The 72,089-nt window shown below is 34.8% G+C and overlaps 2 protein-coding genes across 4 annotated transcripts; one reads left to right on the top strand and one right to left on the bottom strand.

The window, feature by feature from the left end:
- The first annotated feature begins 37,638 nt into the window (after nucleotides 1-37,638).
- LOC132266896 (uncharacterized) lies at nucleotides 37,639-52,199 on the top strand. Of its 3 annotated transcripts, none has more exons than XM_059767907.1 (14): nucleotides 37,639-37,905; nucleotides 38,073-38,230; nucleotides 38,364-38,453; nucleotides 39,601-39,666; nucleotides 40,638-40,703; nucleotides 40,831-40,916; nucleotides 41,026-41,071; nucleotides 41,247-41,301; nucleotides 49,156-49,232; nucleotides 49,484-49,622; nucleotides 49,706-49,833; nucleotides 49,910-50,014; nucleotides 51,578-51,727; nucleotides 51,833-52,199. In XM_059767907.1, the coding sequence occupies exons 2-14, from the start codon at nucleotides 38,210-38,212 to the stop codon at nucleotides 51,893-51,895; spliced, it is 1,092 nt and encodes a 363-aa protein (XP_059623890.1). In that variant the 5' UTR covers nucleotides 37,639-37,905; nucleotides 38,073-38,209; the 3' UTR covers nucleotides 51,896-52,199. The 3 variants fall into 3 exon arrangements, with proteins under 3 accessions (XP_059623890.1, XP_059623892.1, XP_059623891.1); XM_059767909.1 differs by having other exon boundaries at nucleotides 38,052-38,230; XM_059767908.1 differs by having other exon boundaries at nucleotides 37,639-37,918.
- An 8,313-nt stretch (nucleotides 52,200-60,512) lies between these two features.
- On the bottom strand, nucleotides 60,513-65,799 carry LOC132266895 (uncharacterized). The gene is made up of 5 exons (XM_059767906.1): nucleotides 64,953-65,799; nucleotides 63,723-64,038; nucleotides 61,924-62,005; nucleotides 61,433-61,678; nucleotides 60,513-60,908 (listed from the first exon to the last, which is right to left on the bottom strand). Exons 1-4 carry the CDS (start codon nucleotides 65,521-65,523, stop codon nucleotides 61,472-61,474), a joined length of 1,176 nt encoding a protein of 391 aa, XP_059623889.1. The 5' UTR covers nucleotides 65,524-65,799; the 3' UTR covers nucleotides 60,513-60,908; nucleotides 61,433-61,471.
- Between the last annotated feature and the right edge of the window lie 6,290 nt (nucleotides 65,800-72,089).

Genomic DNA, 72,089 nt, shown 5'->3' with positions numbered 1-72,089 from the left:
CTGCACTCCGGAACCAACCACAGGTTCAGCAGGCACCTGTACCAGCACCAGTGGTTCAGACGGATTCTTGGGGAAAGGCTAGGAGCGCTTTCACAAAGGGGAGTCCACCTGTGTTCTTAGGCTCAACCGATGCGAGAGCAGCTCACCAGTGGAAACAGGACATTGAGCGTCATCTTCGTTTGGTTCAGTGCACGGAGGTTCAGAAGCAGATGCTTGCTACTTTCAAGTTAGTTGGGGATGCACTACAGTGGTGGGAGTCAGTTACCACCTCAGATGAGAGGATGACATTGTCTTATGATGAGTTCAGTGCTCACTTTGATGAGAAATATTTTCCCTATGCAGTCAGGGCAGCTATGAAGACCGAGTTTCTAAGTCTGCAGCAGGGAAACATGACAGTGGCAGAGTATGAGCAGCAGTTCACACGCTTGTCTCTCTTTGCACCGGAGGAGGTGGATACAAAGGAAAAGAAGCGCAACAGTTTTGTCAAAGGACTGATGTGGTCTATCAAGAGAGCTATTACAGGTAGTCCAGCCTATACAACCTATGCTCAGGTGGTAGACGCCGCTCTACAACAGTATCAGTTGACTGTGGACATCAGACAGGCTCGTGGTGAGAAGCGGGGAGATAAAGACTCTACTAATCAGTCAGCTGAAAAGGGGAATGGCAATGGTCACCGGCAGAATGACAAAGGCAAGTTCCAAGGGCAACAGCCTTGGAAGAAGCACAAGGGTGGTTCAGATGCTCATCGGAATGGGGCACCCATTCAGAGGCAACAGAATGGGGGACCACAGGCAGGACAGGGTCAGCCACAGGCTAACCGATAGAGGAGGCCATTTGGTACTTTCCAGGGTAGTTGTTACACTTGTAGAGAGTATGGTCATACCACTAGGCAGTGTCCTAAAGCAGGACAGGGACAGGGACAGAGACAGTATGTGCAGCAGGGACAGAGGGGGCCAGTGCCTCTACCAGCTCCACAGGTTCCACGGATTCAGGGACAGACACATCTGGCTTTACCGGCACCGCCGCAAACTCAGGGACAGGCACCACAGCAGTTGCATTATGGCAGGGTGTATAACCCCAAGCCACAGGATGTTCAGGCACCTCAGACTATTGAGGGTAAGTTTCCTATTCATGGTTTACATGGACGTGTTTTATTTGATACGGGTGCTACACACTCATTTGTAGCTAGGACTTTTGTTGCTTTATCTGGGATGAGGACGAGGGTATGCACTAGACCTCAGGGTATTTCTACACCATTGGGTGATACAGCTATTATACATGAGAGTGATGGGCCTGTGACACTAGATATTGGCAGACTCAGATTTCTAGCCAATCTATTGGTCCTGGACATGCACACTTATGACGTAATACTTGGGATGGATTGGTTGTCTCACCACCATGCCCAAGTTGATTGTTTTGATAGATCTATTATTTTTACCATACCTGGTCAGGATATGTACGTAGTAGCTATGCCACGTTCTAAAGGAGGCGGTAGCACCTATTTGTTCCATGTGGAGGAGGAAAAGGATGAGGGGATTACTGTGTCATTAGATAACATACCAATTGTACAGGATTTCCCGGATGTATTTCAGGAGATTCCAGGGTTGCCACCTAGTCGCGAGATCGATTTTGTGATAGACTTAGCTCCAGGCACTGCGCCTATTGCTAGGGCACCCTATAGGATGGCACCGGTGGAGATGAGAGAGCTGAGGGATCAGATTCAGCAGTTACTCAGCCAGGGTTTTATTCGTAGGAGTACATCACCTTGGGGAGCACCAGTTCTGTTTGTGAAGAAGAAGGATGGTTCGCTTCGTCTGTGTATAGATTACAGGGAGTTGAATAAGGTTACGATTCGTAACAAATATCCTTTGCCCAGGATTGATGACTTGTTTGATCAGTTAAGGGGAGCCACATATTTCTCCAAGATTGATCTGCGTTCTGGGTATCATCAGCTGAGGGTTAGGGAGCAGGATGTTCCTAAGACAGCGTTTCTCACGAGATATGGTTCTTATGAGTTTCGTGTTATGCCGTTTGGGACGACTAATGCACCTGCAGTGTTCATGGACTTAATGAATAGAGTCTTCCGGGCTTATTTGGATCAATTTGTTATTGTCTTTATTGATGACATCTTGATCTATTCTCGGTCGGAGGACGATCATGCTAGACATCTTCGCATAGTCTTGCAGACGCTTCGTGAACACCAGTTGTATGCCAAGTTCGAGAAGTGTGAATTTTGGCAGCGGGAGGTGAAATTTCTGGGTCACGTGGTGTCAGAAAAGGGGATCGCAGTGGATCCGGCCAAGGTTTCGGCGGTGGTTGAGTGGGGACAGCCTACATCACCTACAGAGATTCGGAGTTTTCTCGGTCTGGCAGGATATAACAGGAGATTCATCCAGGGGTTCTCCAAGATAGCAGGACCACTCACTCATCTGACCAAGAAGGGTGTACAGTTCGTGTGGGATGAGCACTGTCAGCGGGCTTTTGATGAGCTGAAAAGGAAGTTGACTTCTGCACCGGTTCTGGCTACTCCGCAAAGCGGGATAGAGTATCTTGTTTACACGGATGCATCGTTGCATGGTCTTGGATGTGTATTGATGCAGGAGGAGCGACCAATTTCTTATGGATCTCGGAAACTTAAGCCTCATGAGCTTAATTATCCGACACATGATTTGGAATTGGCAGCAGTGGTCTTTGCCTTGCGTATTTGGAGGCATTATCTGTTGGGTGAGTCTTTCAGATTATTCAGTGATCACAAGAGTCTGCAGTACTTGTTCACTCAGCGGGAGCTGAATATGAGACAGCGCAGATGGTTGGAGTTTGTAAAAGACTATCATTTCTCTATACAGTACCATCCAGGGAAAGCGAATGTGGTGGCGGATGCACTCAGTCGCCGACCCGTTGGTAGTCTTTCTGCTCTATTCACTACTGAGTGGAATGCTTTGAAGAATATAGATGAGTTGTCAGATGTTTTTATGGCTTACATGGTGGTTACACCTTCCATCATTCGCAAGATTTTACAAACACAACTCACTGATCAGCAATGTGTCGACAAGGTCACAGAGATAGCTTCCGGAGAGGTTCCATTCTACCATGTTGGGGCTGATGGAGGTTTAAGGTACAAGAGACGGTTAGTGGTACCTTCTGCTGATAATTTGAGGAAGGATGTGATGACTGAGACTCATCACTCTGAGTTCTCTGTTCATCCAGGAGGCGATAAGATGTATCAAGATATGAAGCGGCAATTTTGGTGGGCATGTATGAAGAGGGACATTGCTCTTTTTGTTTCTCAGTGTAGTACTTGTCAGATGGTTAAGATTGATCATCAAAGGCCGCCAGGAGCTCTACAGTCACTACCAATTCCGGAGTGGAAATGGGAGAGCATATCTATGGATTTTGTGGAAGGGTTGCCAAATTCTTTCAAGGGGCATAATTCCATATGGGTCATTGTGGATAGGTTGACCAAGTCAGCTCATTTCTTGCCTATTTGCACTGACTACACTTCGGAGCAGTTGGCGAGGCTTTACATTTCAGAGATTGTGAAGCTACATGGCATTCCATTGTCTATTATATCGGACAGGGATTCGAGCTTTGTATCTGGATTTTGGAAGAGTTTTCAGCAGGCTTTAGGTACGGAGTTACACCTTAGTACTGCTTATCATCCTCAGACTGACGGATAGACTGAGAGGGTGAATCAGATTATGGAAGATATGCTTCGGTCGTGTGTTCTGGATTTCAAGGGCCACTGGGAGGAATATTTGCCACTTGTGGAGTTTGCTTATAACAATAGTTTCCAGAAGACTATTGGGATGGCACCTTTTGAGGCGTTATACGGTCGACCGTGTCGATCACCTGTTTGTTGGATGGAGGTTGGAGAGAATCGATTCTTAGGTCCTGAGTTCATCAAGGATACCTCTGAAAAGATTGCTCTTATTCGAGATCGCATGCGTACTGCCCAAAGTAGGCAGAAGAGCTATGCTGATCGTCGCACTCGTGCTTTGGAGTTTCAGGTTGGGGATCAGGTTCTTCTTAAAGTATCTCCTATGAAGGGTGTTATGCGTTTTGGGAAGAAAGGGAAGTTGTCTCCGCGGTTTGTCGGTCCATTCATGATTACGGATCGCGTTGGAGCTGTCGCTTATCGGTTGGCACTTCCAGATACTTTGGATCGCGTTCACAACGTGTTTCATGTTTCCATGTTGCGGAAATTTCTGCGAGATGAGGATCGATATCAGCATATCGATGTTGGGGAAATTGAGTTGCAACCAGATGCAACTTATTTAGAGCCACCGTGTCGTATTGTCGACCGACGAGATCAGATTCTTCGTAATAAGGTTATTCCTTTGGTTCGTGTTCAGTGGAGTCATCACAATGAGGCTGAGTCTACTTGGGAACGGGAAGATGTCATTCGCTCGCAGTTTCCTGAAATTTTGGAAGAAGGTAAGAGCGAATTCCGAGGACGGAATTCCTTTTGTTAGGGGGGAAGAATGTAATACCCCTAATTTTTAAAATGATAGTCTCGGTAATTTGTTTAATTGTTTTCTGTTCATTAATTATTTTTGGTTCATTAATTGTTTTGAATTATATTTTAATTGACTTTTTAATGATTTGATTTAGTTGACTTATTTGTGTTATTTGAGTTAATGAGTTAGTTTATTTGTTTTCTTTGGGTTAATTAATTATTTGAATTATTTACAGTAATTGTGATTATTTAAGTTAATTGTTTTAATTATTTATTTGGCTTTAATTCTCTGTAAATTGTATGTTATTTTCTGTGTTACGGTTAACTTGGAATTTTTATTTGTTTCTTTAATTGAATTAGTAGTTAACTTGGAATTTTTATTGTTGACTTAGTAATTACATGTTTTAATTTGTGACTAGGTATAAAAGTGTGGTTAGGGTTTTAGTTCTGTTTAGGTTTAGGTTTATTTAAGGAGCCGACAAGGTTTATAACCTAGGTTGTGTTTATGGGCCTCGTTTCAGACTTTAGGTATAATTGGACTTAGGGTTTTGGTCGCCTATAAATACATAAGATAAGTCTGCTTAGGGAACAAAATAATACACCCAAAACACGTCTGTGGAATTAGAAACGAGGAACAGAGGAGGTTGCAGTAGGAGTCGCCGGAGATTGTAGAAGACAACGTAGTGAATTAAACAAAAATCTCAAAAGGCAAGTTCTAACCTTACTCTCTCCCTTACACTCGTGTTCTTTGCATACTCAATGGTTCCAGGATGAATTACATGTTTAAAAATAAAAGACGTTGTCTGTGTCATGCCTAGAGTGTAACTGAAACTGATTTTGGTTTAAAACTTGTAAACTGTTTAACTTTGAACTGTCTTATTTAATTCATGGTTTAATCCATATTAGTAGCATAATAAGGACTGAGTTAAGGACTGGAATCTTCTAGGATTAAGTGAAACTCTCTGTAAACCTCTACTGTGAAGTGTCGGAGGCGTAAACGGCGACCGGAGAGGAGAACACGAAGAAGAGGAGGGGGAGAGCCGGCTCCTATTGGATTGGAGCCGGCTCCCCTTGGACTGGAGGCGGCTCCAATGGTCTAGGAGCCGGCTCCAGGGCCATTGGAGGCGGCTCCAATATTCTGGAGCCGGCTCCAGGTTGTTTATGCGTGAGTTTTGATTCTGTGGGTTGTTTTTCCAAATTTTTTTCAGTGATTAGGCTTCCTACTGATTGTTTTAATGTGTTTATTGGTGAATGAATACTGTAATGGGTGATTTAGGAGTGGTCTAGGGTAAACATAAATATGCAAAGACCAGATTAACATAAAATTGGACACAAAGCGTTAACCATTAGGATTACATGGAGTTAATTACGAAGGTCTTGTAGACTGTGTAGATTTGGAGTTTCTAATTTCTTAATTATATTAGAAATTTTCTGTGAGAGCTTGTCCACTCGAATTATATGTTCATGGAAATAGAAACTATGCTAAAAATTTATATTTCACTGAGAATTAGTTGGTGATTAAATTTAACGGTTAGTGCGGCAAGTTGTTGGACAGGAAACTATAAGTATAATAGATTATTTATATTTATTCTGCATGCTATAGATGTGAGTGGAAAAATATCTATTTAGGCTCTGTTAATTCTATGGAAACTGGGAATAGGTCATCATTATAAATAAAGCCCTGTATGATCAAATTATGGATTCTGAATTGGCTTGCTTAAGCATGTTTGTTAATCTGTTCTAACATGTTTAGTTTGGAACTGTTGGTATTGACATTTATATGGTCATTATTTTGTCAACTGTGAATGTAAATAAGCAGGTTGGTTATCTATGTCAATATGCATAATAAGGAGTAGTTGACATTGATATTTATATTTTCAATGTGAATCAATTATTGGTATTTTTAAGAATGGTTGCTAATGCATTCTCTTGTGTTTAGTATGGAATTGTTGATATTGCTATTATAATTATCGATGCTATATCAACTATTGGACGGATTGGATTGTATGTACCGGTATGGGACAGTGACATACTGGGTTTGGATTAGCTCAAATTGCTAAGTTCTACCTATTTTGGAGTAAGGGCACGGGTTATAAACTACAATCCTCCTTATATATATAAGTCGGTACGGTTGACTACGCCGAGTGACTTACTGGATTTCTGGTGGATGGATAGAAACGGAGTTTAGATATATTTTTATGTTACCGTGTCATGAGCTTGAGTCTCAGTGTCGACGGTTAGGGTGCGTATATGCAGTTGGATGTGTAGCTGACTGTGAAGGTTGAGGTATACCCTGTTTAGGTTTAGGTACTCATACCCACTCAGGTGCGTATTGTGTGATGCCTTCTATCCAGGTTGAGACCCCCTTCATGGCCTAGCGAGAGTCCAGTAGTGTGGATATATTTATGTATGGATTATTAGTTATTGTTGAACTATTTAGTATGTACATGCGTATCGAGTCTCTGCTTGGATTGTAGTAGGTTAGAACTTGTTCGTGGGCCTGACCCACTCCTATTTTTCAGGTGTACGTCAGTTCCAGGCTTGAGCTTGTTCGTGCAGAACAGAGACGATCTTCCATTCTACCGAAGATGTAGGGTTTCTTTCCAGATCTTGGATTTGGGTTTTATCTTTTATTTTACTTTCATTTAGTGTGAGACTTTTATTAGGGGTCCACTAGAGATGGATTCCCGAGTTGTTCAAATTATGGATATTTGGTTTATCAAATTTAAGTATTTAATTATTTAAGGATTATCTTTTAGTTTCTTTTCAGCTTTAAACTTTCATTTCTTAATTCATTTTGTATTCTGTGTTCGCTATAAAATATTAATTGTTTGATACTCCCTCGGGTTTGGGCCTGGGCCTGATCAACCCGTGTCTCGGATCCGAGGGGTATCACAACCATGGTGTAAGAGCACATAGTGAGTGGAGGATTTCTATTTCCTCCACTCATACTTAACCACATTATTTCAATCTCTTCCTTACAAGAAAACCCTAGCCTCTATGGATGGAGCTTGAAGCCTTAGGCATTGACCTTGATCTTTGAGGCCCTTCCACTTACTTTAGATCATAAAGCTTGGAATACTTTTTATTCCCCTCATCCTCCTCTTCAAAACCCTTGAAGGATCTAGCCTAACTCCAAGTTTTGCTTTGGTATCTAGAGATTCAATTCTCTAGTGAGGTATTGATCAATTATTTTGAAGTATTTTTATGTCATTATTGAGTGTTTTACATGCATGGAAGAGAAGTACTTGTATTTTGCCTTTAAACTATTTTAACTTTAAATTAATCCTATCAAATTAAATATAGAATATGAAAATATACTCAATTAGCTTTCATTTAGTTTTGGTTTCATGTAATTTGGATTCAAAATAAATTAGTTATGAATTTTTGAAGTTGCAAGTTAGTTGTTGGAAATTTGAAGCTTTTCCTTTTTGGTTAGGAAATGAATTTTTATATGGAGTTGTGGTGCTTCAATTACCTTGAACTTTTTACTAGAACTTCCCCCATGGGTTTTACACTACTCAAAATTTTTTCACGATTTTAGAGCATTTCTAAATTTTTTTAAAAATCCAAAACTATCTGCTATCCATGTTTTTATTGCAACTGAAAAACATATTTTTAGATGATTTATTTCACTGACCTTTTGACATTGGATCATGGCTTAAATTTCCAGTTTTACACTCTCATATGTTTACTTCCAAAATAAATTAGGTTTGCCCAATTTGGATGTTAAATGAATTTTTCATGAATTTTCAAAGTTGGAAGTTACAGGCTGAAAATGTGTTTTCTGGGCAGAATTTGTTTCAAAGTTGTGAGTCAAAACTATTTCAATTGGGAAAATATTTTGTTAAACTAAATTGATATTATCAAATTACAGTGTTTAAGTTTTCATTGGGCTTTGGATTCATTCAATTTGGGTTAGAATTAAATTTTTTATGAATTTTACAATTTGGAGGTAGCAAGCTGAAAAATCTGTTTTGCGGACCGAAAATTTGGGGCGATTTCATTTCGATGGTAATTGGGATTTTCATTCCAATTAAGGTAGGAAATGTTTTAGGATTATTTGTGTATTGTATTGTGTATTTGCCATGATTATACAACGTATATGTATACCTTGTATCAAATCTAGAAAGTTAGTAATTTTTATTTCTTTGTATAAAATTTAAAATTTTTTATGATGTATAACTTTGATTTGAATTATAACATGCTAGGAAATTATGCTTAAATATGTTGGTTAACATATATTAAATTTGGACCATTTGATTAACAATTACAACTTTTATTTAATATTTATCTTTAGTGAAAGTTTAATTCACATGGTTGTATCAAGTATTAAATCAAGTTGTAATGTGGTATTTAAATAGGCCTTGGCATGTTCTCTATCATAGATTAAATTGAGGGCATTTGGAATTGTTTAAAAATCTAGAGGAAATTAATTAAGTAGCTTGATTAATTTTGTTTTAAGTATTTAATCACTTAACTTGTCAATTGATGTTATATATATGAAGACCGTGACATGTCTTTCAATATATATTAAATTGAGGTTATTTGGATTAACTTGGAATTTAGAGAATTTAACAATTTATGTTTAATTAAATTCTACTTTATTACTCCATGGATTTAATTGCATTTTGGAAGTTGTTTCTATATTTAAATCATGGATTTGGATTTGATGTATGTTCACTTGATTACTTTTGAGTATTGGATAACATAGTTGTTACTTTTTTATTCATGAGAATATGTTTTTCCTTATTGAATATATTGTTGCTATGTGTAAGGAATTGCACACTTTGTATTTGACATCTTACATGCCACAGTAGTTGTGAATTTTAAGCATGTATTGTATAAGTTTCCAAAATTTGGATTGTGCTTGGTAAATAGTTGATATCTTGTATATACATGTTGATATATATACGTTATTGCACAGTTTGTTGATTTTGAAAACTTGGGAATGTCATTGTTTAGCTACGGCTAGGACTTGGTTCTAGTACGGGGGATTGTCCCTCTATATAGTCTAGTGCTCACATAGGGAGGTTACCCATGGGCTAGTAACCCTAAAGTAACTATGTTGTTGATCTGATCCAGCGTGACGTCCGAGTATCCACTTTGTTTGATTTCGTATTTCATTTCAAGTTGATAACTAGATGATATCGTAACTTGTTGTTCCTTATTTGATTTCCTATTTTGAGCTTAAGATGTAGCATTGTGAAAGCATGCTTCATGCGTTGTATTGGAACTTCTATTGTTGGTTAAATTGTATCGATATCATAATTTGTGTTTTGATGTTCAAATGTAGTTTAGGAATGACCTTATAGATTCATTTTGAACATAGACATTAGGTGGCATGACCCACACTTGTTGATTTCGTATTTTGGATTTCAAGTTGAAGACTTTGAGAATATATATCTTGTTGCCTTGTATAACATGTTTCCATGTTGTTTGAATTGCATGAACAATGTAATTATGATAGAAATGATCTAGGTAGCTTAGGATGCTCCCTGGGTCTCATCTTGACATAAACGTAGGTGGCATGAGCCCCTTTAACATGTTTCACCATAAGGTGATAAAATTGTAAAATGCTAGCTCGATGCATGCTCATCTCCTACGAGTAGCTTTATGTTACTCACCCCTACGATACTAGGGCATATTTCAGGTACAGGACTCAGGATTTGAAGATTCCATTGCTCCTTGAATGGCTTACAGTTTCTAAGTTTCTATTTTGTGCAAGTGTTAGCATAAGATGCCTCTTTGTAGCCTTATTTGTTTAAACTTGTATTCGTTGATTCGTATATGTAAAGTGTACGTAAGTGCACTCTTTTCAATGTATTTAACATATATGAGATGAGGCCGGAGGCAATGACATATATCTCATTTTCTATGCACTTTTGTTTTCAAAGTTTATTATGAAAATATTGGAAAATGTTAAGTCATTGCTTCATAACTTTCGCATCGGGTGTTGGAATTCCATATCTTTTCTGCCCGGACTCAGAATCAGACGATTCTTGAGTCGAATTTTGTTCATTTTTCGTTGTCCTTCCAATGGTGTGCACGGTGGCACCCTTTCAGTGAGAAATGACCATTTTGCCCTTAGTTCATCTCTTTTCGGGTTAGGCATTCTTGCTTCATTTGCTTGGCTCATTTGAGTTCCGTGGCTTCATGGAGAGTCATTTTTGGACCTTAAGGATGACGTACATCTCTTGAGGTCATTTGGCTTCTTTCGCTTTCGCATCTCGGGTCCGTTATCGGGTCAACTTCCGGTTCATCACTGAAGCACCAGGTTAAGAAATCCGGGTCGTTACAAGAGGGAATTGGGGGCAAAGTGTGGAGGGAAAAATCCCCCTCCAATAAAAGTCGTCCACGTGGCTATAATGGAAGCTTTATTTTTATTTTCTTAATGGGTTGCGAGAGCCCAGCCCTGTTCAAACCCGGATAAAGACGTCAACAGCCCAGGGTTACTAATACTGAACTTTCGGCCCATTGGCGGAGTCATTTGGACCAAGCTACATTCAGCCCAACTTCATTTAAAGACGGGACCAGTCCTGCTAGACAAAGGATTCAACAAAGAAGGAAAATTTTATGCAAGGAAAGTTTGGCATTAAAAGAATTATAAAAAGGAATTAACTCTATTTGTAAAGAATGTTGTATGTGAAATAAATTGGAGGACAAGTAAGGCAAGTCCTACCATAATTCCACCACCTTTTTGTATATAAATAGAGGCCTAGACCTCTAATAAAATCCATCGAGCAATATACACTTTTCTCTGAATAATTATTATTATTTGTTATTTTCTTTGAGTGAGTTGTATTTTTCTTTTAACTATTTGTAGTTGATTGAAATTTTGTACCTACAATATTATTTTCTTTCTTTTTGGATTTGCCAAAAACGAGTAACATGATGAAAATTGATTAATTTATTTTTTTAAATTATATTTTAACTATATATATATATAATGACATATATATATATATATATACACACACACACACACATACATGTACATTGATTAAGTGAGGAGAGAAAAAAATTGAAATAAAAAAATTATACGTATATGATGTTAGTTATTTACATATATATATCTATATATGTATTACATACTATATATGTACATGTACATCAATTAAGTGAGGAGAGAAAAAAAAAATAGAAAAAAAAACTAAATAAATAGGAATTGAACGTGAATCCATATATAGCGCGCGTATATATGGTTAAAATATAATATAAAAAAAAGTAAATAAAATAATTTGTTCCCATAATATTATTTGTTTTGACAATCTAAAAAGAAAGAAAATAATATATTCAATTTTTTTTTTGGCAATCTAGAATGTTATTTATATAAGGAATAAAACTGACAAGAGGGATAAGAAAAGGTTAAAGGGCAATTTTGTCTTTAAATCTTATATTTTAATTTCCATAAAAGTGGGAACATTTCATAAATGAACGTGTAATTATAGAAATTGTGACCAATAAGAAGTGCGACTATGGAAGGACAGTCGCAAGCGCGACTATAATTAGTACTCCTCCATCAATAATAGATCACATAATTAAAGTAAAAAATCTTTAATATCAAGTTACATAACACATATCACCTCATTAACAAACCGAACATGAAATTCAAGAAGTGGAGGTCGAATTGGAATATCTATGGCATGTCGAGTAGGCAAGTCTGTCTCATAATGGTTTAGTCGGGTACTCGATCAACATTTTTTTTTTTTTTCCTTAGGAGTCAGTGGTTGGAAGGGGAAGGGAAAGATGGATGGTTCGAATGCTACCACTCAGACCAAATTGTGAGGTGGCTCGCCAATCACCTAAGCTACAAGGCACATCCCTGGTACTCAACATTGAGAATGACCATTTTGACTCTTTTAGACCTTATTCCCATCTTAGCAAGCTTTTGCTTTATAATTATTTGATAAATTTTCATCTTTTATATATTTATTACCTACTTATATATAATTCGGCTTAAGAAGACCTGATATGACATGCGTGAAGAATTTTTTTTTTTTTTTTTTTTACAAGACAAGAAGTGTTAGAAGTTATATTAATAGATGTAGAGAGAGGAAACATGACACACGTGTGAAGAATGGACGCTTCAGTTTATAATTATTTCATATTATTATGATTATTTTATCAAATACAACAAAATAGACTTTTCTCCATATTTAATTAAAATTTTATACTACTATGAAACTACAAGCTATATTTAATTAAAATTTTATATTATTATAATTAGTTCATCAACTATAAATACAACATATTTAATTAAATGAGTTTAATAAGTTTATAAAGGAATTGACGGATTAACAAACCAACACGCCATATTGTGTTGTCAATTTGTGTACAGTCTCATTTATTTGTTTTGGATCAAATACCAATATGAAATGATTTACTCTGCTAGATACTTCCAACTTTTGTGTCTTCTTATTTGTCCCGACTTTTGTAGAAGTGAAAAAACCGACTTTTGTAGAAGTGAAACAACATGTAGACCCTTGCAAGTGCTTGCTTTTCTATTGCCTCCAATATTAATTGTTTGTTGTCATATCTAATATAACTACATAATTTGTTGATCTGTGACAAATTTTCTATACACAAACTCGGCTAAAAAGACAACACTAATGCAGTACCCTTTATGGTGATATGTTTGATGATGGGAATTGCATGGGGAGCTTGATAAATATAGTAACTATTGAACACCTTTGTATTTGTTACATTACTCTAATGCAAGATTATTAGTGTCCGTATTTATTTGAACTTTCGGAATAAAAAACATGACTTTCATTATTGTTGTGTCCTCAATGGTAACTTACCCTCACATATGGACACACTTTCAACCGTATGGACAATTCACTTCACATATGGACACATTTTCAACATATTGCTGGTTTTCATATAAATTGATTGGTGTGTTACACTGAAAATCATCTGAGGACACATTCTTGTCCAGGCTTGGAAGGAATTCCTTGAGCCTTTAAGGGAAAACTGTTGCTTCACAAACTCTCGTAGGGGTGATTAGAGAATCTATTAAAATTAGGAAAATGATAAGTTATCCAAGAGACAAGCATATTTGATTTTTTTATGTGAGTGAAAAATGATATAATTATAATGTCATTAAATATGATGACATCATAATGACATCATCTTTCACTCACATGCATGTAAGATGTGTATTCGATTTTGGAACTCTCTATCACAACTCCTAGAATTATACATGCTAGTTTCAATCCAACTCATAGCTCCTCATGGGGAGGATTTGAAGAACCTAATAAAAAATCAAAATCCAACCGGTTAACATGATATTCTAAAAAGTATGGTTTACCAAACTGGGCGATGATTTTTGATACTTCGTACCGGCCTTTTTCCGAACCAGACCAAATTCTGTTGTGGGATTCTTTTGTCATTTCTAATCCAACAAGTCATCTAACTAAGATTTTATTGCTTAAAATCTTAACCGAGACAATTAGTGTCCCATGTATAAGATTTGGGGTGTTGGAAACGGGGGCATTAAAAACATAAACTTTGGATGAGATTTGAAATAGATTCCGCTACTAATTTTTTACGGATCTCTAGACAAGCACGTTTCTCTCCGCAAGGAGATGAACGTGGTATATTTACTTTCTGAAATCCGTTTCTGGATGAATGAGAAATTAGCTCCAAAGTGTAGTGTTTTGATAAGCCTAAATAGGTATGCAAAATGTGGGAAGTGTTTGTCCCACATGGAAAAAATGTTGAAACAAATTGAAATTTAAATAAGCTGAGTTTAGGATTTGAGCTTGGGCTTAGGCCTAATTGTAAAGTCCAGATTATTCTTTTTTGGAATTTTAGATTGGGCCTAATTTTGGGCTGGGCTTATTTAAATGGGTTTTACAAATGAGTAGGTTTTTTTGGGTGGTTGGTTTTTTGAATTAAAAAAACTACTTTTTAGTTTTTCTAAAAGGTTACACCTTTTAAATTAAAAAAATCATATTTTAGTTTTTCTAAAGGGTTACACCTTTTAAATTAAAAAACCACTTTTTAGTTTTTTCAAAAGGTTACACCTTTTTTCGAACCATCATGACCCATGGTTGCACCCATTCGAAAAGACACATTGCAACCTATTGGAATGGATGTGTCTATTGGTGAACAGACACAATGTGAACCATTGCAACCTATTGGAATGGATGTGTCTATTGGTGAACAGACACCATGTGAACCATTGCAACCTATTGGAATGGATGTGTCTAGTGGTGAATAGACACCATGTGAACCATTGCAACCTATTGTAATGGTTGTGTCCAATGATGAAGAGACGCACCCAATCAGAAAAGGCATTTCTGTTTCTATAAATACCCCCCTTTGGATCATTTGCAAGTTATTCATTTTCATTTTCTTCTATCTCCCTCTCTAGACTAGAACCCAACCCAAGTGGGTTCAAACCTTAGGTTAAGTGGTTCGAGCCACTTCGATCCTAATCCAATTTCATCGAGCTATATTAAGATTGGTCCGAACCATTTGGTTCGGATTACACCCAATTTAGCATTTATATAGTATATAGATGCATTTTTTAGTCAAAGAGAGTATTACACGGAGGAGGTTCGCCGTATTCACGAGTTTGTAGTGCTGCTACTGGTGGATGTAGACCGTTGTATCCTGGGAGATAGACGCCACTGAGTCCGTTAGCACCATAGCGGGGCGAATCTGTCTTAAGGACATAGTATCCAATACTAGCCTCGGTCCAGGTTCATTCCTTGCATATTATTATTATTTTATTGCTTTATTTTGTATATTTAATTAAATATAGAGTTGCATATTTAATTAATGATTTATTAGCATATTGTTAATTATCTCATGACATATTAGTATAAAGGTTGTTATATCTTAAAAGTCACATTAAGCATATATTTTACCAACATGGGGTTCATTTTAAACCAAACTTACGTTTATTTGCAATTAGGCTAACATATATTGTAACGACCCACTCCACCACATGGTATGATATTATCCGCTTTGAGCCTGAGCTCGCACGGTTTTGTTTTTGGGTTTCACCCCAAAAGGCCTCATACCAATTGGAGGTGACACACTTATATATAAGTACTTCACCTTTCCTCTACCCAGGCGATGTGGGACTGTGCAGCCGCAGCTCGCCAGTGTGGTAGCTTGACAGTGTCTCTCGCACCCGCCCACAGGGTCATCACAATCCACCCCCCTTGGAGGCCCGACGTCCCCGTCGGCACACTTCCGACTGGGTCAAGCTCTGATACCATTTGTAACGACCCACTCCACCACATGGTATGATATTATCCGCTTTGAGCCTGAACCCGCACGGTTTTGCTCTTGGACTTCACCCCAAAAGGCCTCATACCAATTGGAGGTGACACACTTACATATAAGCACTTCACCTTTCCTCTACCCAGACGATATAGGACTGTGCAGCCGTAGCTCACCAGTATGGTAGCCTGACAGTGTCTCTCGCATCTGCCCACGGCACACCCGCCCACAGGATCATCACATATATCCTCAGCCAAATGTGTCGTCTTAAAGTTTTATGTTCTTTGGGCTTATGCTTTTGGAATGATTATCCAATTTCTACTATTCACTTTAATCTTAAGAATCAACCTCGCAGAGTATAATCATGAAAAACAATATTTCAACATAAATAATTTGCTCTTTATAATTTGGGTTTGGAAAAGACCATTCAATTTGTATTATTTTAACTTTAGTTTTAAGATTACAATAGTGGAAAGCAATATTTGAAGATCAATTGTAAGAAAATTTGCAATGCCGGTGAAACTAACCCAAAATTTTTCATTATACAACACAATTATACGGTGTGTATTCCATTCATAAACCATTTTTTTACACTTATTCAATGTGAGAGTATCACAAGTTTTAAGTTAAACTTTTGATTTCAACTTATATTTCTCGAGTGTTCATTTATTTAGTACTTAAATATATTATAATTCATTAATTTCGTAAAATATATATTTAAAACGATGATTTGAAAATTATAAATAGGTCATTACTTGCATTAAGTGGTCTTTAAAAATTCAATAAAATCATCCAAATTCACAAAAAATCCATCCTTATTAGATTATTTTATAAAAAAAAATTGTGTATCAGTGCATTTGAGACACTATATGTGAGATATAAAAAAAAATAAAAATAAAAATAAAAAATAAATAAATAAATTTCACCATTGCAATAACCGATTCAATTACATAACGTCAATACAGACCTGATTCCAATACACCGTAACTACGACCGCGTCTGCGACCAATGTTGCAACTACTAACCTTGAAAGGAGTATAATACAATATAATCTGCAAGTTGCTTGTCCTAACTAATCATATGTAAGTGGATATAAATAAAAGAAAGGGATTATGAGCTTCAGATTAAACTATTTAAAGTTTCTATAAATTAAGTTTGAATATCATCACATGAAATTAAGTTAACCTTGTTTCTTGTGCAATGTTTATCATATATACTAACATTTAGACTTTCTGTTTTATGCGCCAGCTCCATGAATGAATGCATTTTTGTTAGCACTGGGTTGAGATTGCATTTACCCTCTTCTTCTTTTTCTTTTTTCTTTTTTCTGCATCCATTTCTCATTTTAAGACTAAAAAAAAACGATGCTTATCATGAAACAGATTGACCTTGCCTAAAAGTATGATTTGTTTTGTCTCTAATGTTCCGTTTAGACTGTTTAGTTGGAGGGATGAAAAAATTGATGAAAGGAAGACGAGGAAGGGATTGATGAGGTATTCATAGGAAGGGAATATGTCTCTTTAACTTTTGATTTGGTCGAATGAAATGGATAGTAGAAATAAGGGTAAAGTGCAAAAAGCTTCCTGTACTATCGATATAGAGCAAAAAAGTCCATGTATAGTAGAAAACCCCCTATACTATCGATTTGGTGCAAATAACCCCCTTGAGACTGAAAATGACTGTAATACCCTTTTATCAATTAATATGTTAAAATGTAGGCCATATAAAATGACTGTTTTGTCCATTTTTAGCATCTCATCTTTCTCCTCTCTTCTTCCTCTTAGTTCTCTCTCTCCTCTCCACCTCATCTTCTCCACCCATCGCTGGGTTTGTGAGCTTCAGTTTTGGTTGTCGATGGAGTACGTCAAAACTTCTATAGTGTTGGTCACCGTCGCGGTTCATCACATCTTGTAGCGACGTCGCCAGACTGAAATGAAGCTTTGCTAAACTTGTGACACTGCAGTGGAGTCACCAGTCCAGAACTGGAGGTGCAAGAGAAACCAGCTGTGGAGAAAAAATTGGCGACGGAAGAGACGCCTCGGCCGGCGGTGTTGGACTGCCAGACAAGGCTGCCGGAGCCATTGACGAGGTGGAGGTTGTCGTCAGAGCAGAACTGAAGAGAGGCAAAGGAGTCCAATGTTAACAACACTGGTGTTCTAGATGGGGATACCGCTGTAGGTGATGGCGGCGAAGTAGGTGGGGCCCTCGAAGATGAAGCCGAGAGAGAATGTATCGCTTGGTGAGCACCAAAAAAACGTCGCTAAAGCAGGAGCACGGGGCGCGTGAAGGTAGAGTTATATCTACTCGCAGGAGCATCTAACATGTGAAGCGCGAGTTAGATGATACCGTGACTGGACGGTGATGAAAGAGTGACTGGCAACGAACAAGGATCAAAATCGTTGCTACAGACGGTGGTTCGAAGTGGTGGTGATGGCGGCGAGCTCCACGATGGCGTGGTGAGCTTAGAAGATGGTGGAACAGAGGAATTGCATGGTCAACATATGGTGGTTACTGTGACAGAGAAATGGGTCTTTGTTCATTTCCGGTGAAGGGGGGCTGTTACGGATGGTTTTAATGATGTCGATGAATGAGCGGAAGGCAGGGGTGGTGATAGGCGGCTGGGATTGGCCGGTGTTCACCAACTCCTTCACGAAATCGTCGCAAGTTGCAGACGAGTTTCCGGTGATCACCACCTGCCGCCGGTGCTTACCACCATCTTGTGTGACCCAGCCGGAAAACCATCCTCTTTTCACGTTCTGTCTTACTCGGATTCATGTAGTGGCATGTGATAAGCGCCGAATATTGTATATTCAAGCGCCCTAAATTGCATTAGTTAAGTCCATCGTTTGATTATTTAAGTAGAATATCTTCATTTGTGTGTATGTATATATTTTCAGGTCCATTTGCAAAAAAAGGAGCAAAATCAAGGCTTTGTGGAGTTTTGGCCATCAAAAGGCACAAGGCTGAATTTCTGGCAGCAGTGGAACCTGACTTTTGTCGCCATTTTCGACCTAGAAAACTCAAGAACTGGACTTCCATCATAACATGAAAGATTTAGAGCTCTGAATTATCTTTCTAAATCTTCAAACGGTTTGTCATTCGGAGCTCGGAGCAGAGAGTTATAGCCTTGTTACCAGAGGTGCGCAGAACTGTCTGGCAGCAATGAAATTCTGCCTTGATCTTCATTTTCGACCAACCATCCTTGAGAATTGGATTTCCACCAAAACATGAAGTATTTAAAACTCTGAATTAGCTCTCCAAATCTTCAAACAGTTTGTCATTTGGAGTTCGGAGCGCAAAGTTATGGCCATTTCATCAAAGTAGGTCCGGGCGGAGCAAGGCAAGAATGGAGCATTCTGCTCCAATTTCGAGTGCTCGAGCCCTTATTTCGAGTGCTCGAAATTAGGGCAGAATTGCATCCAGAAATGGCCCATTTTTAGCCACTTGCATCTTGGGTTCCTCAATTCTAATTTCCCTCTTTAATGGTTGGTTGGAGATGTTGGTTGGTGGGGGTTTTTAGAGCCTTATCTATATGAGAGAAGAGAGCAAGGAGATAGAGTTCTTCAAGCTTGAAGAAGGGAGCACGAAAATGGAGGAGGTCCTCAAGCTTCTTCCTTCTTCCATTGCTCCTATGGGTAACTAAATCTTCTCTAGGGAGGTGATGAAGCCCCTCCCTTGTAAGCATGTTCTAGTGTAGATTTTACTTTTGGGATTTCAATGTATTATTGTTGGTGATTTTATGATCTAGAGCATCATATGTGTTGTAATGAATTCTAATGTCTATACATGATTATTTTGAGCTATTCATCTTGTCTTAGATGGTTTTTCTTCCTAATCATATTGCTTGCATTTCCATAGTGACAATGGAAGTTAGATCATAGAATGGTTTTAATGGCATGGAGTTTGAGAACTTTGATAAATCATTGTTTAGGATGCCCTTTGATGGTTTATACTTGATTCTTAACTTTGTGTACTCTCATCATTTAATTAAGGGCTTGATAATTTTTGGCTTAGAGAGCATGTTGAAGACTACACCCTAGTTTAGGTAGTTCAAGCATGTGAATCTTTGATGGATTATTCTTGTTTTTGATTTAATGAACCTCTTGAGGATAGTATAGCAACCAAGGGTTGTTATGTGTCATGACCATCATTTATGTTGATTTTCCCAATTTAATCTCAATCTAGAATGTGTATAGGGTTGGAGCGGATTCATTTCCCTAGTTTTTCTCTACTTGTATTTCATCTCTTTTTAATTCTTGCAAGTTTCTAATTTGTGCAATTTCAATATTCTTAGCTTAAGTGACAAAAACCTTTATAAACCCTTCATCATTCTAGAAAGATTCTAGACACTAAGGTTACCGTAAAACTAGCGCAGTCCCAGTGGTTCGACTTACCCGACCAATAGCCCTATTTAACAATGATTCGTGCTATTGCGAAGGTTGATGTTAATTGACCAACCGATCAGCATGCTAGTGTTGCGAAACATCACTTCTCTCTCAGGAGGACGTCGCCTGTAATGGTGGTGGGGGTGGTGGCCTGTAATGGTGGTGGGAAGTGTTGGGAAACGTGTAAGATTTAAAAACTCTTCAAGGGATTTTCATTCACAGATCTTGATTCATCACATAGAGACAAGTTTTATGCAAAAATAAAATATGATGTATCATTCAGTTAACAGATTGAGTACTTATATCAAAGGTCTGAGTAAACCTTTAAATCTTTCCTCTAAAGTGAATGTTCTTACTTATTGTAGATCCCTTAACAAGATGCATTCTCCTTGGATCTCCATCTTCTTGGTACTTGTTTTGCCTTTAGGAATCACTCATAAGCCTCCATGAATGACCTTGGAAAACTAGGCTTGTGGGAGCCTCCATTAGATGAGAACATTAACCATAATTTTCTAGAGAGAGAAAATATATTCATTTTTCCTTCTTCCAAAAATCACCCCTAAAATATACATAGACCATGTATATTTATAGACAACATAAAGATAAAGAAAAGAAAACAATAATCCTTCTCAATCTCTAATTCACATGTTTCAAATCTAATGGAATTCCAATATCAAGTTGGGCTATGAGTGAGAATCCTTTGATCTTATTATTTTATTGGCTACAATGAATAAATAATTGGCCCGGTTCATGGACCCAATTCAATTAATTTATAAATTAATTTCTACTCCACTAAAAGAAATTAATTGAACTCCAATTAAATAATAAATAACCTCTAAGTCAATGTTACACTTTGACCCCTCTATGCATAATTAGTTATCGGATAAATAAAGCCATCAATCTGACTACTTAGTTAATATATTTATTTTGGTACCATTGATTATTTCTGGTTCGATCATAATAAAATATTTGTTTGACAAAAAAAAATAATTTAAATAAATAAATATATAATAAATCATTTTATCTAAAAACACACGAAGGCTTTCGAATTTACTTTGTGATCAACCATAATCAATACAAAATAAATACAAGTAGCAATGATGCAAATATTGAAAATATAACCCTCTAACTATTAATTACATAACTACCTAAAGTGTCGGTTTAAGGATCTCGAAGCATCCGCCAAACAAATCAAAGTAATTATTAATTAATAAAAGAGTCTATACTTTTCTCATACTTAAGAGTTAAATGCCATGACAGTGATAGGGAGTAATTGTATACAATGGCTCTCGCAATATATCTCAACCTAACGCGTATTCAGTTCAAGTCTTAATTAATTATGAGTCCATCCATAATTACCGACTATGAACAATTTATGATTACTATTTATATTCATGTATTGATTGTCATCACATACATATATAAATATCTCTTGTAATCAAGTGGACACTATCAATTCTATAATGAATCGAAACATAATACATTAAATTCACCAATTGTATAAAGCATAAATATTTCAGAAACGTCAAAAACGTATGTCACTATAATCCAGATAGGAATTTGCCATGCCAGTGCATATAAATCCCAACAAGAAGAGGTGCCTCGTTGGTAGGAGAGAAAAGGAAAATAGAAGAAGATGAAATTAGAGGCAAATTAAATAGGAACAAAATAGGGTAAAATGGGATTTCCAGATTTATTTTTTGCCAAAAAGTTATCAAATGGACTTATTTGCACATTTTTAAAATATTATGGACTGAAATACACATGTTCAAAAATGATAAACTAATTGTGCACATAACCTATATTTGGTTTTTTTTGCACTTAACCCTATAAATAAATGGATGGGATGACAATCTTGTTTTTGTTTGGTTAGAAGGATAGGAAATCGAATTTTTATATTCTTTTTACCAATAAATATACCTTCATTATATAAAATTAAAAAAATTAAATTTTATTTCTAATTTTTTGGAAGGTGAAAAATGGAAATTACATATTTGTGATAATTATTCTTTCTCTTTCTTAGGGATGGCAATTTCCCCCGATCCGGCGGGTTTCTGCCCCTCCCCTAATGGGGTAGATTTGGTAGCCCCTAAATGGGTTTGGGACGGATATAATAAAATAATTAAAAACCCGAAACTGGTTTGGAGCGGGGGTGGATTTAGCGATGAACCCGCCCCGCCCCAATTATATATATTACTTTTAAAAATTATATATATATATATATATATATAATATTTAAAAAATTTAAGACGTTTTGTTACTTTGCTTAATATATTAAAATTCAATACTTAGTAATTTAAAAGTTGTGCATCTTATTTATCAACCCAATTTGAGTACATTGAGCTAGTTTTTTTTACTAAATGATATAAGTGGCACAACTCGCTCCCGCCACGCAATTAAATGGAGTACGTAGAGGTGGTGTTGGTACTTTGTTTGTCGGAATAGGGACAGTGATGATATACCAATTACGAACCCGTCCTGAAATTGGAGCGGAGTTGGTATTACGAATTTTCTAACGAGACGAAGTAGGATTTAACCGAACCCGGCCAACTCTGCCCGTTGCCATCCCTACTTTCTTCCATCTTCCCCCAATTTTGAGATAAAAAAATACAAAGCAAAGAAGATGCTTTCTCTCTCTTTTCCATTTTCTCAACCAACCAACCAACCAAAAAAAAAAAAAAAGGTCTTTTTTATCTTGATTCTTATTCATTCATCGTCAATTATTCTCTCCAACCAAATCTAACATAAATAAACAAGTTGAGTTGAAACAATATTTCAAGCTCATTAGATTTCAAAACTACTATAACAGGACTCATTAGATTTGGAAAAATATATTATTTCAAACAACTATAATAGGACTTGTTAGATTTGAAAAAATATATTTTCATGGATACACATGTTGGGATTTATATGCCCTGGCATAGCAAATTCCTATTTGGATTAAAATGACATAAGTTCCTGACGTTTCTGAAATATTTATGTTTTATACAATTGGTGAATTCAATGTATTATGTTTCGATTCATTATAGAATTGATAGTGTCCATTTGATTACAAGAGATATTTATATATGTATGTGATGGCGATCAATACATGAATATAAATAATAATTATAAATGGTTCATAGTCGGTAATTATGGATGGACTCATAATTGATTAAGACTTGAACTGGATCCGCGTTAGGTTGAGGTATATTGCGAGAGCCGTCGTATGCAATTGCTCCCTATCACCGTCATAGCATTTGACTCTTAAGCATGAGAAAATTATAGACTCTTTTATTAATTAATTATTACTTTGATTTGTTCGGCGGATTCTTCGGGATCCTTAGACCGACACTTTGGGTAGTTATGTAATTAATAGTTAGAGGGTTATATTTTCAATATTTACATCATTACTACTTGTATTTATTTTGTATTAATTATGGTTGATCACAAAGTAAATTCGAAGGCCTTCGTATGTTTTTAGACAAAATAATTTATTATATATTTATTTATTTAAATTATTATTTTTGTCAAACAAATGTTTTATTGTGATCAACCCAGAAATAATCAATGGTACCAAAATAAATATATTAATTAAGTAGTTGGATTGATGGCTTTATTTATCCGATAACTAATTATGCATAGAGGGGTCAAAGTGCAATATTAGCTTAGTGGTTATTTATTATTTAATTGGAGTTCAATTAATTTCTTTTAATGGAGTAGAAATTAATTTATGAATTAATTGAATTGGGTCCATGGACCGGGCCAATTATTAATTCATTGTAGCCAATAAAATAATAGACCCAATGGATTCTCACTCATAGCCCAACTTGATATTGGAATCATATTAGATTTGAGACATGTGAATTAGAGATTGAGAAGGATTTGTTGTTTCCTTTTCTTTACCTTTATGTTACCTATAAATATACATGGTCTATGAATATTTTGTGGGTGATTTTTGGAAGAAGGAAAAAGGAATAAATTTTCTCTCTCTAGAAAATTAGGGTTAGTGTTCTCATCTAATGGAGGCTCCCACAAGCCTAGTTTTCCAAGGTCATTCATGGAGGCTTATGAGTGATTCCTAAAGGCAAGACCATTACCAAGAAGATGGAGATCCATGGAAAAGGTTTCTAGCAAAAGGGATCTACAATAAGTGAGAACATTCACTTTAGAGGAGAGATCTAAGGTTTACTCAAACCTTGATGTAAGTATTCAATCTTTTAATTGAATGATACATCATATTTTATTTTTGCATAAAACTTGTCTCTATGTGATGAATCAAGATCTATGAATTTAAATCCCTCGAAAAGTTTTTAAATATTGCACGTTTCCCAACAGTGGTATCAGAGCATGGTTTGATTCATTACTAGAAATCATATTTTTATCAAAATCATCATCATGGATCCAAATTATATATATATATATTGATGTATGATTTAATATATTGATACATGATGATGTATGTATAATTGTGAATGGATGATGATGTGTATTTGGGCCATGGATAAAGCTTATAGGTTTTCGAATGTAATTTTATCTTTGAATGAATGTAATTAAGGTTTTGATTTAGCCGTTTGAAACTTCAATGATGTAATTTAATTTTTTCCATTGTATTTCAAATTGTAAATTTATTTAAAGTCATGTAATATTCATCAAAAGATGCTATGAAGCTTCAAGAGGGTTCGAAAGGGTTAAATTATGCTTCAGTAATTTTCTGGAATTTTTCTGGAATTTTTTTAGGCTTAATTTAATTTTCTGGGATTTTTTCTTATTTTTCTAGAATTTTTCGGCGTTTTTCCGGTGACCGGAGCATCATCGGCGGCAAGAAGAGACGTCGAAGGAGGCTAGAATCAAATGCAGCTCTATGGTGGTGAGCCTGGTGCGTGAGGAGCACGCGCCAGGAGCTGGAGGCATTGATGACATGCTGGCGCGTGGGTCTCACGCGCCAGCCAAATCCACCTTCCCTCCACGCGCATGTAGGCGCGTAGAGGTGCGTCCCACGCGCTCCATGCGCCTGCCAACGCGTGGTGGCACGTCCCACGTGTCCCAGGCGCGTGCCAGCTCGTGGGGGCGCGTGCCTTCACCTGCAGCATGCCCCAGGCGCGTGCGAGCGCGTTTGGGGCCCTTCGGGCGCGTTCTAATAGGCGTTTTGCTTCTCCAGACGCGTACCAGCTTCCTACAGGTGTTTACAAGCCGTTGGAGGACCCTCGCGCAATACTTAGAGCAATTAAATGTTAAAAGCTGATTCCATTGGCCATTTTTATTTACTCTATCTGTCATTTATTGATGTATGTGATGTATGTAATAGATAACTGTTGATTAATTATTATTCATGCATTAGATCCATGATATTTGATTAAATGACTTGATTTATATTAATTAAATTATGAAAATTAAGTGGATCTGATTACTAATTAATTTAAGGGCACTTATTGGGAAACGAAAAATTATTTTTGTAAATTATTTTTAAAGTATGCTTCAAATTAAATATTAGTAAATTATTTAAAGTCCAAATATTTTCTAAATTTAATTGAATTAAAATCAAGACGTTTAGCATGCATCATATCATGTATTTGAATAAAATGAAAACCCTAATTATGAATGATTAAAAAAAAAAATTGAGTGGGAGCGGGGATTTTTATACATTGCCCTATGGCCTTCGTTATTAACAACATTGTAATTAAATCTTCAAAAATAAGGTCCTACGCATGATTTGAAGAGTATTAATATTACAAGAATGGTTGTCTAATGAAAATAAAAATATTAAATGTTCATTATAATTAGATCTTTAAAAATAAGACCCTACGCATGATTTAAAGAGTCTAGATTATAATGACAAGATATTTAATGTTTTATTTTTCATTAGAGCTTTAATAACGTTATACACTCAATCTAAAATCAATAGTGTTAGCTCCCCAACGGAGTGGTCTATACTAGGTGATTTTAGAAAGGTTAAACATAATCGGGAATCATTTCATATAGATAGACAAGGCATTTTCTTAAGAGATATGGAAATGATAGGATTTGCCCGCCAATAGCAATAATGAACTTCGCCAACCGAATAAGTTATCGGCATATTGGTTATCCGATTTTTCATGCAGTGGTTAAGGGACCCATATATTATTATTTTAGTGGAAGTGCTCACCTAATAACAAATGAATCTCTACAATAGTAATAATGAACTCCTCCAACAGGATAAGTTATTGACATATTGATTGGTTGATTTATTATGCTACAGAATAGAGGGAACCGCATTAATTAAAAGAGATTGTTCACCAATAATGATAATGATCTCTTGTTCGATTGAGATTTATTATATTATGTGGTTAACAAACTCATTTTAATTTTAAATATGCATGACAGTATTAATAATTCACCTTGCATATTGTATGAATGCATTTATATTCAAATTAATTATGTCTAATCCAATTTATCTGCTTACTTACATATTCAATGTAACTGGACTTCATTAATATTGACTGGGAAATGAACTTAGATATTTTATTCACAACGTAAGGGTACAAATGTATTTACTACTGCTAAACCTAATCCTTTTACTTTAAGATACCCAAGAGAACATTAATACTTTGAATAAGTGAAATAAGGCAAATGAGATGAATTGGTGCAATATTCAAGAGTTTACCTCGAATATGCTCCAAAGCTAACATTTACATTATTTTATTTTCTTCAAGCATCATGTTAAATGTTAATAAGGTGTTTTGGTGAGATTAGATAGAGAGTATGCCAAAGTACTATATCAGACTTGAATAGCATCAAGATAGCCTAAGGAACTCCAGTATGAAATCGAATTTTGGAAAATGATTGTTTATTATTTAAAAATTAGCTGGAGATCAATAGGGCTGACTTGAGTGGTAAGTTTCAAGTTGACATGAGTATTGCCTTGTTACCAAACTCATTCGATTCTGTTAGAGTGAACTAAATAAGGAATCAGTTTGAGTTCACACTCGCTGATATTCTTATAGAATTAGTAACAGATGAAGGGATAATCAAGAGTATGGGCGTTCCTATCAATCTAACCTAGTCTATACCATCTTCTTCTAGGCCCAAGTGGACGGGCAAAGCAAAGAAGAAGGATGATAATAGGACTAGGCTAGCACAAAACATGGGTATCCAAAAGGTTAAAGGGAATAAGGCAGTTTATGTTGAGGGCAAATTAAATTGTTTCTTTTGCTGTTAACGAAGACACTAAAGGACGAACTGTCTAAGCAATGACGTGGTATAGGAAAATATATATTTAATCATTGAGTCATGTTATGTGGTTGTATCTATTAATTCCTGATGGATAGATTCTGGAGCCATTAAACATTTTTGCAATTCATTGCAAGGATTTCAGGAATCCAGAAGCCTCGATGATATGGAATATATTTGTACTTGACCTGATGTCAAGGTTGTAGCTAAGTCAGTGGGAGTATTACATCTGAAATTAGAGAGTATGTGGATATTAGTATTAGAGAACTATCTTTATGCACAGAAGTTAGACGCTATCTTATTCTTGTTTCACTTGTGGTTTATAAAAAACTGTGTTGTTATTTTGTAAAACTAGTTTTATAAAATTGAATAGATATATAATTGCTTCTGGTGCATTAAAAGATGGTTAATATATTATAATCACAAACTCTTAAGATTTGCAGGATGTAGAAACTAATGTTGCATCTTCTAGATTGAATGTTAAGAGAAATTGTTATTCCTGACTCATTGTATTTTTAGTGTCTATTTTTGGGTTATAATCAGTCAAAATGAGATTCAAAGATTGGTCAAAGAAGGTTAATTCCCTAGTGAGGCAGAGGAGCCTAAACCAAACTTGTGAACCCTGTTTTGAAGGATAAATAACTCTTAGGGCTTAATCAGCCAAATGAAATAGACATAAAAGACAATTGGAGTCGGTACACACTGACATGTGTGGTCTTATGAACATCCAAGCAAGATTACTCACGTTTTGGATAAGTTTATCTGATGCAACACAAGTCTTAAACTCTTGGTATATTCTGAGAAGGTCAAGACTGATGTGGAGCACATATTAGGTAAACTTATCAAGACACTTCGATCTGATCGAGGATATGAGTATTTCTTGGGATAGTGCAAAGACTATACGGTCAATGAGGGTGTTGTGTACCAGTTTTCTGCAATTGACGCTAAATGCATTTAGGTGTCAAATAGGAATAACAGAATTCCACTTAACATTGTCAGATCTATGATCAGTTATGCCACATTATCTCTTTCATTTAAGAGTTTAGCGTTAATGACATCGATGCGCATTATGAACTGTATTCCATCTTAGTCTGTCTCAAGGATACCGTTGAGCTGTGTTTTTGACTAACTCTTAGTTTGAATCACATGCGCATATGGGGTAGTCTTGCACATATGCGCTTTATATGGACAAGTAAGTTGGAAACAGATCATACGCATGATAGATTTGATAGCTACTCTAAAAGTCACTAGGACGGATTATTTTATGATCTCAATGATAAAAGTTGATTGTTTACACTCACTATTTATCTATAGGAGAATCATATTATGAATCACATACCAATAGCATAGTGTTAGAGAATATGGTATGAGTACCAAATGTACCACATATGAACACACTTAGTATAGAGATTTAGAATTATAGATAAATTCCCTATTGATGCGTCAACATCGTCTAGTACACAGATTCCTTCATCGGTACATTGATATAGTGGGAGGATAATTATCCAATCCGACAGAATCATGTTTTTAGGTGAGACTGTTATGGACATCCCTGTTAAACATGAGTTGGACCCAGTAAGCTACACGGAAGCGTGAACCGATATGGATATAGATCGTTTTAGCGAGTTACTATGAAATTAGAGTTGGAATCTATGTATTCTAATAAATTCTGGGATCTTGTAGAACTTTCTAGTAAGGTGATTCCTATGGAAGGCAAGTTAATCTACAAAAAGATACCAGAAGATTTCTTAGTGAATAAATCATGAGTGTATAAGGGAATGTCATTATTTTTCTGATTCTATATATATTGATGACATCCTACTCATATAGAATGATGTTGAAGTTTTGTTATCAATAAAGAGGTAGTTGTTCAATTACTTTTAAATGAAGGATTTTCAAGATTTAAGCTATATTCCTAGGATCAAGCTTTTGCAAGATCAGGTTAAAAGGAAAATAAGCTTATCTTAATAATCCTACATTAATAAAGTTTTGACCAGGTTTGGTATGCATAACTCAAAGAATGAGTTCTTACTTTATTGATATGGATTGTTCTCTCTAGTAAGTAGTTTTCCAAGACTAGCAGAGGAGATTGAGTTAATGAGACTTGAACTATATGCTTTGGCATATGGAAGTCTCATATATACCATGGTCTATACCAAACAGGACATCCGTTACATAGTAGGGATAGTCAGTAGATATCAGTCCAATCCTGGACTTAATAACTGGTCTGTTGTGAAAAATATCATTAAATACCTAAAGAGAACCAATGATCTCATACTCATTTATGGATGTGATGATATGGTCCTAGTCAAGTATGCTAGTTCTGATTTTCAATCAGAAGTAAATACTATGAGGTTCATGACTTAGTGTATGTTCACTCAATGGAAGGGAAATCAGTTAGTAGATTGTTAAGCAGATTTTAACTGCTGACTCAAACCTGCAGGTGGAGTACATTGCAGCCTTAATGGCGGCAAAGGAAGCCTTTTGGTTTGATCTCACTGATTTTAGAGGTTGTGGAGCATACTAGTCTGCCTATCGAGCTATATTGCGACAATAGTGCAGAAGTAGTCCAAACCAATGACCCAAGGTTCCATAGAGGAACAAGATACACTGAGAGGAAGTATCATGTTCCACATGATATTGTCTGGCAAGAAAATGTACTTGTGGCTAGAACATTGCATTGGAACACAACTTTGTTGATCTATTAACAAAAGTGTTATTGATTAATAATTTTGATCATCATCCGGATAACATTGGAGTTAGATGCAATTTGAATTGGCTATGAGGGCAAGTGGGAGCTGTTGGGATTTATATGCCCTGGCATAACAAATTCCTATTTGGATTAAAGTGACATAAGTTCCTGACGTTTTTGAAATATTTATGTTTTATACAATTGGTGAATTCAATGTATTATATTTCGATTCATTATAGAATTGATAGTGTCCACTTGATTACAATAGATATTTATATATGTATGTGATGGCGATCAATACATGAATATAAATAATAATCATAAATGGTTCATAGCCGGTAATTATGGATGGACTCATAATTGATTAAGACTTGAACTGAATCCGCGTTAGGTTAAGATATATTGCGAGAGCTGTCGTATGCAATTGCTCCCTATCACCGTCATAGCATTTGACTCTTGAGCATGAGAAAATTATAGACTCTTTTATTAATTAATAATTACTTTGATTTGTTCGGCGGATTCTTCGGGATCCTTAGACCGACACTTTGGGTAGTTATATAATTAATAGTTAGAGGGTTATATTTTCAATATTTACATCATTACTACTTGTATTTATTTTGTATTGATTATGGTTGATCACAAAGTAAATTCGAAGGCCTTCGTATGTTTTTAGACAAAATGATTTATTATATATTTATTTATTTAAATTATTATTTTTGTCAAACAAATGTTTTATTGTGATCAACCCAGAAATAATCAATGGTACCAAAATAAATATATTAATTAAGTAGTCGGATTGATGGCTTTATTTATCCAATAACTAATTATGCATAGAGGGATCAAAGTGCAATATTGACTTAGTGGTTATTTATTATTTAATTGGAGTTCAATTAATTTCTTTTAGTGGAGTATAAATTAATTTATAAATTAATTGAATTGGGTCCATGAACCGGGCCAATTATTAATTCATTGTAGCCAATAAAATAATAGGCCCAATGGATTCTCACTCATAGCCCAACTTGATATTGGAATCATATTAGATTTGAGACATGTGAATTAGAGATTGAGAATGATTTGTTGTTTCCTTTTCTTTACCTTTATGTTGCCTATAAATATACACGGTCTATAAATATTTTGTGGGTGATTTTTGGAAGAAGGAAAAAGAAATAAATTTTCTCTCTCTAGAAAATTAAGGTTAGTGCTCTCATCTAATGGAGGCTCCCACAAGCCTAATTTTTCAAGGTCATTCATGGAGGCTTATGAGTGATTCCTAAAGGCAAGACCATTACCAAGAAGATGGAGATCCATGGAAAAGGTGCCTAGCAAAAGGGATCTACAATAAATGAGAACATTCACTTTAGATGAGAGATCTAAGGTTTACTCAAACCTTGATGTAAGTATTCAATCTTTTAATTGAATGATACATCATGTTTTATTTTTGCATAAAACTTGTCTCTATGTGATGAATCAAGATCTATGAATTTAAATCCCTTGAAAAGTTTTTAAATATTGCACATTTCCCAACAACACATTCATGAGCAAACTCGTCATAGCCCATTCATTAGGGGCTGTTGAATTTAAATCAATTTTTATCCCATCAGTCTTTTGATCTCAAGTCAAATTTTTATCTCCATCAATCTTAACTCCAAGTCAAAGTTTGAACTCCAACGTCATAACGAGTTCAAGTTTGAACTTAAAATTTTAATATTTAAGTGATCGAACTTGATCCTACTCAACTTAATTGCAACTCTAACTTTAACATACCACACTTTTCAATTTACGCCAACGTCATCACGAGTTCAAGTTTGAGCTTAAAATTTTAGTATTTAAGTGATTGAACTTGATCCTACTCAACTTAATTGCAACTAACTCATTTTAACAAACCAAACCTTTTAATTTACCCCCAATGTCATAACTAGTTCAAGTTTGAGCTTAAAATTTTAGTATTTAAGTGATTGAACGTGATCCTACTCAAGTTAATTGCAACTCTAACTCTTTCTAACAAACCACACCTTTCAATTTACCCAAAAAAAAAAAAAAAAAGAAGGGGTAAAGTACAGTCACAGCCCTTGAGGTTTGGCAAAAGGACACTCAAATGAAACTTATCTATTTTTTGGACAAAGACACCCCCTGAAGGTTCAAAAATGGACAAAGACACCCCTTTATATGAGAATTTGACCAAATTACCTTTTGACTGTTTAGGAGACTTTTTTAACTTTACAATTTAGTAGATTGGACCAATCTACCCTCATGAACAATTTATGCATAAAAATAAAAAATAAAAAAACTTTATATTGTTCACTTTTTTTTTTTTTTTTTTTTTTCCTTTATAAATGTCCCAACTTCTTAAAAATGTAGACGTCTAAAATGATTTTTTGATCAAATACATATATTTCAAATAAATTATATTTTGTTATTATTTGTTTTCTTTTTCTTTTTTATTTTTAAATTAAGATGCTTAATTCTTTCATCTAAAAAAATTAAACCAATCTCTATTCTTTAAAATAAAAAATATGGAACCAGTATAACTTTATACATGCCTTTTTTTTCCCTTTATTTTATTATTATTATTTTTCCCCTTTGGACTCCCGTGATAGGGGCTATCCGTGTTAAAAGTTAGGGAAAATGGTAATTCGAATGCATTTTTTACATGATCTTTTTCTCTTGGGAAATACATAATATTTGATATATAATTTAAGATGCATAAAGTTATACGGGTACCATATTTTTTATATTTAAGGAAAAGAGATTGGTTTAATTTTTTTAGATGAAATAATTAAGCATCTAAATATAAAAATAAAAAAAGAAAAAGAAAAGAAGTAATAACAAAATATAATTTATTTGAAATATATATATTGGATCAAAAAATCATTTTAGATGTCTATATTTTTAAGAAGTTGGGACATTTATAAAGTAAATAAAAAAAAATAAAAAATAAAAAAATTGAATAGGCGAGTCAAGTGTGGGTAGAGAGAGTGACCTACGGCCAAACATCAACAACAAAGCATATATTCAACAACACAATTCATCATCAATGCTCCACATACGATGTTCCTTTTCTCCTCAATTATCAAGACAAAAATAAATGGCCACGACAAAGACCGATGCTTATACACGAAATTAAAACAAAATAATAGCCTCGACAAGGGTTTCACAAGCTAAATAACACTAAGTTAAACACATGCAAGATATTCACAATTTGAAAGACTAGAACCTTGAAAAACTTACCGGAAGTCCTCTAGACTTACAATTTTCTCAATTTTCCCTCGGCAAGCCTTGAGTTTCTAGAATCTCACTTACAACACAAAGATGGTTAAACCACAAAAGAAATATTCACAATCAAACTAAATTTAACCCTAGAACTATGGTCGTTAAACTGTTTGCAGTCCCCGGCAACGGCGCCAAAAATTGATCGGTTGGTCAATTAACATCAACCTTCGCAATAGCACGAATCATTGTAAAATAGGGCTATTGGTCGGGTAAGTCGAACCACTGGGACTGCGCTAGTCTAAGGCAACCTAAGTGTCTAGAGTCATTCTTAGGATGATGAAGGGGTGTTCATAGAGGTTTTGTTTGTTGTCACTTAAATTAGGAATTCAAAGTGCATAAAACACTAATTTGCAAGGAATTTAGGATGAAAAGATTAAGAAGAGGAGACTAGGGAAGTGAATCCGCCTCCATCCCTATACATATGCTAGATTAGACCTAAATTGGGGGAAAAGCAACATATGATGGTCAAGACTTACATAGCAACACATGGTTGCCATGTAAGTAATCAAGAGGTACATTAGGTCTCAAACAAGTATAATCCATCAAAAGATAAACATGCTTAGACTACCTAACTAAGGTGTAGCTTATACACATTTACTTAAATGAGAGACTATCAAGTTCTTGACAAAATGATAAAGCACATGGAGTTAGAGATTAAGCATACACCATCAAAGGATTTCCTAAGCAATGGTCTATCAAAGTCACCTATCAACATGTCATGAAACCATTTCATAACCTTGCTTCCACTCTCACCATGAAAACTCAAGCAATATGATTACTCTAAGACATCATCTAAAATAAGATAATCAACTTAAAGAAATCATCCATACATGTATCAACATTCATTACAACAAATGAGGTGCTCTTGGTTATGAAAAGACCATAAAATATACATGGCAAATCCCTAAAATAGACTATCCTAGGACATGCTTACAAGGGAGGGACTTCATCACCTCCCTAGAGAAAGAGTTAGTTACCCATTGTTAAGCTAGAAGAAGGAAGAAGCTCCCTCCAATACTCCATTTCGTGCTCCTTCCTTTGCTTGAAGAACTCCCCTCTTTGCCCTCTTCTCTCTCCTCTATCTTGCTAGAATATAGGATAATGATTTTGTGTGGTCCTCCCTCTCTCTTATCAAGCTCAAGTCAAGGCTCTCTCTCCTCCAAGGAACACCTCCAACCACTTCATAAAGAAGGAAGATGGCATTGAGGAAACCAATGTGCAAGTGGCTGAAATTGAGCCATTTCCGAGTGCAATCTGCCTGAATTTCGAGCACTCGAAGGGTGGTCTCGAGCACTCTAAATTAGTGTAATGAGCAACATGCAATTCTTGCCCATCTCTGACCCACTGTGGAAGAATAACCATAACTTTGTGCTCCGAACTCCGAAGGATGATCTATTTGAAGATTTGGAGAGCTGATTCAGAGCTTTAAAAACTTCATGTTTTGATGAAGACCCAATTCTCAGGTCTGGTTGGTCAAAAATGGGGAGAAAGGCAGTACTTCAATGCTGCCAGGCAGTTCTGCGCACCTCTGGTAACAAGGCCATAACTCTCTGCTCCGAGCTCCGAATGATGAACCGTTTGAAGATTTAGAAAGATAATTCAAAGCTATAAATCTTTCATGTTATAATGGAAGTCCAGTTCTTGAGTTTGCTAGGTCGAAAATGGTGACAAAAGTCAGGTTCTACTGCTGCCAGAATTTCAGAATTGGCACCCTTTTTGTTCAAAATTCCACAAGGCATCATTTTTGCTTCCTTTTTGCACTTTAACCTGAAAATGTACAAAAACATGCAAATGGAGTTAATCTACATAAAATAATCAATTAATGGACTTTGTTAATGTAATTTAGGGCGCTTGAATATACAGTATTCAGCGCTTATCACTGACAGTGTCTCTCGCACCCGCCCACGGCACACCCGCCCACAAGGTCATCACAATCCACCCCCTTTGGAGGCCCGACATCCCCATCGGCACACTTCCAGCTGGGTCAGGCTCTCTCGCACCTGCCCACGGTACACCCGCCCACAAGGTCATCACAATCCACCCCCTTTGGAGGCCCGACGTCCCCATTGGCACACTTCCGGCTGGGTCAGGCTCTGATACCATTTGTAACGACCCACTCCACCACATGGTATGATATTGTCCGCTTTGGGCCTGAGCCTGCACGGTTTTGCTATTGGACTTCACCCCAAAAAGCCTCAAACCAATTGTAGATGACACACTTATATATAAGCACTTCACATTTCCTCTACCCAGATGATGTGGGACTATGCACCCGTAACTCGTCAGTGTGGTAGCCTGACAGTGTCTCTCGCACATAACAAATCAAAACGTCTTGATTTTAAAGCAAATTAAACAGTGTGGGCGGTGATGTCTACGAAAAGCTATATATATATATTATATGGTGATTGAATTTAAGATTGATTTTTTTTTTTTTAACACTTAAATTCACTACATTTTTTTGTTGTTCTTTTAAGGGAAAAAAATAATATTGCAAGAACTGTATGAGTCACTTGCGATTTCGCCACCAACTGTAGCGGCACCATCCGCTAAAATTCGTCCCCTTTTAATGCATTTACCTCGCTGAACTCAGGGATTTTGATGCATACAAGTATTTTTGTTAGAACGTTAATACATAACTAATGAAATGCTTAGAGTATTTTCATTATCTGATAAAACTATCTTGTCAGTATCGATATAAACGATCTTTTCCTTGTGTTCGTGAGTGTTGTCCGAAATTGACCGATTTGTCCTCCTAAATAGTAAATTCCAATAGAAAGCTATTCAATGTTCTTCAATCACATCAGGTTCTCATAATCATTAATAAAATTATTCTCTTTCATTAATTATAGTTATTTCTCTTTAATAAGTGTAGTGATTACCAAATCTATTCTATTGCGATAACTTGGTGCTGTCATTTTATTTTATTTTTTTTGGCCTTTTTGTTTAGTGCAAGTGTATGTGTATATATATACATTTAAAGTTAAAGACTATGTATAAGGACTTGCTTGATTTGTAAATGTGGAAACAATTTTCTATTTTAAAAAAATTGAAAACTAAAAATTATACAAAAACCTCTGTTTGATTCAATTTTTTTAAAACTATTTTCTGAAAACTCAGTTATAAAAATATCTATTTTCATATAACTATAAAAGATGCCTTACTTGATTTGTAATTTTGAGAACAATTTTCTATTTTCAGAAAACTGAAAGTAGAAAACTGTACAAAAAAATTCAACTTGATTCAGTCTTTTAAAAACTATTTTATGAAAACTCAGTTATAAAAATGCCTCTTTTTAGAGAACTGTATTTTATTATTTTCTAAAAATTATTTTCTATTCTCTGAATTCTTAAGAATTATTTTTAGAATTACAAACCAAGCCATTTTAATCATATTGATAAGTCAACATAGAGTCAAAAGGGGTAACAATGTCATTTTACAAGCAAAAGTGTTGTGACACTATTAAAAAAGAAACGATTGGGGATGTAAGTGAAAAACAGACCAAATGTATGTGATGTGAATAATAGTAATTTTTAAAAAATATTTTAATGTGGTATTTGTCAAAATGTTGGTGAAATATAAAAATAATAATAATAATAATAAAGAACAATAGTAGTGCAAGACACTGAAGAATATAATTTATACCTCTGAACTTTAGGCTCAATTTGGTATAGTGGGTTTGAAGGGAAAGGGAAGGGAAGGTGATGGAGGGTTATAAAAAAATTTTGTTTGGGTAAAATTGGTGGAAGGAAAGGGAAGGAGAGGGAAGGGTTTGGAGGGTTAACACAAGGCATCTACAGTGGCTTTCTTAACCTTCTAAAAATGGGCGGAAATGGAAGGAAAGGGAAGGAGAGACTGGGCGGGTTGATCTTATGCCTAATTTGCCCTTAATTACACACAAAACCCATACATACAAGTTAGCAGTTGCAGAGAGAGAGAGAGGGGGGCGAGCTTGAGTTAAGAGAAAGAAGGTCAGCTGAAGCTTGCGAACGACGAACCCGAATTGGGTTTTGATATGGCTGAAATTGGGTTTTGATTTTTTGAACAATCTGAAATGATGCTGATATGGGTTTTGTAGTTTTGATTCTTGCAGACAAATATATATACTGAAAGAAATGGATTCTGAACTTCTGATTCTTGTATTTGCAGTTAGAGAGAGAGAGAGAGAGAGAGAGGGCAAGTTCGGAGTTAGGACGAGAATAGAAACGGAGGCAGGGAGGCTAAAATGATTTACCCCAAAAATATTATATATATATTACATAGGTTTTGTTACAAGGTTTGTCACTTTTTTTTTTTTTTTTTTTAACAAATATTACATACTTAAATTTATAAATTTTTCTTTTAAAAATTAAAAAAGTGTAATTTCATTTTCTTTTCTTTCTCAAACAAACATGATCATTCTCCTTTTCTTTCTTTTCTCGACCATAATCAGACCATAATCAGGAGTTCAAATTATCCTTTCTACTCCATGGTAACTGAAGTAACCCTTCTCCTTCCAACCCACCCTACCAAACATATCCAAATCCTAGCTCTTGAGTGGTAGGAGGGGGCTGAACAGGTTGACGAGGGTTTGCTGCGTATAAGGGGACAGAGCGGCGCGAGGGAGAGAAGAGAAGAGAGTAGAGAGAGAAAGAGAGACCTTGCGTCTAGGGTTTTGAAAGTCCTAACGATCAAAGGTCAGTTGAGTGGGTAATCTCTCAATAATCTCCAATCTTCTGATTTTCTAGGTTTTGTTGTTCTCAAAAAAAGTTGGTAGAAAAAAAATTGGTGAGTTTGTTATGCTATATGATGATGATGTTGATGATGTTTGTGTGTGAGAAAGAGGTGTCTCTATTGTCTGCAGGGGTCGAGTGTGAGAGATTTTTAGAGAGAGAGGTGAGATCGAGAGCGCTCAGGAGGAGGAGAGAGAAACTTTTTTGTGCTCAAAGCTAGCGATTTTCTCTCTACATTTCGATTTTCCTGTAGTAGTACTTGTCGAGAATGTCGGATAGAAAGCTTGTGGTAAGTCTCTACCTATATTATTTGTCTAATCATTATATGTAGCAGCATTTGTTGTAGTTGCTTGAAATTCTACTCTTATATGCGCGCACACATAATATGTATACCTTCAATATGATGTTTTTGTATATTTTAGGTTTTGGGTATCCCGTGGAATGTGGATACAAATGGATTGAGGGATTATATGACCAAATTTGGAGAATTGGAGGACTGTATTGTGATGAAGGTTAGTCTTTGGTTTTATTCTAATAATTAGTCCATAGCAAACAGAATAAATTATTATAATTTTTTTTTCAAAAATATTGGAAAGAGGTGTGGATATGTTTTTGATTGCTAGAAAGTTATGAGAAAAAATAAATGTGAATTTCACAAATGGGCTTATGCTTTTTTTTTTTTTTTACTTACTAAAAAGGTGTTTATTCTTGTTGATATTCTAGTCAGTGTAAGTTGTAGGGTTGCTTCATTGTATTATTGAAGAAATTAGATAATGTGAATTGCTTTTGTTTTCCATAAATTCTCAACTAGTTTGAATTTTATGTGGTAAATATGATGCATGCTATGCACATACATAAGCACACAACCACCCGGAATCTCAAATTTGAAAATTTTAACTGTTTTCCAAAAGCTGTGGTAGACTATACATTTCATAAAGGTTGGAATATTATTTTTTTATTTTTTTATTTTTTGCTTAGTAGAGGGGTGACCTATGTGATGCATGTTATCGTCACTAACTTGTCATTTAGCAACATATATGATATATATAATTTTGCGTAAAATTACTTTTTACCCTTGAGATTTCTCTTAGAATTGAAGTCGTGTAGGGAATTTGGATATTTTGATGGATAATGGCTGAGCCAGGTGTGAATTGGGGCATCGCGTAAGGGATAGTAATAGATTTTGACCTCGTTCTTTATTTCAATATTTTCCCCCCTTTATTGATTTGAAATTTACATAGATTCTTACTGCATTGATTTATGATATAGGAGTTCTCAATATATAGAGTTGAAATTCTAATGCTAGGTTGCTTACACAATATCATTGCATTCAATACATGAGAATCCTACCTACTTTGGGTACGTGTGATATTTGAGGGGTATATAGTGTAGAATGCAGATTAGTAGAGACGTTTGAATGACATTGAGTTAGGGGGAAAGGTCAATGGATTTATTTTAGCTTCTTATCCTCCCCTTAAGAATATGTGATTTTTCCTTTCTTTTTCCCTCCTCTTTTACCCTATCCCTATTTACTATTGATAAATGATTCTAGAGTGGATACTCTTAACTCAAGAACATACTTTTACGTTGCTTAATTTTGTTTATTTTTCTTTACTAAAGGCACACACTCTCTCTCTCTCTCTCTGTCTCGTGTTTTAGGAGCGGTCCACTGGTCGTTCTCGTGGTTTTGGATATGTAACATTTGCATCGGTTGAGGATGCTAAGGTAACTCAAGTTTGTTTGTTTATTTATTTCTTGTTAGTCACTGCCACATTTCTTCATTTTTCTTGTGATACTCCTATGTGGCAAGGATATGGATATTGGGTACGTGTACTACACAATATGGACAAGGTGATATTACAAATTCTTAAATATTATTACATAGTTGTATACACAAATGCACACACACATATATGTCTATATACATATTATGGACATATTTATAAAATTCAAAATACCTATATATTCGTGTACAAATTTGAAGCAATAATTGTTTGTCTAACATTCTCTAATGAAAGTATTATGACAATTTTTTTTTAATAATCTATTAGACATTCTGAATTTCTAGTTTATAATATTGAAAGTCACATGAAGAAACTAAAGGTTATGTTGCATTGACAGGAACTTTGAACTAAATAGACATGATATATTCTCATTATATATCTCAATATTTTTATTTCTTTTACTTATTAAAAAAAAAAAGTTATATCTCAATTCTTATTCTGCAAGAAAAAAATCCTAGTACTGAAACCTTGTTATGTTTATTTTTAATTATTATATGATGATATTTATATTTTAAAAGGGCTGCATTTTAAGGTTAAAGATTTGTCAGATGTGAGGGTGATGATCACGAGGATACATGATTGCAATTAAAAAAAAAAAAAGAAGTTTTGAAATTATGGATACGTCTAAAGAATTATCAGACGCATTTTGAGAGTATCAGAGGGGTCTTGGTATCTGATACGAATAAGATACGAGCATGGCTCCACTTATCAAAAAAAAAAAAATGATAAGAGTATGACTCCATTATAGAAGTATCTGTGCTCCATGGATAGTGGTGGCTTTTCCATGTGAGCTTCTCTTTTCTTGGTATATTTATGTATTGTTCTTATGAATTTGATCCTGGATACAATTTCAAATTTGTAATTTTCTGATGGGAAACTTTTTTTTTCCTCTCTCTCTCTCGTGTACTGCAGAATGCATTATCAAGTGAGCACTTTCTTGGCAATAGAATGCTTGAAGTGAAGATAGCAATGCCAAAGGTTCTATTCCATTAATCATATATTTATTGAGCAATGCATTAATCATATATCTATTGTCTAATTTGTCATTTAAATTTCTACATTTTTCTGACTTTTCTATTGAAAATGTTGTTTTTACTTTTGGCAGGAGGAGATGAAGGCGTCATCAAAGAAAGCCACCAGAATATTTGTGGCCAGGATTCCGCCAAATGCGACAGAAGCTGCCTTCCGGAGGTGCTTTTTTCTGTTTTAACTAACAGTGGGACTTTGTTTATGTCATTGAATGGTAATATTTGACCAGGCTTGAGTGTGATGCTGTATGATTTATTTATTTATTTTGCAGTTATTTTGAGAGTTATGGCGATATAACAGATTTATACATGCCAAAGGTTGAATTTATCTCTCTCTCTCTCTCTCTCTCTCTGAAAGTTGCATATAGCTGTATATTCATGTGCATCAATACATGCACAAATTTGTGTTAGTTTTCTTTCAATGTACTCTTGGCACATTATAATATGTTTCCGGGTTGTAATATGATTTCATATAATTGTTATTATTTTGCAGGATCCAAGTACCAAAGGACATCGCGGGATTGGGTTTATCACTTTTGCAAGTGCTGGTTAGGAAATCTTAAATTCGCGCCTTATATCTCTAGTGGTGTCTGTTAAAAATTAAAGTTTTAGGCTATGAGATGGCAAAAATGACGTGTGAGATTCTACCATATTTTGTTTCTTTATGAAGCTGTGCCTTAGATTTTGAAAGCAGTTGCTTGGCTCCTGCTATATTAAAAAGACTCTTGCAGTCTCTGTTTCCATGTGACACTTCCATATTTGCGTTCATTCTACTTTATAATAAACATTCCTATCAGAAAAAAACATTCAATCCTGTGTCCCCTTTATGCCATAAAAAATGGTGTGATTATGTTCATGCCAGTACTTATTATTTTTCCCTCAATACTGATTTTCAATTACAGTACCCCTACTGATAAACTTTAATTACATTTTTTATATGTGATGCATCTACCTTGCATATAGAAACTTTTATTTCAATTTTACCTTTTCTAAGTAGACTTCTTGCACCTTTTAACATCCATGATATCTGAAATATTCTAATAAATCCTTATTCGTTTATGGCATGTGAGCTTGACTCTACTGTTTCATGCCCTTTGTTACTTTTTAATATTTTAAGGAATGTTTTAAAATGCTGTCATTGTTGCTGACATAATCGCGGTCTCAGGCTGTAACTGGCATCGCAGTCACGAAAATTTTTCAATACAAAGAAACATGATCAAAATGAACCAATACGCTAGTTTTAACTTCAAAATTGAATAAAACCATGTTTTAATTGAATTTTATTGAATATGCAAGGGTAATTTATATGAGTAATGACTTTTAAGTTAAACTTTAAGGCGTTGTTAGCTGTAATAGTTTGTACTTTGCACCAAATTTATTGCCACAAATGCATAGTTAAACAAAAAATGGAATATTTATCTAGGAAAAACAATTAAATATTTGCAAAAATCATATTCACAAATAACTTGAAGTTTGAAATGAACATGGTGGGCACATGGAAATCATATCCTCTACTTATTTGCTTGTTTCTGCTTTTAAGTAATTTTTCAATAATGATGTGAAAAATGTGTGATTGGCAATAATGATGTGAATTTCTCTATCAATTATTTTTTCTCTTTTGTATAACATAATTTGAAAACAATTTCATATATTATATATTTTAATTTTCACCACTATTGCTTGTGTTGCGGGATTTTGACTAGGCTTGTATCAGAATCGAAGTTGAAGTTCGCTTTTCTGTGTACCACGTCAATCCTGTATGTATATATGCGTGGGGATGCTGTCATATATATAAAATGGTATTGATATCTTTGATGATGCATCTTAATATCAATAATTTTCTGCACTGCATATCGCAGACCTTGGACTAGTTCGACTAACAAAATTATAAACATTGTAGTGACTACATCAAGCGCCATCTTTCAGTCAATGTATTATGATTATAATGTATAAATTATAATTGTTAAATTGTTATGAGCCGTTTGGAGATTTGAGAACCCAAAAGAAGTGGACATGTTATTTGGATGCTTGTTAGATGTCAGAATGATGACTGGATTTGTACTACAATAGATTGACCACCCTAAATTTTATTTTATTTTTTTATTTATTTATTTTTTTTGTAATTAACTAGAAGTATTACAGAGTTTTGACTCTTATGACTTTGGGATGTTTTCAGTTAGATGGAAATTGCAGAGACTTTAATGTGTTATGACTATCTTTCAACAAATTATTGCAAGAAAATGATAAATTAACAGTAATCAAACTTAATCTGCATGTAATCTTGATTTTTGTTGTTAAAAAGCTAAAAATTGTAGTTCTAATTAGTAATGCGCAATGACGTCACTATGGGCGATTTCACCTCACTAGGGGCGATTTTTACAGCGATAGAGACTGTCTTTTTCTTTCTTCTTTTTTTTTTTTTGTTTTATTCCGCGATGAAATCTTACTTAAACTGCAAGGATTCCAAGAATTTCATTAGCTGGGGATGTGAAGTCGGCTGTTCTGCACTGAGGACCGTCTTTGTATATCGACGGGAAGTCCGTCGGAGGGAGGAAATCAGTACTCTCATCTTGCTTGGTTGGTCGTTTTGATAAGGAAGTTGGGGGCTGTGATCGTGTGGAGGAATGGGCCGCGAAAGCATGGAATACGTCCTGTGGTGTGGGGGTTACTCCATTATTTGATTCGATGCTTCTTTTCAGGTTTCCTTCTCAGGCCGAAGCCCAACGTGTGTTAAAAGGAAGGACGACGTCACTGGGGATCTGCAACTCTACGGATCGATGTGTGGTCTTTTAGGGTTGGATGTTGTGGCGTCCTTAGAGAAAAAGGACTCAAACAGATCCGGATGTTTGGGCTCCCCCTTCATCTATGGTGTCATGCCCTATTTGTTGAAGTAGGGGAGTTATGCGGCGGATTTGTGGGAGCTGTTGCCGATGAAACCAAGGATGCCGAGAGTGTTCGTATTACAGTGAGGATAGGATCGACTTGTCCGCAATTTGTGTTTATTAATGATGATACTTTCTGCTACAAGGTGGCGATTTGGGAAGAAATTGCGCCAGTGTTGGTTCCCTCAACAGAGAGTATCGAAGGCGGCGAAAGGCCTACTCATATGCCGGAGAAAGGATGGGTACGAGGAAGATCAAGTCAACGACACGCGCCGGTTACGCGCGTCACAGCTGATAATAATTACTCTACACGTGGCGCTCATAGAGTTTCATTTCCAGATTCCACACTATCCTTATTTACAAGGGTTGGTGAGGAAAATGGGCTGGGCCGCACAGATTGGCCTAAAGTTGATTTGGGCCGGAGGGGTTATGGGCAAACTAAAGCGTTAAGGCTCAAGCCTGATTTTGGGCCTAAGCCAGCCCATACTAAAAAGACGGGTTATTAAAGGACCAAACTCAGTTTCTGTTTTAGTTCTTAATGACCCAGATCCAAGGAAAGCCCAGGTTAAAACTCAAGCCCAAAATCAAACTCTCTCCTCTTCTTCATTTCAGCGTTGGACTTAGAAAGAAAAGTGGAGACGGCCGGTTGGTTCAGCTAGTCGACAAGGTACTCGATGGACTCGTACAAGAAAAGTGGAGACGACCAGTTGGTTCAGCTAGTCGACAAGGTACTCGATGGACTCGTACTGAAAAACAGAAATGGGTAGTACGCTCTCCTTCTCCTTCTCCAGGTTTTCCTAAGAGCTCATCTTTTACCCCTTCTTCGAGTAAGGTGCTGGGAAATGGTGAAGGTGGAGTGGAGGATCGTTTGGATCAAAAGAGAGGTTTTTCTAAAGCTATTGTACCACGGGATGCAGGATCATCGTCTTCAATGTCCAAGTCCGGAAGTATTGATTGTTCTAACGGGGTGACAGTTTGTGTTGGTCGAGACCTTCATTTTAAACTGAAAGATGATTTAGCCATGACTTTACTTAATAAACTCAAGCACTGTGCTGCTCTAAAAGGCTTAAATGGTCTACCCCCCGTGACTGGGACCAATTCTACCCATGATTTAATGAAATTTTTTTATGGATGACACTGGAACATAATTGAATTTGCAATTAAACTTGTATCAGAACTGTGCTGAAAGCAAAGGGGAGGACTTTGATGATCAGTCTCAACAGATTTGTCCTCTTGCCTGGGATGTTGATCAATCTGATGTGGACATTATGGAACCCTTAGCAACTGTGCACCTTGATTGCTTAGAGACAGTTAACGACATGGGTATGGACTGGGTGTTGGATAATATTGGCGAGGTCAGCGAAGCTTGGGGTGTCTCCTCGGAAGGAGATGATGATCGAACACAAATCATTCTTTATGATATTGTGGAAGGAAACAATAATGTAGAGACCTTTAAAAGCACAAAAGTTGTTAAAAATAAGAAACATGCACATCGGAAAGGTGATCAGGAGGTTAAGAACCTTATTTCCAATATCAATTACGAAGGGAATGATGGGGTGAATAAAAAAAGGGGAAGGACTAGAAGTGGGAAGCAGGGAGGAGGGGCACTAATTATCTTTGGTTCTCAGTGAAGATACGAATTATTACATGGAACGTCCGTGGATTAAATGATCCGGACAAAAGAAAGGTGGTTAAAGTTGCTTTGAAGAAATGGAATGCCCATGTTATTTGCTTGCAAGAAACCAAGTTGGCTTCTATTTCTGATGCCGTGGTTAGAAGCCTTTGGGGAAGTAGGTTCGTGGATTGGGAAGCTTTGAACGCCTATGGTACATCAGGCGGTATTCTTATTATGTGGGATCGTAGATGGATGTCTAGAACGAATATCTGGAAAGGGCTATTTTCTTTGTCTTGCGTGTTTTAGATGGAAGATGATAACTTCAGTTGGGTATTTTCTGGAGTTTATGGACCCGTTATTGACTGTGTTAGACCTGCTTTTTGGCAAGAACTCAGTTACATTAAGGATTTGTGGCCGTTGCCTTGGTGCTTAGGCGGGGATTTCAATTATGTTCGGTCTCCATTTGAAAGATCCACAGGGGGGAGGTGGTCTTCAGAGATGACCCAGTTCTCTGACTTTATTGATGGTCACCTTCTTATTGACTTGCCTTTGGAAGGGGCAACTTTCACTTGGTCTAATGGCAAAGACCCAGTTACTTTATCGACGCTTGATAGATTCCTAATTTCTGGAGATTGGGAGGAGAAGTTTCCAGATGTCACTCAATCAGCTTTGGTTAGAGTCACGTCTGATCATGTGCCCTTAGTTCTTGATTGTTGAGGCATGAGATCTAGACGGACTCCATTTCGTTTCGAAAATATGTGGTTGAGAGCTGAGGACTTCCAAGGGAAGGTCTAGTCCTGGTGGGAAGAAACAACGCTTATTGGCTCTAATAGCTATGTGCTTGCTAAGAAGTTTCAGACTCTCAAATCTGAGCTTAAGAAATGGAATAAAGAAGTGTTTGGAAATCTTGAATGGAAGAAAAATAGAGTCCTGGCTGATATCGCTAATCTTGATCGTCTTGATGAGACAGGGCAAGATACGGATTCTCTTCGCTCTAGAAAAGCGTCTTGTCAGGCAACTATTGCTGAGATTGCTACTATGGAGGAGATATCGTGGCGTTAGAAATCTCGAGCTTTGTGGCTTAAAGAAGGTGACCGTAATACTAAATTCTTTCATAGACTTGCTAACGCTCATAGAAGATACAATAATATTGGGCGTATTCGTGTGAATGGTTCAGAGCTGTGGAAAGAAGATGAGGTGCGTGGGGGTATTGTTTCTTTTTATCAGCAACTCTATACTGAGACTTTGGAATGGAGACCAAAACTTAATGGTTTGCACTTCAATGCTATTTCTACGCTGGATAGTGATATGCTTGAGGTTCCTTTCTTTGAAGGGGAAGTTCTTAAGGCGTTATCCAGTTGTAATGGTAATAAAGCTCCAGGGCCAGATGGATTCACTATGCGGTTTCTTAAAGAGAGTTGGGAGGTGGTGCGTAATGAGGTAATGGGCACTTTTCAGGAATTTTATTCTCATGGCACATTCGAGAAATCATTAAATGCATCTTTTATAGCTCTTATTCCTAAGAAGAGCAACGCCTCTGACATTAAGGACTTTCGGCCAATCAGTTTAGTGGGGTGTATGTATAAACTTATTGCCAAGGTCCTTGTTTTAGAATGCGGATTGTTTTGGATGGAATCATCTCAGAGTCACAAAATGCTTTTGTTGGTGGTAGACAGATTTTAGATTCTGTTCTTATTGTAGGAGAATGTGTCGATTCCAGGTTAAAGAGTGAAGTTCCTGGTGTTTTATGCAAATTGGATATCGAGAAAGCTTATGATCACGTGAATTGGAAATTTCTTCTTTATTTGCTTCGGAGAATGGGGTTCGGAGATCGATGGATAAAATGGATTGAATCTTGCATCTCATCAGTTATGTTCTCTGTGCTTGTGAACGGCTCTCCTGCTAGTTTTTTTCCGAGTTCGCGTGGTTTGAGACAAGGAGATCCTTTCTCGTCTTTTCTTTTTCTTATTGTCATGGAGGGATTGAGTAAATTAATGAAAAAAGCAGAGAATTTGGGTTACATAAGGGGGTTCACTGTTAGTAGAGATGTTGCTAACCAGATCGAGATATCCCATTTGTTGTTTGCAGATGATACCCTGGTTTTCTGTGATGCTGATGTTTCCTAACTCAGGTATTTGAGGTACATTCTTACATGCTTCCAAGCAGTGTCTGGTCTTAAGATTAATGTTGGAAATAGTGTGCTTGTCCCAGTGGGGAGGTCTCTAATATTTCCACTTTAGCTGCTGTTCTTGGATGTGGAATGGGTGCCTTTCCACTCCCTTATCTGGGCTTACCTTTGGGAATCTCCTCTAGGATAGTGGGCACTTGGGATCCGGTGATTAACAGGTATGAAAAAAGATTGGCGGGGTGGAAAAAATAGTATCTTTCGAAAGGGGGGAAGGTCACTCTTATTGAGCACCCTCTCGTCCCTTCCCACATATTTCTTATCTCTATTCCAGATCTCGTGTTCTGTTGCTGAACGAATTGAAAAAATTCAGAGATATTTTCTTTGGGGTGGAAAAGGAGAGGAGTTTAAGTATCATCTTGTTAATTGGGAACAGGTTTGCAAACCATTGAAGTTTGGCGGTTTAGGTATCCGGAAGTTAGTCCCTTTCAATAGAGCCTTATTGGGGAAGTGGTTGTGGAGATTCGGTAAAGAACGTCATCGACAATGGAGAAGAGTTATCTCGTGTCGTTTTGGGGAAGAGAGTGGAGGTTGGTCCTCTCATCCTGTTTCTATTACCGGGGGCGTTGGCGTTTGGAAGTTCATTCGGAAAGGTTGGGATGTGTTTTCCACCCATATTCGGTTTAAGGTTCGTAATGGTATGTATGTTAGATTTTGGGAAGACTTATGGTGTGGTGATCAGTTGTTGTCTCTTTCTTTTCCTCGTCTCTTTAGCATTGCCGAGAATAAGCATGCTTATGTAATTGACTGTTATCATCTTGATAACAGTGGAGTTACGTGGGATGTGCGTTTTAGGCGTTCCTTTTAGGATTGGGAGATAACTGAAGTTTGTGTCTTTTTGGACCTATTGTATAGACAGAAAGATGTTGGCAGAGGTTGTGATGATATTTTGTGGACTCCCTCTTTTCATGATAGATTCGAAGTTTGATCCATGTTCTTGTGTTTGTCTAATTTTATTGGATATGATTTCCCTTGGAAGTGTATTTGGCGCTCTAAAGCTCCTCTTAGAGTTGCCTTATTTGTTTGGACTGCTACTTGGGGAAAAATTTTAACATTGGATAATCTGCGTAAGAGAGGTAATACCATTGTTAATTGGTGCTGTCTTTGTAAAAATGATGGTGAGTTCGTGGACCATCTTCTTATGCATTGTCCTGTTGCATCTGATTGCTGGAATCTCATATTCAGTATTTTTGGCGTTCAGTGGGTAATGCCTAAGCACTCTTTCCAATTAATTAATGCTTGGAGAAGATGCCCTGTTTCTGGTCATGCTTGTGATTTTTGGAGGGTCGCCCCACATTGTGTTTGGTGGTGTATTTGGAGAGAGAAATAACAGAAACTTTGAAGGGAAGGAATCGTCTTTTGCAAAACCTTAAGTCTTTTATCCTACGGTCTCTTTTCTGTTATGTCAGAGGCAGCGCTTGCTCCTCGATCGATGACTCTGTTGGTCCATAGGTTTGGCATTTGCTCTTTCGTTTTTCTGTATTAGGGACGCGTTCCCCTTTTGAACGTCTTTCTAATATATATTTACTTATCAAAAAAAAAAAAAAAAGCTAAAAATTGTAGAAAATAGGGGATGTGTGGTGGGTCCAAACCAGGAAGTGTGCTTGTAGCAAATTATTGGTATTATTATTATTATTATTATTGGGTAAATTATTGGTTTATATTATTGTTTATTTGAAACTTGAGTCATCTGTTTTATTTTTAAATGGTTTTGTTGCAGAATCTGTGGACAATCTGATTGCTGAAACTCATGAATTGGGAGGTTCCACCATAGTTGTTGACCGAGCAACTCCAAAGGCAACTAATCGCAGCACTAGACTTCTCACTTTTGATTATGTTTTGTTTTTATTTGCCAGTTGAAAACTTGTAATTCTTTTAGATTGAAATTTAATTCACTTCTGATAAACCGAAGATCATATTGCATGTCTTGGATTGTTCATAGGTTAATGAACACATTCTTGATATGCAACAACGTGTTCTTGTTGATGTTTAAATTTATTTATCTCTTTTGATGATTGCTGCATGAATTTTTTTTTTTAAATTCCCAGGAGGACGACTTCAGACCAGTAAGCCGAATGCCAGTAGGTGGTGGGTATGGTGCATATAATGCTTATATCACTGCAGCAACTAGATATGCTGCGTTAGGTGCTCCTACCTTATATGATCATCCAGGCTCTGTTTACGGAAGTAGGTTCCTTTGCAAATATGCACTCGTGCAGTTCCTCTGGGTAGCATTTAAGCATGCATTCATATTCACTATTTTGGTTTAGGAGGGGATTCCTCTCGAGGGATGGGCAAAAAGATTTTTGTTGGGAGGCTTCCTCAGGAGGCAAGTGCTGATGATCTTCGCCAGTATTTTGGAAGATTTGGCCATATTTTAGATGTTTATGTCCCGAAGGTGGGTTATCAGTGGTTCTTATAGTACAATTAGATGGATTCTCTTTAAAATGCAAACGGATGATTGTTTGATGCAGGATCCCAAGAGAACTGGGCACAGGGGTTTTGGTTTTGTGACCTTTGCTGAGGATGGTGTAGCAGATCGCGTGTCTCGAAGGTCCCATGAAATATGTGGACAGCAGGTACTAAATGGAAGGGTCCTTTATCATCCAAATTGTCATTTATCTTACTCATCTTTCTAATTTTTTTTTTTATATTAAAACATTTGGAAAGTTTATATTGGAAGAATATTCCTGCGTGTTCCCTTTAACTGTGATTACCATCTTCTTATTTTTTTATTTGTTTTTGAGTGACGAGTTCATTCTTTTTAAGAATTCAAGTTTAGAGATGCTAAAAGATGTTTGTGGGAAGCTCTTTTGATTGACCGATTCATTTACATTTTTTATTTTCCTGATGCTTGACAAGGTTTGTAGTTATCTGATGCTTCTTCCTGTTATCTGGTTTGTAGTTTGCTAAAAGATATCTGGTTTGTAGTTTCAGACTCTTGACAAGGTTCATAATTTGTTTGACTCATTGCAACAACAATGTCACCATGACTGCAGTCTCCACATATTTCTTCATATTTTAAACGAGTTTGACAATTACCTATTATCTAATATTTATTTTTTAAATTCATGGCACCGTTGCGATATATACCTTGGATTATGGGCGTAGATACACCAAAGTTTTGAATATGATCTTGATATTTGTTGAATTTACCATCTAATCGTAGAGTCATTTTCAATACCATTTGTGATTTAAAAAAATTGAGATGCAATTTTGCTATATGAATTCCAGCTTGACATCTATGCATATTTTAGTAATTACGGACACTTTTAAGAACAAATCGTGTCTGTGTCGCACACTTTGGAACACACAGGACACTTCTTCAAGATATTTGCACATCTTGGACAAATTATATATTTAAAAATGAGGTTAAGTTAATAGATTGGTGGCACACTTCTTTGTCTCGTGGAACCAGATGACCAAAAAAAACCTTGGATGTTTTAGATATGATTTTCTTTTCTTCATAAGGGAAAATGTGTATATATATATATATATATATATATATATATATATATTTAATAATAATAAGGATTATTTTGATCAGTCTTTTATTTGGATAAGGTTGACATGGAAAAGCATTATCAAACAATGAGCATAAGAGGTAGAGGAATCCATCATAATTACATATGCATAAAACATGTCAGTATGTACATGCATGCATATTTTTGTTCTGCCTGCCCTGACTAATGTCTTTGTTAGTACGACGGGGTGGTTATTGAATATTCTGATCCGTTGAATACAAATATTATATTAAGCCATAAAAAGTTACAATAGCTTATCTTAAAGTAATATTTGTTGTATGTATTGTGATTTTATATATAACAATACATGGCAAAAGTTGTCCTTGTTGGGTCTGTCTGTTGATCTTCTAAGATTCTATTTGCAGTACACAGCTAGATACAGTTCTAAATTTCCAAGTCGTACCTTGGTTCTGACTGGAAATGATGAATTTACATCATAGTTAACCATGACATGAATCTTTTTTTCCCTTATAGATGCTTCTTCAATCATGAAAGTACATTAATTTATGTATTGTGTAAAATGTCTTCTTTGCTTTCCAGTTCCTGTGGAATATTGGAAACTTAAACTTAGTTTGTGATACATGAACTTAATTTTCCCCATGTCAACTTGTTTCACAGGTTGCAATTGATTCGGCTACACCAATTGATGATGATGATGCCGTTGGTCATAGCAGCAATTTAATGATGGATAATCCCGAACCATATGGCAGCTATGGCGGTCCTATGCGTACCTTTGGCAGGATGTATGGAAGCATGAATTTTGATGATGTGAGTATAAGAAAATAAATACATGACATGACCTTTGTTAGTTGTTACTAAAGATACTTGACAGGAAGGGGAAAAAACAATGACCTAATATTTTTTGTTTTGCAGTGGGGCTATGGCATGGGTAGCGGGAGACCTTCACGCGCAGATTTGAGGTATAGGCCATACTAGAGATATGGTCACGGGCACTGCTTCAAAGTTGTTTCTGGGTAATCAAAGTAACGCGATGCTGCATTGGCTAATCAAGCTTGCTTAAAGTATTAGGATAGTTCTTTTGATGTGCAAAGTATTGCTGAATTCAATGTTCTATGCAACCTAACTTTGCAGATAAATTTCTTTTATGTTTTTTGTTAAAACCCTCTATAACAACCATATTCTGACTAATATTCTATGGTGGAATATTTCGTTAAACATTATTTGCCTGCAGGCAAATTGATCTAACACATAGTTTATATAACTTATAATCTCTTATTCATCTTCTTTTCTACTGCCCCCTTCTCTAATTTGATGCGCTTGATTGTTCATGTTTCGTTTCGTTTCGTTTCATTTCCTACCCTTCAACTTGGTGTCGTGGCTATTGTCTGGTTAGGTTTCCCCCTCTCTCCCTCTGTGAGTCATAGTTCTCGAAATGGACTTTTAAAATGGGACGGAGGGAGTAATGACTTCTCTTGCTCTAGTTGAAGTCTCTTTTTTTTTTTTTTTTTTTTTTTTTTTTTTTTATAACATAGCATGGAGGGAGAGGACGGGGTGGGGTCAAACTTGGGTTTTCACATGACTTGGGGAATACCTCTGTCAATTAAGTTACCCAGCTTACCCTGACCCTGGAGAAGTCCATTGGGCGGGGGACATTGGTAAGTCAACGCATCAAATTCTATAAATAGTAGAACACGGATGCCTCAAATTTTAAAAGAGTAGAGCAATTCTATAAATAATAGAAAACGGATGCCTCAAATTCTAAAAGAGTAGAGCAATTCTATAAATAATAGAAAACGGATGCCTCAAATTCTAAAAGAGTAGAGCAATTCTATAAATAATAGAAAACGGATGCCTCAAATTCTAAAAGAGTAGAGTGATACAATCGATATAAGTATAAATTTTTATTTATATGTTTTATTGAGAAAGACAATTATAGAACCTTGATTAATTTATAATATTTATATTATAGATGGAAGTTATTCAAATATTTCTTATATGATGTTATTACTTTTTTATCTTGTCATTATAATTATATTTTTGTTCATTGCATATTATAATGTGTTTAATGTCAATCATTTAAAGAAAAAGAAGTCGAACATTTTGAGTTTGCCATGTCTAAAACGTAGAAGTATAATAAAATTTATTAAAAAAAACACTTAAAAATACAAATACGGTTAAGATATGGAATAAAAAATTTGTCTATACATTTGTTATTTATTTTCTTATGTATAATATCTTTGTAAAGACAATAAAAGAAAAATGTACCAAATGATAAAATAAATTCCTATTTCATACAAATTGACATTGGCACTGTTTGATCAAATATTGGTTTGATTTAATCTGCCACAAGGTTGATGCTTTAATAGGGTTCTTCATCATTTTATAATTATTTCATCTCAATTTTATATTGGGCTACAAAAAATTATTAGGTTGTTTATAGAAACTCGTAAAATTAATATAATCAAATTCAATATCTCACGGATTGATTTAAAGCTCTCGTCAAATTGGATTGAATTCAATTCAAATTTTATGAATTCAATTCAAATTTTATGAATTCGTTGAGAGCCAATTAGATTTGGTTTTTTTTTTGTCGGTGCACCCCTAAGTATTATAAAACAAACCAAAAAGTAGTAGTTTGATAAAATTAAATATTAAAAGCTGAATTTTAAGTGCTAAAGTTTTAGTGATAATTATCTTTTTAAATTTTAACCATTGACTGATAATTGAAATTTTTGCCACTTAAAATTTAACTATATTTTAAGCGGTATTTAAATTGTGTGTCAAGTGTTGTATTTACACGAACTCGAATTTTGACACTTTGTAGAAGTGTCCGACACTTTTTATTAAAAAAGGTTTAGAAAGGTTTGTTTAGTATTATTTAGAATACTATTGTAAAGTTGTTTTAAAATATTTAGAAACTCAGTGTACAATAGTTTTTTAACGATGCTGTGGATTGCTACAATGCATTTTAGAATACTTTAAACTTTTGGACATTTTAGAATTCCCCATACTTGAGTTGTATATGTTTATCATTATTTAGAATACTATTGCACACTGACTTTTAAAATATTTTAGATATTTTTTTGGTAGAGTATTTTAGAATCTCATTCTATAATTCTTGGTCGTTCAATGATAAGGGAGGGTGGGAGTTGATTTATCCCACACCAAATAATTTTAGTGTGCAAATATTCTCTAATCAATGCAAAGTATGCTAGAGCGGACGACCACATCAGCGCTAACTTATCAAAATAACTTAATAAAGGTAAATCATGGATTGAGCAAAATCTATTATAAGAAAATACAACGTCGAAATACAACTTCGGTGATGAAGAAAAGATTTCAAATTATCTGGGCTGGTACATACAAATATGTGTACCTCCAATTCAAAGCATAGTCTCTATACCTTTTTCCATCTTAATGTGTCAGAACATACTCAATGAGAGATGCATAAGAAATGGATTTTTGGATACTAATAATGCTATATAAGTTTTGTACAATTGCAATTTCTTTTAATAATTAATATTAAATTTTGATATATTTTTTAATTTCTTTCAATAGTTAATTTTAAATTTGATACTCTCATCAGCTACACAGTCACCTAACTCACAAGTTGAGTAGTCACATGACAAATAAGGTGACTATGTAACAATTAGATTTGGCTTTTTTGTCCATGTACCCCTAAGTATATAAAACAAAGAGCATGTGATGTGTTCATTTCGAATGTATTAACCAAAAAGTAGTAGTTTGATAAAATTAAATATTAAAAGTTAAATTTTAAGTGCTAAAGTTTTTAATGAAAATTAAAAATAAAATTTTATTTTATTTTATTTTATATCTTTTTAAAATTTAACCATTCAGTGATAATTGAAATTTTTGTCACTTAAAATTTAACTATATTTTAAGCGGTATTTAAATTGTGTATTATGTGTTGCATTTACATGAACTCGAACTTTAACACTCTGTAGAAGTGTCCGATACTTTTTATTAAAAATGATTTAGAAAGGTTTGTTTAGTATTATTTAGAATACTACTGTACAATTGTTTTTTAACGATGCTGTGGATTGTTTGCACTGCAATGCATTTTAGAACACTTCAAACTCTTGGATAGTTTGCATGACAATACATTTTAGAATTCTCCATACCTGAGTTGTATATGTTTGTGTATCATTATTTAGAATCCTATTGTACACTGACTTTCTAAATATTTTAGATATTTTTTTGGTAGGGTATTTTAGAATCTCATTCTATAATTCTTGCTCTGTAAGGGGCCTATAAAGAGGGATGATGGGAGTTGATTTGTCCCGCACCGAATAATTCTAGTGTGCAAATATTATCTAATCAATGCAAAGTCTGTGAAAGCTAATGACCACACCATTATATGGGATAGGTAAATCATGGATCAAGCAAAATCTAGGGAATTTATAGAGAAGATACAACAATGATTTGACCCAATTCAACACAATATCTGTCCCTTTTACCATTTTAATGATTGAACATACTTTAGATACTAATACTATAGTAGTTTTGTACCATTGCAATTTCTTTCAATAATTAATTTTAAATTTTGATATACTTTTTAATTTCTTTCGATAATTAATTTTAAATTTGATATTCTCATCAGTTATATAATTATCTAGTTCACCATTTGAATAGTCACATAATAAAATTAAGGTGCCTTTGCAATTTCCATATGTAATTCCGTTGTACAAGCGTGAAGTCAATGTTGTTTATCTCACAAATATGAAAACTTTGAAAGCTAATAGATTTAGTGATCAAAAAATTTAGAGCTAAAATAATGAGGGAAATTTTTTTTTTTTTTTGGATAGAATGAGGTTGCCATCACCATAGAATTAGAAGCCCTAGCCACCACATATTCTCATGCATTACTTCATTATACTACGTACCGAAACTGAAGAAAAAAACAAACAACAACAACAACAAAATTTAAAAAATGTTCATCTAATATCAAAGAAAATATTGATGACAGGAAAAGTACATGATAAATAGACATCAATATGAGATCTGTACCTGAAAATATAGTGTAATAGTACATAGCAAGAGTTTTTAAATACATTATGTACCCCAAGCAAGTGATTGCAGTGAGACCTCGCCGCCGTCTTTTCTTTTCTTTTTCTTTTTCCACAGCTTTCATATTTCATCTTACAAGTAGCATTTCTATCTGAATCCAAATTAGCAATTCAACACGAATGTGCGAAACGGTAGGAGAGAGGAGCTTAATAGGAATCATACAACAGAAGCCTCGACCAGACAGACACATCTTTCTTAACATTCAAACAAACACATGGAAAAATTCATGCACCAAAAATCGAAGTTGTGAGCACACAACAAAAGCAGAACAAGATGGATTAATATTGTATTTAACAGCAGTCAAAACTAGAGTGAACCGCAAACCTAATTTGCTAAACTGGTGTTGTTGCCACTAATATCATAACTACGATCGACATGAATCTTTTTTTTTGCCCTTTATGGATGCTTCTTCAATCATGAAACTACATTAATTTATGCATTGCGTAAAATGTCTTCTTTGCTTTCTAGTTCCTGTGGAACATTGGAAACTTAAACTTTGTTTGTGATGCATGAACTTAATTTTCCCCATGTCAACGTGCTTCGCGGGTTGCAATTGATTCGCCTACACCAAGTGATAATCACTTATTCATCTTCTTTTCTACTGCCCCCTTCTCTAATTTGACGATGCATTTGATTGTTCATGTGTTTGTTTTGTTTCATTTCATACCCTTCAACTTGGTGTCTTGGTTGTTGTCTGGTTAGGTTGAGTTGATTTTTCCTCTGGAGTTTTAGGTGATAATGACTTCTATGACTTTGGTTGAGGTGGGCTCCCACATGACTCGGGGAATGCCTCTACCAGTTAAGCTACCCAGCTAACTTGATCCTGGAGAAGTCCATTGGACAGGGGACACCGATTAGTCAACGCTTCAAATTCTATAAATAGTAGAACATGGATGCCTCAAATTTTAAGAGAGTACAGAGGACGCCATCAATATAAACATCATGCTATGAAAAAGAAGGATTGAGTAGGAGTTTACTAGAACAAAGACAAAAAAATGAATGGCAAAAAAATAAAATAGCATATAAACAAATGAGATAAGAATATATGTAGTTTGGCTATGCCTACGTTCACGGGGAAGACAAAACAATATTTCACTATAAAAATAAAGAGATATAATGTAAAGTAGCTCACACTCAAAACTCAATTTATACCTAAACTCTCTCACTCTCAAACTGATATTACAAGCTCACAATACAACTGATGATTTCGGATGCCATGGGCAGAGGCTATTTATAGCAGCTTATGCTTGTTGATCAAGTGACAGCAAAAACTTTTCAAACATAGCTCGGAGATCATACATACTTGGAGGGAAAGTTGATGATTTAAGTGATGACATATTGCATGATGATGCAAATGGTGAGCTATTGCACGGTGAATTGGCAGAATTTGAACCACATGCAGCTTTCAACACATAATTTTTTATGAGACCATTTTTTTATGAGAGCTGATATTCGCGCTACATCATCTTTCTCTTTAAATGAAATTACAACAAAGCTCAATATTTTATTCTTACAATTTTTTATATACCATAATTGTCCTTTCCAGTTAAGGTAAGATTCTTGGTGCTAAAATGAAAATTCCTTCAACTTCTTTTTCTCTCCCCCTCCCTTTCTCTATTGCCCAAATTTAATGGTGAATTTTTTATTTTTTATTTTTTATTTCACAAAACGAGGGTTTCGCTCGTTAGAGGACTGAACCAAACATCTCACGACACGAGCTGACGATTCTACTTTCTTCTTAAATATATATATTTTTGAGCTGGTTTTGAATATATATATATATATATATATATATATATATATATAAAGAAATTATCATTAAGGCTCAGTTTGACCAAAAAAATAAAAAATATATATATTTTTTAAAAAATATTTTACATCCAAACAAACTGAGCGTAAATAGAAGTAGAAAAGTATAGAATTCAATATCAAAACTTGAGAGAGCACTATTTACTGATAATAATAATATGAATGTCATTAGAATAGAAGGTATTTGAGTTGGAAACAAATACAAAAACTTGTCTCTCGGAATCCTTTTTAAATAGTAAATTGTCATATGAATAGATAAAACTTATTGATAGTGTGTATATTAAATAAATTACATTTTTGTCGTCACAACAAACACATAAATTTCAAAATGAAAATCCTTAACTTAGCTTTGTAAGAGAAAAAGTTGATAAATTGAAATTATAAAAAAGGTAAAAAGGAGTTGTCAAATTTTAATACAAGAGAGAAAACTTTGATATATAAATTGAAATTTTTAAGGGCAATCAAGGTATTAAAAAGAAAAGAAATAAAGATGGTGTAATGAAAGGACTCTTTTGTAATTTCATTTTTGACAAGAAAGAGGGTGGAGCACTTTAAGCCATTAGTAGTGTCCCAATATCAACTCCCATTTTTATTTATATGTTTTATTGAGTAAGACAATTATAGAATCTTGATTAATTTATAATATTTTTATTAGAGTTGGAAGTTATTCAAATATAAATATATATATATATATATTATATTATGTTATATTATATGATATATGTTATTACTTTTCCATCTTGTCATTATAATTATATTTTTGTTCATTGCATACTTTGATGTCTTTAATCTCAATCACCATGATGTCATGCCTTTCTTTTATACAAGACACAGTAAAATATGGTTAAAAAAGGATTCGGAAAGGTAGGAGTATAATTCTATGAAACTTACTAGGAAAATTATTCATTTGTTTTTTATTTTCTTATGTATATATTTGTAAAGACAATAAAAGAAAAATGTACCAAAAATAAAATAAATTCCTATTTCATACAAATTGACATTGGCACTGTTTGATCATTCTAGAAATATTGGTTTGATTTAATCTGCCACCAAGGTTGATGCTTTAGTAGGTTCTTCGTCATATTATAATAATTTCATCTCAATTTTATATTGGGCTACAAAATTAAGAAATTATTAGGTTGTTTATAGAAAGTAAAATTAATATAATCAAATTCGATATTTCACCGATTTGATTAAAGCTCTCATCAGATTGGATTGAATTCAAATTTTATGAATTCGTTGCGTGCGAATTAGATTTGGTTTTTTGTCCGTGCACCCCTAAGTATTAGAAATCAAAGAATATGTGATGTGTTCATTTCGAATGTACTAATTAAAAAGTAGTAGTTTTATAAAATTAAATATTAAGGGCTGAATTCAAAGTGTTAAGTTTTAGTGATAATTAAAAATAAATTTAATTTTTGCTACTTAAAATTTTACTAACCAACATGCCAATGACCTAGAAGTACCAAGTTCATACTTTTTAAAGAGATGTCAGGGGTTCAAGCATCTGTGAAGAACGTTCTAGGAAAAAATATATATATATTTACTATATTTTAAGCGATATTTAATAGGTTTAAGGTTTGTGTAGTATTATTTAGAATATTATTGTACAGTTATTTTAAAATATTTAGAAAGTCGTACAATAGTTTTTAACGATGCTGTGGATTGTTTGCAACTACAATGCATTTTAGAACACTTTAAACTCATGTATAGTTTGCATGATTATACATTTTAGAATTCTCCATACTTGAGTTGTATAGGTTTGTGTAGCATTATTTAGAATGCTATTCTACAACGAGTTTCAAAATATTTTAGATACTTTTTTGGTAGAGTATTTTAGAATCTCATTTTGTAATTCTTGAATTCTTGATCGTTAAATATTTTAGATATTTTTTGGTAGAGTGTCTTAGAATCTCATTCTGTAATTCTTGATCGTGCACCTTGGTCTATAAAGAGGAATGGGAGTTCATTTGTCCCATACCAAATAATCTTAGTGTGCAAATATTCTCTAATTAATGCAGAAGCTAATGGGCACAGCGCTAGTTTATCCACCCGGCTTGATAAATAGATATAAATCATGGATCAAGCAAAATCTAATCAACTTATAGGAAGATACAACGTTGGTGATGTAAGAATGGTCGGAAAGTAATACATATAAATAGGCGTACCTCCCATAATCTCTTGCTTAATGTGTCAGAACATTATCAATGACAAATGTAGAGATCTAAGAGCATATTGGTGGGTTTGAAATGAAATTGATTTTTGGATACTAATAATGTTCTAGTGATTTTTTAGGATTGCAATTTCTTTCAATAATTAATTTTAAATTTTGATATATTTTTTTTAATAATTAATTTTAAATTTAAACATTCAGAGTTATCACTTAACAAAAATAAAGTAAGAAGAGATGGCACCTTAGTGCAGTTTTCGTATATAATTTTATGGGTACAAACCAGCGTGAGGGTGGTATTCTGAAAATGAAACGGGGAGCTATTTATCTCTCTAAGATATGAAAACTTTGAAAGCTAATAGATTTAGTGATCCAAAAATTTAGAGCTAAAATAATAAGAGTTTGTTTTTTTTGTGATAGAATGAGGTTGCCATCATCATAGAAGCCCTCCCCACATGTTCTCATGCATTACTTCATCATACTACCGAAACTCGGAAAAAATAAATAAATAAAACAACAACAAAATTAAAAATAAAAATGTTCATATCATATCAAAGAAAATTTGATGACAGGAAAAATACATGACGAATAGACATCAATTTGAGATCTGTACCTGAAAATATAGTGTAATACTAGCAGAGTTTTTAAATACATATGTACCCCGACCAAGGGATGCAGTGAGACCTCGCGGCCGTCTTTTGTTTTCTTTTTCTTTTTCCACAGCTTAGTGAAATATGCTTTACTCCCGGCTACTGTGGAACTAGATTCGAAGACTTGTGTCGGCATTAAAGTAGCAGCAACCTTGATCTTCATATTTCACCTTACAAGTAGCATTTCTCTCTGAATCCAAATTAGCAATTTAGCACGAAATGCCAAACAGTAGGAGAGAAGAGCTTGGAATCATACAACAACAGCCTCAACCTGACAGCCACATCGGTCTTAACATTCAAACAACACATAATGGAAAATTTCATGCACCAAAAATCGAAGTTGTGAGCACAAAACAAAATCAAAACAACAGCACTAACATATATCAGACACGGATTAATATTTATTTAACAGCAGTCAAAACTACAGTGAACCGCAAACCTAATTTGCTAAACTGGAGTTATTGCCACTAACATCATATAATATTCTGGTTGCTATTTAGGTGAGGGTTGTATGAGCGGAGTGGAGTTTGAAAAACTCATTGTTAATTGGAGTCAGAATATATATATATATATAATTATTAGCACCTGATGTATCAATTGATAGATACTGTAATAGTCACAAATGAAGTTCCTTATAGTATATAAGCTAATCAGCACCTTACATAAATTTTAAAGATGGTATCACACATGTATATATAGCTTGCACTTGATGGTCTCATCATTTGGCCATAAACTACTCAAACTTATGAGATTCACAAATTCTGAAGTAAAAAAACTACGAAGCATTAAAAATACCTGGTGTCAAGGGTAATCTCGAAAGAGAATTTGGAAGGATTAGCATGCATGGCAGGAGAACCAACCGCTGAGGGAACGCATTTTTATGTACTTACGGAAGGATACAACTTTGTGGGAAGTCCTAGGAATCTGAGAGGCATGACTGTCGGAAATTGAGCTTCTCATATCTTGGGCTTTCATCTGAGAAATTCTCAGCTTGTTCAGGATCTTATCCATAGCAGCCGATCTCTTTTTTTCCAGTTTCATCTGAACAAAACTTTTTTTAAGTAAAGGCCACAGCACCAAATGGTTCGGTCTCAATTATGTGTACCCTATGAGGCTTCTTTATAATAAAATATGCAGCGTATCTCATTAAAACATGCAATACAACCAACAAGAAGATAGGTGATGCATCAGTGATCCACATTTTCTTCCCCGAAAATTATGGATATGCAAAGGATATCTTGGTAAAATTGCCGGTCTATAAAACAACAAGCAGATTTTAAACGAACCTCAAGTTTCCGAATTTTGGCCTCAGCTTTTGCCTTCTGCAAGTTCTCCCAGGCAGTGATCTTGGCTTCATCTCTTTGGAGCCTGCACAATTCATGAACGTTATGTTCATTGGCAAATGCAAGCTATATATAGAGATGTGTGAGGATCCTCCTGGCCCTTTTAGTCACATGGAAGGAGTGGAATATATCAAAAGGGGGCTAAATTTGCCATAAAACAGAGCTTTTTCTGAACTTACCTACAAGTTTCCTCACAACTTTGACAGAGTAAATTGCAAAAAAAAAAAATCTTTAAAGGCAATGGATGGTGAATAAACACTTGGTTGACAGAGAGCTGACATTGAGCTCATTAGAGATGAGACTTCAAAATTCAGGTCTATTAGGTTGGGTGTTGCTTTATTGGGGAAATGATTTGTTACAAAGAAGAAAGATGTGGAGTGGAATCACCTAAACATACTACAGGGTGAGTAAGAATGGGTAAGAAGAGTGAAATTTTAAATTTTAGGGTGAAAAGAGTAAGAATGGGTGACAAGTGAGCCTTCCTCATAGAGGCAAAAAAATGTTTGGTGTAGATCAATTTCTATCTGAGTTTCTTTTCATAGCGTAGTAGATGATAACGTCCCAAATGACAAACAGGAACACGCTGAAAAAAGGTGACAGTTGATAATCAAGTCACCTCAGGAGGCCTGCATATGAAAGTTTCTTTCCTGATCAAAGTAATTGTTGGTTCGTCCAAGTCAGAAGAAACATCCTCAAGAATGTTAGTGTGTTTGTATTGTGTGAAAAATATGCTACCTGTTCATGACATCTTGGTAAATGTGTATTTCTACTCGGGAGGTGAAAGATGGATGGACTTAAAAAGGTTGGCCTAATAACTAATAGTCAACATTGGAGAAGTTTCATTTTTTACAGAAAGAAAGGAATAGGAGAAATTTTGAGGGTGAGGGAGCTATCAGAGACTAGAATGACTTTCTTTTCTATTCTTTTGTTTTCCATTCAACAAGAGACTAGAATGATTGGCATGGCAGCTTTTGGTGCTCAAGCATATTCTAAGGACATTGCGCAACAGATTTTGACAGAGCAGTGTTTTCTCAGTTTTCTAGCTGCAGTGGTTTTATAGCCTCCACTAAGTTTTCTAAATCATTTAGTAGATCATGTTTATGAAAGCATTTTCATATGATATACACAAATAATTATGGCTCTTTTAAAAATATAATATTCAAGAAATCAACAAATTCATGCCACAAAAACTCATAACAAGGCACGTTGTTACCAAAAATAAAGGTGGTGTTTAATCTCGTATAGGGGAAGAAAGTTGATTTCGCTTATGAAATATTAAGAGTAAAATATGATGATGTTCTAGCTTAAGCCATGAAATACAAACCAGGTAAATGTGGCAAAAAGAGATTAAATCAACTTGTAAGTCCAGTGAAAGCATTTAAGAGATAAGGTAATTCAATGGTTTATGTTCCCCTTAAAGTCTTTCCTGCAGACTTTCAATTGTTTGGTATGTCTCTGAAGTTTTTGATTTTAATGAATGAGGAAGGAGAATAATAGAGAAGTAATACGATGCGAAAAAGGTAAGGGAAATGATATTCACACTCCAAATGACACAATTCTCACACTCCACAATTGTTTCAAGAACTCTTACAATACACTTTTGAGGACAATTGTATCATTTCTTTATTAAAAGAAAATTAATGTGGAGTGTGAGAACCCATTAGGGATTGTGAATATCGATCACTTCTCAAAAATAAAAGGGAACAAGAAAAAAATAATTTGCAAAAAAAATAAGAACATACTTCGATGTGTTATTTGTTGCCTCTGCATCCCAAGGTGAAGTTAAGTCCTCAACATCTGGTGAACCTTTCTCTTTGAATTGCCTTATCGTGAGGGCTCGTTTGTCTACCTGCACATCCCTGACTTCCAATTTAGCAGAACAGTTGCTGTTTGACTCCACAAGGGAAAGGATTGCACGAGGAGAGGTAGAGAAAGATGATATTCCTTCGGGAGATGAGTGGCTGCTACCCGTGGGGCTCATCTGGGTTGCCATATCCTGTCGTGAAACAACACGAGAGACTATGTCTTCTGAATCCTTAGTGTCCTCGAGCTTCTCATCTGTACATTTGATTCAGCATTGGTAAGCCAATATTAGCTGATGTAATTGTTAAAGATGCAACAGTGCACCATAATCATCACGTATCTTGGCAACTACAGATGTTGTGATAGTTGAAGTCACTGGTGTTTTCTTGGCATCTGGTGAGCTATTCACTCCTCTCGACGTCTCCTTTGAGTAAGGACATACTAAGAATATAAGAAAATACCGAATTTCTTGTTTTTACTTTTTATGGTGTGTCGACACAATAATCTGAGCCCGTCACAAAAGTGTCATGTGGCTGGACTTATTTTATGCCACAATTGTGTATTGACATTTCATGGCGGGAAACATCAAGGAGGTTGTGGTTTGACGAGGCACAAGGGATGTGTTAGCTACGGCATGATGCCACGGAAAGTGTGCCATTGTAGTTAGTCAAAGCATGATAATGGAGCAATTACCAGTGGGTAGCATGACCTTAGACCCAACGCGCACTAAACACCCCTCGTGGATGCATAGAGCCCCCAAGTTGGCTCAAGGTTGCACACTGAAAGCCCATCATGGCACTCAGGTGCAAGCACAAAACATATCACTGTTCGTCTGCAATCCAAATAATTTTGTTTTTAATAAGAAACAACATCTACATTGAGGAGTCGTAATTGGTCATAACTATTCCTAGGCACCTCCAATTCACGCACTGCCTATCGTTACATACATTTAGTGTAGTAATGCATTCATGAAGTCATTTAGCGGAAATTGAAAATGGCAAGAAACAATTCAAACAGTAAATGAATTTCTTGCTTTTTATGTCACATAGACCATAAAGTTCTTGTCATTCAATCAATCTTGATTTGGAAAAAGCCTAAGCTCTACTTTCACAAAGGAGACAAATAGATTGACCAAACAAGATCTAAAAACCAAAGAAAGATCGTCGTACCTCGGGAGCTGGGCAACGAAGACTCGCTTAACAAATCTGACCACCCGGGTAGACTAACATCTTGCCCCACATTATTCACAGTGAGTACTGGTTTACAATGCCCACCATTGCCATTACCATAATGAATGGACAGACCATCTGGTACCAGTACTCCAGTTGTAAACGGCGAGCCAGCCATGAAATTCCTCACACTACCTACTTGCTGCACCGGCATGGCAAGCGAATAATTGGAGTAGCACACAGTCCCTGGAGTGCCAAGTGGACCGCTCATCGACTTGGATTGTCTCTGAGATTGCAATTTTGAAGAATTCTTGCTAACACCATATCCCATAACAGGGCTGGTAATCCACCTTTCAGCATCATCCCATTTCGAAGGCAGAGTCCTTCCGCTATTGAATGGCATCAAACCAGCAGCACTTAGATGCCTCCGGCTAGGGTTTACCGGCATCGGTACTCGTTCCGAACACCATCCCTTTTGAATTCCCCCCACATTGCTGTTATCCAGGTAATCTGGTGTTCCTGGGCTTGTATATGTACCAGAATTGTGGGACAACAACGAATTTCTGTTCATGTCTCTCAATTTTGAGCTAAAGAATCAGTGTCATTGCTTCTTGGATTGCTCAAATCTAGTAAAGTGGATTGTCAAGTGTTAGTAGGTAGGTTGTTAGGGTTAGGTTAAAAAGAGGAATTCAGACCCAAAAGTGTTTGAAATAATGCAATTTCATACTCAGTCAATGGTTTGGTGACTATATTTGTATTTTTAATTGGTTTATCAATGATTGAAGTACCCAAAATTAAATTTTATCTTTCTAGAGATGAACCCTAATTAGCTTTAGTTTAACGTTTACATACGATATATATATATATATATATATATATATATATATAATGCCAATGTGAGGGGTAAAACACTTGTGAAGGTCGTCAGGTAGTGACAAATACTGTATCAAATCAAGCATTTAAATTACAAGGAAGCTGACGAAGTTTTATTGTTTCTATTCCAAAATTTTGATTCACACTGATCAACCATTTTAAAAGAGACAAGAAAAATAGCATTCACACACACATATATATGGTGAATGTGTGTGTACTGTGTAATTAATATATACACCAAATACTCAATATACACAGTTAGCTTCAAGACATTACCTTGGATAGGGCAAGAACCAGTGCTTGGTGGTGATCTGAAAGTTTTCCTCCTCCTCCACTTCATTTAAACAACTTGTATAATATATGAGAGTATGTTTTAGGCCAAAGGAAAATTAAATATTTTTTATGATTATGGGTAAAATGACCAAAATATTTTTTAATATATATATTTGCGTATATACGGTATATGTGCTTCTCAGCTGTTGATGAAACTTATAATGACTTGATATATATACTAATATATATATTTGCGAATATACGGTATATGTGCTTCTCAGCTGTTGATGAAACTTACAATGACTTGATATATATACTAATATATATATTTGCGGATATATGGTATATGTGCTTCTCAGCTGTTGATGAAACTTATATCACACTTCGTATTTGCAGACTAGTTTGCACCACATTCATATATATATATATATAGTTGAAAAAAACATAATTAATCTTTAAAAGGTTAAAAGAATAGTGTAACAGTACATTTAAAGATAATTGTGGTATTATTTTTCAAAGACAATAAAGTCATTTCGTTTTAAAAATAATAATAACAATAATAATAACAGTGTAAGTGTACATACAAAAGTGTAGTGCAAATATTTTTCCCTTTGTTAAAATGAAATTGCAAAAATATATTTAGAAAAGAGAAATGATAGGTCTTCCTATCTCAATTGCCGACCCCTCATCCAAATACAATGTGAATGGATTACGTTTGAACTCTTAAAAAAAAAAAAAAATTTCAACTCATTCCCAACCACGTTATATTCGAAAGAAGAGACGGTAATTAAGGTCGGAAGATTTATTATTTTTCTTTGAAAAATCATAACTCGTCAAGTATCTTATATTACAAAACTAGTCGATCCTAAATATTGTCATGTAAGCTTATGAACACTAAACTCACATGTATGTTCATGAATATAAACTTATATAAGTTCATCAACGAGCAAAAGCGATTCCGAATACGAAATCAAACCAGTCCAAGCATGAGTATGATATTGAAGTTGACTTTTTATTTTATTTTATTCAATATGCAAAATTGAGTCCGAACTAAATCGGCAAACAAATGAGATGTGCACGGACTTGGCTCAGTTCATTTGCAAGTCCTACTTAAGTCCACAACATTAAATCTAAAAAAGATCAAAACATAATCCTTAAATTTAAATATCATATAAGATAAAACTTTCTTTTTTTTCTTTTTTTACTACAAAACTTGAAATGATTTTCAACAACATTATTAGTTGCATTCCAAATTTTATTGAGTCTATTATTTTATAGAAGTTTAAGACTTTTGTGTTGTTATTAACTTATCATCTTGGATCTACAAATTTTTATTATAGAATTAAAGATGGTACGTGACATTGGCGCTCATGGGATTATTAGATTTTGGAATCTTTCGAAAAATAAATGAAAATAGTTGGTGTTTTGTCTTGACGAGGCGGCAGTGGCATGTGACATTCCCGCAACGCAAGGAATGGCATTCGTACTTTCTTGTGCCCACCGCCAGTCTTGAATTTTGACATATATATTCATCCTTATCCTAGTTCTTGCCTATCAATGGAATATTTCACATAAATTTTTTTCATTCTTTTTCATTATGTATTATGTCTTTGATGTGTAATTTATTTAAATTATTTTATTTTATTTTGATTAGTCTTTTTGTCAAAAAACAAAAACATTTCTCTTTTAATCCATACATTTCTTGATTAAGTTGTATATAAACTTAATCAAACAGAATCCCACTACTTAGGTATGCTATCTCTAATTTTATTATTAATAAGCATTATTTTAAAGAGAAAATATAAAATAAAAGTGAGGTAAAACTAATTCCATATTGATCCAAAACAATCCATAGGATTCCGTGCTTCAATTGGTAGTCATGTGTAATAAGGGTCATTTGTCTCACGTCGGATTCGGATGAAAAAATAATTGGATACAAATGAGTGAGTATGTAGCACTATCCAACAGTTTGAACTTTTAAATAAATGGACAAGCAATTATTCGTAACAATTAATATCAGAGTCAGACCCAATTCTTGATCCGATACCATGTCAAACTCTCTTTTGAAAGGCGTACAAGTTAGCCAACTTCGGATGAAACTTTGGTGATTGTAGGAGACTGTATCACATGGGACTGATTAATTGGGCCTCGAATCCTTGTTAATGAACATGGTTCCTTCCCATGGGCTCTATGTCTCCCTCTTGCGCATGTTTGCCCAAGCCAAATGGATGGTATTGTGCATCAACTTCATGTGGCTCAGTTTGGACTCTTCGTATGTGATGTGAAGTGGTCCATCTGGATCTTTTGCTCTTTTTGCTCATATGCTTGGAAAATTGAATCTTTGTAATATGTAATTTTTTATTTTTTTTTTGTCGGGAAAAGAAAAAAAAAAAACTTTTGTAGCTTTATTTTCAATAGGATTGAAATGTAATACAATTATCAATCTCTACATGTCTTTTGATAGGAACAAAAACCTCTTCTTGTTTGGAGGAATCTTGTGCATCAAAAGTAGGTCATTTTAGTGCATAACATGGATCCAAAACAACTTCGTGAAGATTTTAATATTTGGTACTTAGATATTTATTTCTTGATCGATTTATGCTTCAACCGTTATGTGGTTGAGATCAATTAAGCTGTTGACTTACAACATTATCAATATAGCTTCATAAATTACAATACTTATTTATTTTTCCAAATTACCAAACTAAAAATGTCAATTATTTTGTGTGACGAGCATTTGTTGCTTGTGTGGCCTCTAGATCTCTTTAATATTTTGTAGACTTTTTTAGTTCACGATTTGGAATTTACCAAAATTGAGAGTTGCAGAAAGAATCATCACAATACCGCCCGTCAAGGGCCAAAATAACGCCATTCATGGACCATAAAATAAGGTGCAATTTGCACCAACAAATTCAAATTAAACCTGAACTTTCCCAAATAAGGTTATTATGTATTTTTTTGTAACAATTTTTTTTTTTTTTGTAGACAAACTAGAGGGAGGGAGACTTGAACATGAACACACTCACCCAGAGAGATAAGCACTCTATCAAACCAGGCCACTGGGTAATGCTGGACTCTAGTAACATTTTTATTTTATGAAGTTTGGATTGAGTGAGGTAATACACAACCCAAATCTAGTCCAAAGTTGTCCGCTAGAGTCTAAACTAAATTATTTTATAAGGGTAAAGTGTAAAAGACCCTCTTGAAGTATTGTCTTTTTACAAATTATTTCCTAAACTAAAAACTGTCCCCAACCGCGTCCCGCGGGAACTATTGATTTGTTACAATTAAGGACAAACTCATGACAAAAGACTATTTTACCCTTTCTCATTAAAATTTTCATTTCTTATTAAATTATTTTTATTATCTTTTCTCTTATTTAAATATTAATTATACTATTTACCTTAATTTTATTATTAGTATCAATTTATCATAAAAATAAAAATAAAAAAGATAAATAGATTTATAACTACTATTTTTTAAAATGATTAATTTATTATTTATAATAAAAATTATTATAACCAGTTTAAACTTTTTTAAAAATAAAAAAAAAATCTACTTTTTCATACAATATATTGATGAAAATTTAATAAATTACCTAAATAAAAAACACCTTCTTTTTCATGTAATATATTCATATAAAATAAAATAATTAATTAATTTTTCTTTCAATTTTTTAGTATAGATTTTTATTTAAACAATTAATTTCAAAAATTAAAGATAAATTTATGCAAATTTAATGGAGAATATGTCAATAAATTAGTATGAATTTAATAAGAAGAGGCATTATGATCATTTAATAAAATATTGTATAGGCATTGGTGTATTTTACAACAAAATGTGATCATTTAGGGGCTATTATGCACAAAAGCCAGGAACCATTGTGGTAATGAGAGAAATTCTCAGATCTATTAAAAAGAAAGAGAAGAAAGTTTTTGAGAAGTAACAACGGATTGGGACTAACCTTACCGTAAAGAGAGGATTCGACGAACACACCACAGAAGACTGGAAGACGAAGAACCCTAAAGGAAGGCTCACCGGATAAGACTTCGATGTTGACCATAGGATCCAGAAGGGGCTTTCAGCCCGGTCGAAGGACAGCCCAGCAGGCCCAATTTTGAGGAAAAGGGAATGAATCCACATTAAAGAAGAGGCCCAAAGGATTAGCCCAGCTGGGGTGATAAAAGAGGAATCTTCTAGAATATTGAAAAAACTCTATAAATAGAGTGAAAAGAGAGGGAAAAGGGAAGAAAAAAATGTCTGAACTATAAAATATCTTTTCAGAAAGAGAGAGAATTTTCGGTTACTACAATGCTTAAGAAATCAAAAGACTCCAAATATATTACATTAGAAAGGTGGGAGTGGGTGGCTCATTATTTTAGGATAGCCAAGTATATCACTATATATTTTATATACTTTCTCCCAGCTCATCGTACTCCACCACCGCCCTCAAAGTCACTCAATATTATATTTAAATATGGTGAACCCCTAAATTTTGTTGTTTAATTCTATTTATGATAATGGCGCAATATATCATAATTTGATCATGTTGAATTAGTGCAAAGTTATTTGAACCGTCTGGTTATATTATCTAAAACAATTTTTAAAAACTTTATACATATAAAAGGATAGATCTACTAGTAACATTATGACTGCACAAAAAATCATAAATACATGAGTAGTTAGTTGTATCGGAGAAGGATGGGTTAAATAATTTTGAAGGACCTGATATATTAGGAAGAAAAAAAGAGTAAGGGAGGAGGGAGTTAGTATCCATCCTTTGGTGCAAGAGAAAGTTGGAAGGAAAGGAATAATAGAGAGATTAAAAGTTTCAAATGAGTCGAGTTGAGTTGAATTTGAGTTCGTAATGGCTTGGCTCGTTTTTTTATGGGCTTAGCTCGAACTCGTGACAAGCTTGAAAAGTTAAATTTGGACTCATTTCGTTTATTAAAAATAAAAAATTGTTTATTCTCGTGGTCAAAATCATTTTAACTCATTCATGAGCATAAACATAACAAACCTATACAAGCCTGGATTTGTGAAAATGTTCGTTTTTTCCTAGTTGATAAGTGCCCCTCTTAGGAATTAAACATTTTTAAGAGAATAATTTTTATTATTATTTTATTATATTAGTAGTAAATGAATTATCAAAGTTACTCCCACCGGGTTGTAGTGTTATGAGAGTTTACTTTTTATATGTTCAATTTAAAATTAGTAATATTACAAAAAAAATAATGCATTGACTTTTCAAATGAGACATTTAACTTGTGATTGATAAAAATGAAAAGGTGGACACTTATTTTAGGACAGAAGTATATATTATCATTTGGGTTAATTACACTAACACCCTTTGAAGTTTGTCCTATTGACTGACACAACATACCCAAGTCAACTCATTTTTTAACAAAGACACGCCCAAAGTTAACAAATATACCCCCAATTGTCTTATGCCACTTTTGACACACGGTGAATTAATATTATTTCCCTTTAACTACTTAGTTGACTTATTTGAATCATGGAATTGCCTTTTTAAACCTCTATAAGTTATTTTATTATACCAAACTAACCCTATGTACTCTTTACTTCATTCTTTATCAACCAGACTGTGTGTTTATATATATATATATAATAAAAATATTTGGAGATGTAAATAGACCCATTTACAAATTAGTTTAATATTTATCTCTCTCTGTAATACCAATTGTGAGAGACAAACAATGCTTTAGTAATTTGACATTATTAAAAGGGTTGAACTTAGTTTCTTCCATTTCTTACAAAATCATAATTAAATTTCTTACTATAAATTTTCTATTTTTTTTATTGGATTCCAACCTCATTAGCATTTTATCGTCAAATAATATGATATATTGTTCTAATTTGTAGCATGATAAATACAATGACATCATTGGAAAAAGGAAAAAAAAAAAAAAAAAAACAACTTAATATATAACAAAAAGACATTAATCAAAAAGAATTGGAAAATAGCAGTTT

Source organism: Cornus florida, unplaced genomic scaffold, assembly GCF_030987335.1.
Source record: "Cornus florida cultivar Cherokee Brave unplaced genomic scaffold, ASM3098733v1 CherokeeBrave_3.0.0_Hap2_Chr07, whole genome shotgun sequence".
In the NCBI taxonomy this organism is placed as follows: domain Eukaryota; kingdom Viridiplantae; phylum Streptophyta; class Magnoliopsida; order Cornales; family Cornaceae; genus Cornus; species Cornus florida.
Note: the sequence above shows the minus strand (reverse complement) of the source record. Positions and strands in the feature narration are given on the sequence as shown.

Excerpts from the sequence above, each read along its gene's own strand:
- LOC132266896 (XM_059767907.1), top strand. The coding sequence starts at position 38,210 with ATGTCGGATAGAAAGCTTGTG. Across the intron at positions 39,667-40,637 it reads CATCGGTTGAGGATGCTAAG|AATGCATTATCAAGTGAGCA; the intron begins GTAACTCAAGTT and ends CGTGTACTGCAG. Across the intron at positions 40,704-40,830 it reads TGAAGATAGCAATGCCAAAG|GAGGAGATGAAGGCGTCATC; the intron begins GTTCTATTCCAT and ends TACTTTTGGCAG.
- LOC132266895 (XM_059767906.1), bottom strand. The coding sequence starts at position 65,523 with ATGAACAGAAATTCGTTGTTGTCCCACAATTCTGGTACATATACAAGC. Across the intron at positions 62,006-63,722 it reads GCAACAAATAACACATCGAA|GCTCCAAAGAGATGAAGCCA; the intron begins GTATGTTCTTAT and ends TGAATTGTGCAG. Across the intron at positions 61,679-61,923 it reads CCAAAATTCGGAAACTTGAG|ATGAAACTGGAAAAAAAGAG; the intron begins GTTCGTTTAAAA and ends AGTTTTGTTCAG.